The following is a 72,089-nucleotide window of genomic DNA, read 5'->3' on the forward strand; positions in this document are numbered from 1 at the left end:
CATTGATATCTTGTGAAGATAACAATGTTATACCTAAAACATAGCTATCTGCTGAAGATAACAATTGCTACATTTAACAACATTGCTATCTCCTGAAGATAATAATTGCTACATTCAACAACATTGCTATCTCCTGAATATAACCATTGCTACATTCAACAGCATTGCTATCTTCTGAAGATAACAATTGCTAAATTTAACAACATTGCAATCTGCTGAAGATAACAATTGCTACATTTAACAACATTGCTATCTTCTGAAGATAATAATTGCTACATTCAACAACATTGCTGTCTTCTGAATATACCCATTGCTACATTCAACAACATTGCTATCTTCTGAAGATAACAATTGCCACATTTAACAACATTGCTATCTTCTGAAGATAACAATTGCTACATTCATCAACATTGCTATCTTCTGAAGATACCAATTGCTACATTTAACAACATTGCAATCTTCTGAAGATAACAATTGCCATATTCAACAACATTGCTATCTTCTGAAGATAATAATTGCTACATTCAATAACATTGCTATCTCCTGAATATAACCATTGCTACATTCAACAACATTGCCATCTGCTGAAGATAACAATTGCTACATTCAACAATATTACTATCTTCAGATTATACCAATTGCTACATTCAACATTGCTATCTTCTGACGATAACAATTGCCATATTTAACAACATAGCTATCTTCTGAACATAACAATCGCTACATTTAACAACATTACTATCTTCTGAAGATAACAATTACTACATACATCGTCATAGCTATCTTCTGAAGCTAACAATTGCTACACTCAACAACATTGCTGTCTTCTGAAGATAACAATATTACCTTAGCCCACAACATAGTTATTTCTGCAAATAACAATTACCCAGTTAAACAATATTGGTATCTTCTGAAGAAAGAAAATGTTTTGAAAACGGTTAGGGCTATAACATTTAAAGCACGACATTCACACGTTTTCTAGCAATATTTTGTCCGCACTTTGGAAATGTTAGGAAAACGTATACGTAGTAAATTAAACGAATATTCACTCTATACGATATTTTTGCCATTGGATTTACTCATTATGATTTTGAATAATTTTGGTTGCACGCATGATACACCTGTCGCCAAACATTATCATTATTTTTAAGACTTACACAAAATCTATGGATGCTAATCTGGGGGAGAATGACGTTGGAAAATGGCAAATGATGTAAGAAAATAGCAAAGAAAAAAATCCAGAAATGGAGAGCACGGAATGGAATTGAAAAAGAAGCAATGACACAAAGTTATAATTGCATGAAAAAAAAGCAGAAAGAAAAAATATATAGTAAAGTGGATAATGAAGTATGAGAGAATAAAAGGAGTTAATATAATAGATGAATGAATAAAACATTTCCAACATCAGTCACACTGAATGCATATTCATATTTATGTTAGTTTGGGCATTTCGTTTAAACAATTGAATTAACTCATTTTATATTGCCACATAAACCATTATTACCATTTTTTTTTTGAATAATTTTGGATTTATGCATAGTTCACCGGTCACCGTGCTTTTAATATCATAAAATCACAATTTTTATGATAATAAAACCTGTATGGATTTACAAACGAACACAAGAACAAGGGAACTAAAAGACAAACAAAACAATTACAAAATGACAGAAAGAATGATATAGAAACAGGAAAAACCAGACAAAAACAAAAACCATAAAAGATAACAAAATTGAAAATGAAGCTTAAAACAACAGAAAGGATGAGCTAGGAAGGTGCATGAGTGAATGAAGTGGATAAAGGAAGGAATGGATATACAGGGTGTCCCAAAGGTCTCTACCATTTTGAACCGTCATAACTTCTTCACACGAAATACATAAATTGAAAGTGACAGAATGAATGCATCATGCAAGATGAAAATGCTGAATGAATGAATGAATGAACAAATTCTTGCGTCATGTAGGCCTATCACTAACCTTCAGAAACGTATACAAAGGATGTTCGTCTTTTCCATTGACTTCATTCTTAGCAGTCACTATGAAATTTGGTACGTATCCATTCCCAGGACGAACATATTTCAAACCGTTGAGTAATTCGTGATTTTTAGCGGGTTCCTGTAGGCCAAACTGGTTACAAGGCACTCCCAGTACCTCAAAACTCCCGTCCAATTCTTTACGTAGTGCATTCAGTTGTATATACTGTGGTGTAAATTCTCAGAAAGTAGCCAGATTTACTACTAACACGACTTTACCCTCCAGTTTAGACAGGGCAATCTTGGAGCCATTTACTAACCCTTCAAATTTAAAGTCGTGAAAGCTTCCGTCACCATTATTGCAGGTAGATTCAAGATCTTGACCAAAAGATGGTAGGAATGAGTAAGTGAGGGCCAGGAGGGGGAAAAGCACCCTCCATCCCGGCCGCTTCATACTGTACATGTTTGTATTCAGCACTGGCAACAGGTGCTGATTTGCAATCCCCTGCATACAGCACTGTAACTTCGTAAATGACTAGAGAATATGGAGAATCCTGGTTGATAATTATTATAATATAGGCCTATTTCATACGTACGCGTGCCATATGTTTCATCCGACTAATTGTAGTCACACAAGGTCGTTCATCAATAATAGATGACATTATACGTGAATTACGTGCCTGATTCAATAATCCGGCCTAATACATTATGTTTTGAGTTTGAAGGAGTAGGCCTATATAATTATGTTTTTTGTTTCAATACCAGTGGCAAGCTGCCGATTGGGCGACGATAATTAGCCATTTAGGTCCCGCCTCTCCATGCAATTATACAGATGTTCTGCTTTTTTTTTTACAAAGGAGATGTATTTAAATCATACAATATTTCGTTATAATTACGTGTGATTTTTTCATTTTTTTTTTTTTTTTTATGTCTGAACTATGCAAGGCATTAACAGCTGCTATCGGTATGATAGCGCTGATGGGTTAACGCCAAGATAGTTGTTAACCTCCCGTTTGAAGCTCAGCCGATTCTGGTTAGAGATAATTGGACCAGGTAGATCGTTCCAAAGGTGAGCTGAGGATGGAAGGAATGACCTCTGGTGGCTGACCAGGTTGGATCTTGGGATTTTGACAGCTTGGTCGTGGGATCTGACAGAACGCCGCAGACGAGGATCAATAATCATACGATCTGGTAACAGATGTTGAAGGAGTTCTGGAGCTTCGCCATAGAACATCCGATGAAATAGAGTGATGGCTCCCACTGCTCTTCTATGTCTCAGGTGCTGTATTTGATGGTTCTTTCCATCTGCTTCTGAGAAGCCAATGATACGTACCGCTCTTCTCTGTATCGCATCAAGTTTGGACAGAGAAGTGGGTGGAGCACCCATCCATGCAGAGCTGGCATATTCCATCTTGGATCGGATCATAGTCTTGTATATCGTTGCTCTCTGAGAAGGGACAAGGTAGGGGGCCGCACGACGTAGGAGACCAAGACGTTGGCTAGCTGTTTTTGCCATCTTGTCCACTACAGGGGTCCATGACAGGTCTTTGTTAACAGTAAGACCAAGAAGGTCAACACTGTCTGCCTCTTCTAGAGTTGTTCCAAAAAAGTGGAGGTTAGGGTGACTATATGAAGCATCTCTGCGGTTAGAAATAGTGGTGGTCTTGCACTTCGCAGCTCCAAACAGTACATTCCATGTGTTTGCCCATGTCTCTATTGCTTTGAGGTCTACATCAAGTGATATTGCAGCACCAATTCTATCTTCCTTGGACTTGATGGATGACATCAGGGTTACATCATCAGCATATAAGATTGATGGATTTGTAAGTCCGGAGGTGATGTCATCGATGAAGATGATAAACAGAAGTGGTCCAAGGATGGAGCCTTGTGGGACACCAGCATTTATAGGCTTTTCAGTTGATGAAATCCCATTCAGTGAGACTCTCAGGGAACGATTGGTGAGGTAGTCCTTCAACCACTTCAGCAGCTTTCCAGTGAAACCCAGAGCAGATAGCTTTGCCAATAGGCCGGGGTGCCATACCCTGTCAAAAGCCTTACTGATGTCAAGGCAGGCAATTCTACTTTCTTCTCTGTCATTGATGGAGTTTGATAGCCGCTGGGAGACATATGTTAGGGCATCGGAAGTGGAATGGCCAGCCCTGAAACCAAATTGCTGCTTAGATATTAGCTGATGTGAGTCTAGGTGACGCCACATAGCTTCATATATCAGTCTCTCCATGACTTTAGACAGTGTTGACAGTAGGGATATAGGGCGATAGTTGCTGGGAGAATGCCTGTCCCCTTTCTTGTGGCATGGGATGACATTAGCAACCTTCCACTGGTTCGGCACATGACCTTGTCTGTTTTCAGATCCAATTGTCAACAATGTACTAACAAAAATAGTGGATTTGTTTTTGTTTCAAACATAATCATGGATTTCAAATTGCTTTTCAAGTTTGATCCTAAATCGATTGTCTGGGCTTTTTTGGTAAAAATTTTGGGATCATATGTCGACCATTTGGCGTGTGTAAAGTGCATACTATCAGATTCCTATTGTTGCCATACAAGAGGTACATTGCTGTCCAGCTACTTTATTGGTACTGTGCTACTCCACCTGTTTAGAGTACACACACCGGTATCACTTGTACAGTACATACACTGGTACTGGATTGGTGCTGCACTGGTACTCTAAAGTAGCCACAAAGTAACAGTGTACCTCTGGGGTCAGCAACAATAAGAATCTTGTTGTGTAAATTATACATTCACATTCTACTCAACTGCAGAAGAATGAAGAGGGTTATTGAGATCCATATAGCCCCTATGGAAGACATAATCTTAATCTTCCACACAGGGAGAATGGCCTGAACGGGCAACTCCATTTGAAATCTGTACCCCTTGCATGGTAGATTAAGATCATGTCTTCCATAGAGGGTGTATGGATTTCAACCGGAATAGCCCATTTTATATGCACTGGTGGCAAACAACAGTAGCACACTATATACTGGTCCTAAAGCATTCTACAAAATAACACCACACATACTGGAACCATCCTTGTAAGGTCAATAAATTTTATTTGATGTCATTTCTATTTACAATGGCTCTGCACAAGGGTAGTCAGTCACATATAACGCATGTTCACATTCAAAATATGTGTATGCAAAACTACAAACATGTCCATATTAGGTAAAAAAGTACAGGTAATACTTTGTCAAGTCTACTAAGTTTCATGCTTTTCAACACTTTTGAAGATCATCAAGGCTTATTATTACTATCATATTTTTTTGTTCATCATAAAGCCAATATGCTTCTGATGAGGAAAATTAAATTGCTTCACATTCAAAATAGATCTTTGGTAAGGATGGTTTCAAAACCTAACTACCGGTGTTCTGGCAGAACCAGCAGTTAAACTTTCTTGTTCTATTGTTCCAATCAACAGAAACCATGTCCAATCACCACTCTTGCAAGGTTACAGTTGGTATGCGGTGGTTGGGTATTGAATATGATTATGAAACAATCCCTTACTAACTAGGGCTGTTGTCAACAAGGCTGTTGTCGACAAAGCAAATTTTCCCGATTGTCGACAAGCATGGACCAATTGTCGACAAAAAACTATTCATTAAAATGTTAGAGATAAGTTTAACATCATTTACCTTGAAATGACTGCATCAGTTACTATTTTCATTCGTAAGTGGTGCAGATTATCTTTCCATTACAATCCCAATATTTTGATGTACATGATGTATATAACTAATTTACTAAACATCATATAATGTGGTCTCTGAACGTAATATTAAAAGGTTACACAAATTTTTCACCAGGTTCGCCATCGTGTGTATTTATATAATTCCTGTCGATCATGCCACTATTTTTCCATATTAAAATAATTAAATTTGAAAATATATAATCAACATCATGCAACTATAGGATTGCTGTGATACTGATTTCTATCTGGCAACATTTTTCTTTACTCGTGACATGTTCCTTGTTAAAAGTATACATTTTGTGCACTTTTCATCAGAATGGCCTTTGGTGATGTTTGTTTCTGCATAAAAGTAACACATAGAGTACTAATAGGTAATTATAAAATAAAGAAAATATCTTAAGGATACCTTTGGTTTCCTAAATTGTTTTCTATCTTCCAAGCTGTGATTTGCTATATTATCAAGCAAATATACCAGTTATCATGGTTATACTATAGTGGAAACTCTTTAATACGAAATTTGTGGGGCCACAAAATTTAGTTTGTCTTATCAGGATTTTGTCTTATCCATCACATATTACATAGGATTCAGTGCCAGGGACCTGAAAATCAAGCTTGTCTTATCAGGTTTTTTTTGTATTGTCAGAGCTTGTATTAACGAGTTTCCACTGCATATTCACTTAAATTACACCTATCAAATTTGGGCATATGGTTCCCAAAAATTATTATTTTAATTTTTTTTAAACAATAAAATACAAGAACACACTCACAAGTACCACTCTTTCAGTAAAATCTCATTGATTGTATGCAAATATGCATAATTTAGGCTTGATCACATTTTGTATTGGCTTCGCTGATACTAACGATTGCAAAAACAAATTTACTTAATTTATTGATAAAATATTCTCGTCTTGTCTATGAGACACTAAAATGGTAATGATGATGAGATTTGGATAAAAGAAGGGTACGTTGCTTTGATTGCTTTGTATCTTATTGTTTTCAGTACACATTGTTAAATTTTGAAAGTAATATGAACATTCTCCGTTTATGCCAGGCTCCTATAATTTTCAATGATTTATTTAAAGCTCTTTAAAATACTAAGGATTTAGGAGGTTCATCAGTACGGTGAAAGATTGCAGTTAGCATGTGTGGGTTTAAGTTCCAAATTGCTGCTTCCACATTTTATATAGTGCAATTAAAGATGGAATTCAACATCACTTGATATGCAATTAATATTGTATTTATACAATATTCACATGCAAATCTGTTCAATAATACAGCTACTTCTCTATTTAATAATAGTTGATGTTTAATATTAAATATTTATTTTTCTTTGTCGACAACTTGTCTACGTCGGATCTTACTACTCGACAACAGCCCCAATACTAACACATATACCGCACCAAGAAAGTATCCGAACACTTGGAAAAAAATTCATTAATTTTAAAACTAAACCATATTTGGGTAAATTTGTCTTTTTAGATCTCATCCTGCACATGTACTGAATCCAATGCGACCTCTAGAAGCAAAGTTATAAGCATTTGAATGGACAAAGGTTCAATTTTAAAAGCGACACTTTGGCCTATAAATTTACATAAATATGGTTTAGTTTTAAAATTAAGATGCGGATACTTTCTGGGCACAGTATAGATTCTACATTGTAATTATATGAATGGTGAAATTGTACATCATCATAACCATTTATATTGCAATTGAAAACACTTGTTCAAAACTTCACTCTGACCGCTATCTTCATATTCATCACTTACATTCAGTATTGTTTGGTCAGCCAATATTTTCCAAAGAAAAGGTGATCTGGTTTTGAAATGGTAGATACCATTGCGAATATATTCCAACAATTCAATTTATTTTCCCTAAATATTGGTTTGGAAATTCACATCTTTAATTTGTGACTATTTTTGCATTTTTCTCAAAAAATAATAACACACTGGTAAAAAAAGTTATGTATATCATAGGGGCAAGGAATCTAGTTAATACACTGGAATTTCAGTGGCTCAAGACAAGCAGCAATGAACCACTTGTCTTGAATCACTGAAATTTTAGTGAAGTAATTGGATTCCTTGCCCCTATAATATATATAACTTTTGTTACCAGTGTGTAGTTATTTTTTGAGAAAAATGCAAAATTAGTCACAAAATTTATCAGGGGTGTAGTACCACCTTAATTGCTCTTAGTTGTGTGATAGTACATGATACCATCCTTCAATGAAATATGAGTTGTCCTACTGTCAGCTCATAAAAAGAAACAATCCATTTGGGTTGTCTTTTGTTAATATCATACGGGTAATATTTGTGTAATCGATCAGATCAATCAGATACACATAGAATTATTACAGAGGTTGTGATTTCTTCCGCTGTGGTGCTTATGCTTAAATCTAATTAGTCAATATCACTTCACAGGAGAGTGATTTTGAATTTATTTATATGGCCAAAGTAAGCACCAAGGTGTAAGAAATCAAAATCTCTCTATTGTTTTTGTCAAAATTAGATTACTAATTCAAATTTACACAGGCTGTTAATCTTAATCTGGGTTTGTCATGTTTTTGCATAGCGTATGGCTGAATACAGATCTTCCACAATGTCACAGATGAGCACTACCTTACTGGAGAAATATACACAATTTCCTTAGCATATTGCATTTGCCTTCAGGTGTTACGGAGTAAAGTCCATCAGATCCTGTGTCCATTTCTTTCTTATGACATTTTCAGGAGACATAAGTTTGTCAAGTTTCCAGTATTTTCAACTTTAATGCTATCCACAGCTTTGCACAATTCAATATTGCAAAATACAAGTATAACATTCAAATACATTAATATATTGCATGGCCAATTCTAATCTGCAGTTTATGTTATAATCACAGCAATCTTTCACATCACGTTATGGTCAAACTGGGAAGAGGTTGGTGATGCACTGAACTTCTTGGATGTCAGAACCTGTAGCAATGGAAAGTATTTAACATTTGATTAATGCTGGGAAACGATCGAACATCAGTTATTCATTACTACAGGTTCTTGGATGTCAGAACCTGTAGCAATGGAAAGTGTTTAACATTTGATTAATGCTGGGAAACGATCGAACATCAGTTATTCATTATGTCAGAACCTGTAGCAATGGAAAGTGTTTAACATTTGATTAATGCTGGGAAACGATTAAACATCAGTTATTCATTACTACAGGTTCTTGGATGTCAGAACCTGTAGCAATGGAAAGTGTTTAACATTTGATTAATGCTGGGAAACGATTAAACATCAGTTATTCATTACTACAGGTTCTTGAATGTCAGAACCTGTAGCAATGGAAAGTGTTTAACATTTGATTAATGCTGGGAAACGATTAAACATCAGTTATTCATTACTACAGGTTCTTGGATGTTGGAACCTGTAGCAATGGAAAGTGTTTAACATTTGATTAATGCTGGGAAACGATCAAACATCAGTTATTCATTACTACAGGTTCTTGGATGTCAGAACCTGTAGCAATGGAAAGTGTTTAACATTTGATTAATGCTGGGAAACGATCAAACATCAGTTATTCATTACTACAGGTTTTTGGATGTCAGAACCTGTAGCAATGGAAAGTGTTTAACATTTGATTAATGCTGGGAAACGATTAAACATCAGTTATTCATTACTACAGGTTCTTGGATGTCAGAACCTGTAGCAATGGAAAGTGTTTAACATTTGATTAATGCTGGGAAACGATCGAACATCAGTTATTCATTATGTCAGAACCTGTAGCAATGGAAAGTGTTTAACATTTGATTAATGCTGGGAAACGATCAAACATCAGTTATTCATTACTACAGGTTTTTGGATGTCAGAACCTGTAGCAATAGAAAGTATTTAACATTTGATTAATGCTGGGAAACGATCAAACATCAGTTATTCATTACTACAGGTTTTTGGATGTCAGAACCTGTAGCAATGGAAAGTGTTTAACATTTGATTAATGCTGGGAAACGATCAAACATCAGTTATTCATTACTACAGGTTCTTGGATGTTGGAACCTGTAGCAATAGAAAGTATTTAACATTTGATTAATGCTGGGAAACGATCAAACATCAGTTATTCATTACTACAGGTTTTGGATGTCAGAACCTGTAGCAATGGAAAGTGTTTAACATTTGATTAATGCTGGGAAACGATCAAACATCAGTTATTCATTACTACAGGTTTTTGGATGTCAGAACCTGTAGCAATGGAAAGTGTTGAACATTTGATTAATGCTGAGAAACGATCAAACATCAGTTATTCATTACTACAGGTTTTTGGATGTCAGAACCTGTAGCAATGGAAAGTGTTTAACATTTGATTAATGCTGGGAAACGATCAAACATCAGTTATTCATTACTACAGGTTTTTGGATGTCAGAACCTGTAGCAATGGAAAGTGTTGAACATTTGATTAATGCTGGGAAACGATCAAACATCAGTTATTCATTACTACAGGTTTTTGGATGTCAGAACCTGTAGCAATAGAAAGTATTTAACATTTGATTAATGCTGGGAAACGATCAAACATCAGTTATTCATTACTACAGGTTTTTGGATGTCAGAACCTGTAGCAATGGAAAGTGTTTAACATTTGATTAATGCTGAGAAACGATCAAACATCAGTTATTCATTACTACAGGTTTTTGGATGTCAGAACCTGTAGCAATGGAAAGTGTTTAACATTTGATTAATGCTGGGAAACGATCAAACATCAGTTATTCATTACTACAGGTTCTTGGATGTCAGAACCTGTAGCAATGGAAAGTGTTTAACATTTGATTAATGCTGGGAAACGATTAAACATCAGTTATTCATTACTACAGGTTCTTGGATGTCAGAACCTGTAGCAATGGAAAGTGTTTAATTGTTGTCTTGTTTACTTGTAACACTTTGGGTTAGTTAACTGTTCTTTCTTTATAATTTGATTAATGAACAAAACAGGCGATTGCCTCTACCCAAATGTGGATGACTGGCTATTGGTCCATCCTATTATTCTACCTTAACCCCCTGAGCAATACCTGCCGATCTAACAACATTGCCTCTGATTGGTCAATTACATGATATCTTTACTTTAATCACCAATCAGAATGGAGCTTTGCAAACAATTCACCCCAATTTTTTGTGTGGTGAAATTATTCTAACAATGTTGCTGATTGGTCCAATTGATAATGAAAACTTCTTTTTGGCCAATCGGCAGGTAGTTCTCATGGGGTTAAACAATTACATGATGTATAGGCTTATAAAAATGCAGCCTAGTGGGGGATTCATCAATGAGTTCAAATAACAAAGATTTGCCTAATTGCATTATGGGCTCCCTTGACATCTTACTATAATTCACCGGATCTCTGTCTGTCTGTCTGCTTACTATAATTCACCGGATCTCTGTCTGTCTGTCTGTATCTGTCCGCACCTTTTCTCGGAGACTAGGGGTCGCACGTTCCTCAAACTTGGTGGGTGGGTGCAGCTTGATATGAGAAAGAACCAGTTTATATTTTTTTAAGGTCAAAGGTCAACGACGGGTCAAGTCTAATTGAGGTCTAATTTTAAATTGCTCCTATGCAGTTCAAGCTTGGTGGGTGTGTTGACCTTGGACTCACAAATAAAAGTTTCCAAGGTGACCTTTTCGTTAGACCTACGGTTAAGAGGTCATAGGTCAAAAAAAGGTAGAAATTTCAAATTGCCTCTATGGAGCTCAAACTTGGTGGGTGTGTTGACCTTGGACTAACAAACATAAGTTTCCACGGTGACCTTTTCGTCAGACCTACGGTTAAGAGGTCATAGGTCAAGAAAGGAAAAAATTCAAATTGCCCCTATGGAGCTCAAACTTGGTGGGTGGGTGGATCTTGGACTAACAAACAATAGTTTCCACGGTAACCTTTTTGTCAGACCTACGGTTAAGAGGTCATAGGTCAAAAAAGGTAGAAGTTTCAAATTGCCTCTATGGAGCTCAAACTTGGTGGGTGTGTTGACCTTGGACTAACAAACGGTGACCTTTTCGTCAGACCTACGGTTAAGAGGTCATAGGTCAAAAAAGGTAAACATTTCAAATTGCCCCGATGGAGCTCAAACTTAGTGGGTGGGCGGACCTTGGACTAACAAACAAAAGTTTCCACGGTGACCTTTTCAATCAGACCCTACGGTTAAGAGGTCATAGGTCAAAAAGGTAGAAATTTCAAATTGCCTCTATGGAGCTCAAACTTGGTGGGTGAGTGGACCTTGGACTAACAAACAAAAGTTTTCACGGTGATTTTTTTGTCAGACTTACGGTTAAGAGGTCATAGGTCAAAAAACGTAAAAATTTCAAATTGCTCATATAATGGAGCTCAAACTTTGTGAGTGGGTGTAACTTTGGCCAAAGAAGCTCAGGTTTGCGTTTGTTAGGTCATCCATGGTCAAAGGTCAGGTCACATTTCAAATTGAGGGCGAATGTAAGGTCAAATTGTAAAATGCTGCAATTGAGCTCAGCTGTGAGGAAAGTGATCCCAGCCAAAGGACACACCCTGATTTTGAGATCTGCAAAAGCCAATAACCATGATAGCCGAAAACCGCGAGATACGGGTAACCGCCTAGTAACTAAAATTTAAGGCACAAACTAAAAGTGCCCTCTGTAAAAATTCCACCAGCAAATAAGAGCATGGATCATTTTAATGATTTTAAAATCTTATTGTAATTTTCAGAAAGGACAGCTCTCTATTTATACATGAAATTTACTCCAAGTTGGGGCAAATTTCATGTATAAATAGAGAGCTCTCCCTTCTGAAAAGGCAAAGGAGCACATGTGCGCCACTAGGCAAATCTTTACAGTATGTGTACACCATATTTTTCTTATGAAATTTGGGTCACAGGAAAAAAGTTAAGGAAGCTCTAACCTACACCATCGATTGTTGTCTCTTCTGAAATATTGCAAGTAAACAAATAAATAAAGGCCAGCATGCCGACAAAAGATTTTGAAGACTGGCTTCGGCAAATTTGCCTGAGTCTAGTGAAGACCAAATCATGTTTCCACAAAGAAAGACTAGGTTAAGAAACAAACACCTTGTCAAATGTTGCTTGATATACATACTTACCTAATACTGCCCACAAGCAGAGCCTAAAAACATATGATAAAACCTAATCTTCATTATCAGGTGGTATACCTAGTTCTTCATCTGACCATTTTGCAGGATCAGGATAGGGAAAATGACCCTGGAAAATAATCAATAAATATGAATTAAAGTGTTAAAGTAAGTACAGAGTGATCCAAAAATGGTTACATAAGAAAATCACAATATGTAATATTTATAACAATGTTAGAATTTGCCACTTGTCCACTAGTAATTAAGAACGTTCTTTTAATATCACACACATTAAAATATGGCTGTTAAACTTGGATTTATCTATTTATATTGAGAGTTTGCGATTGTGAATAATTATGTAATTGAAACATAGCTCTGTTTACTTGCCCCAATTTTTAGTTGATGCTGTGCCTTGTCAGTAAAATCTCAAAGTTACTATATTTCACTAGATAACACTTGAATGAATAATCCAAAAGTACTTTACAAAGAAGCATATCTGGGCAAGTTGAATGCAACTGATCGACAGACATCGTGTAAAAGGAACTGATAAAATGACAATACATGGCTTAGAATTACATGTAGAATATTTGTGAGAACCAACTTCAAAATTTTGCAAGAATCAACTTTGAATACTCACATCTTTGCAAGAATGCTACAGAAAAGAACATAATTGGGGAGTGGTTAGAGACAAGTAAATGTACAATGACAGTGAGTAATCTACTTACAGTTAACTCTTCAGGTTCATGATAACATCGCCACATTAACCAAAACCACATCATTGACATAGTGAAAGTGGCAAAATTTTCAATGTACTTGGGAGATTTAGGCAGATCACGATACACGATGTGGCCACTGGGAAGGAGACAAAAATGGGAGAGAGAAACAGTAGTCAGTTACATTTTTAGGATTGGCCTCTTATAGCTTGGGCTATTCTAGTTGAAATCCACACACCCCTATGGCAGATGACCTTAATCCTGTGTAAACCCTAGATGCTTTAGCTGAAGAAGCTGGAATTTTTAAGATTGTAACTTCTGCTAGTGGCTTTAAAACTCCAGAAGGAATTGAACAATTTGCTCCGGAAGGTAATCAACATGATTTGAAAACCTTTCTTAACTTTCAGGCCCTTGATTGAGTGGTTTGCTATGTTTAAGCTGCAGAAACCTGAAAATAAGTCATTATTTTACAAATTTCTACTAAATCAGCAAGAAAATTTGTTCTGCACATTTTCAAACCCTTTTTTTGTATTTATTCTAAGGACAAGGAAAATGTGTGATGCACAAAAAGTGCTGACATTTGCACATTTTGGGTATAATCACACATTTTACTATACATGTATCCAAACGCAATGTTTCAGATTTTCCCAAAATAACCATTTATCAAGTACTCGTTTTCCAAAAAAGTTTTCACTATCAAAGAATCCATAATGATCTGCAACACAATCCATGTTGAAAAAATATAGGAAATAGGCCGCCTCAAAAAAATTACAAGAAATTTATAGAAGAAAAAATATTTTAAATACCGTATTGCAAATCCAAACTTTTTGGGAAGAAAATTCATGAATGCATTTTAGAAAAAAAAAGTGCAAATTGTGCATTTCAAAAACTGGCGCGCGCATTTTGCTCTTAAAAATTGCGAATTTTCCCCATGAATATTTCAAGCTATTTTTTACGTAAGGCTAATGAAAGTCACTGCCTTTTTAAGACAAATTACAGGGTTCGGTTTTTGCCAAAAACTGGCAAAAACCTGTTTTTGCCAGTTTTTGCCTGGATTAAACCGGCAAAAATGGCAAAAACTGGCAAAAACTCACATATAGTTACTCAAATATTAAAAAGTAACACAGAAAGCTCATAAACAGTAGCACACAACCTTTAATGAATCATTCAACATATTTTTTGTCTCATCAAGTCCTTAAAATGAAAAAGTTTTGAATTTGATATACGCCACATTTCGGTTACATGCACTTGAGCAATGGAAACACATGCCTTTAATTTCTTAATATGTTACTTATAATTACAAAATCTGGCCTTGTTTAGTTACACTCAGTAAATTATTTTTGGAACTTAATAATTAGTTTTGAGATGAAAAAACTGAACTATAAATCACTTCTTTAGTTTTTGCCGGCAAAAACTGCCTGGCAAAAACTGTTTTTGCCAAGCGGTTTTAACCGCGGTTAAAACCGCGGTTTTTTCCACCTGTGGCAAAAACCTGCGAACCCTGAGACAAAATAAGACATTTTATACGAATCTCTAATTTAGATAAGTAATAACAGTATCTAAATTAGCTACATGTATTTGAATGGGGCTTCAACTTTGTCAGTAGCAGTACTGCTGTTTTCTTCGTTTTTTGCTAAATATGTAGGTATGCTAGGTGAATTCAAATTTGCCATCAAACTGCATCATTTTACATATATCAAATTAAAGCCCTTGAGTAAAGAAAGCCAAAACTGAAAACATTTTTGTCATAGCACTTTCCGTAACAAAGTTACATCTTGTCAAAGATTGACTTTCATCAAAAAAGATTCTGCTAGCAAAATTCCCCAAAAGCGGCATTTAGGGGTGTTTCTAGATCTAAGTCTCATGGCGATAGCAGCTTTTTGAATGGAACTGCTATCAAAATCCTCTAAAATTCCATGTGCGACTTGATTATCACCATAAAAATCATATATTTGGGTCAAGTGAAATATAGAAAACATATATGTAGGTTTCCTTCACCGACCTGTTCTCGAAAAAAATTCAAATTTCTATGTAAATATGCATTGTGTTTGGGCCCCGGTCTCGGCGAATTTCGCTGACTAGCAAATGTGTTAACTAAGGTTTGCCTGGGATACCTAAAATATGTCATTTCAAAAATACCAAATGACAATTTGAATGACTTATCCTTCAATTTATATAAACAATTTAAATTTTTTTACACTTGCGCTGGGATCACTGAATGGGTCTTTAAGTTTAACCCCCGATCTGGGGTGAATGACCCCCTAAATTTAAAAAATATTAATTTTTCACCCTCTAGACTATAGTATATTGGGAATATGTGCAAGCTTGGGGGTGAACTCCGAGTCTCTGACCCTCTACTTTTGGACCTTACTCCTCCTACCCGGTACCTAGTCCGAGGTGCTCTGACGATAACACTCCAATCGCCAGGCAATCTACGTTTATAGGCCAGTGGGACAACGGAACCGCTACGTGAACGAGCTACCCGGTACCCTGACTACATGTACATCAGTACATGCGCATCATGTAGGTATGCTAGGTGAATTCAAATTTGCCATCAAACTGCATCATTTTATATATCAAATTAAAGCCTTTGAGTAAACAAAGTCGAAACTGAAAACCTTTTTTTCATAGCACTTTCCGTAGCAAAGTTACATCTTGTCAAAGATTGACTTTCATCAAAAAGATTCAGCTGGCAAAATTCCCCAGAACGGCATTTCGGGGGTGTTTCTAGATCTTAGTCTCATTATGATAGCAGCTTTTTTTAACGGAACTGCTATCAAAATCCCTCTAAAATTCCATGTGCGATTATCTTATCACCATAAAAAATCATATATTTGGGTCAAGTGAAGTATAGAAAACATATTTATGTAGGTTTCCTTCTTCAGCCAGTTGTTTTAAATTTCTACGTATCAGAGATGTAGACTTGAGTCGTGTGACTTGGACTCGAGTCTGACTCAAGTCACTATTTTGGGGACTTGTGACTTGACTTGCAACTTTTGCAAAATGACTTGACTTACTTGTGACTTAGACAAAATGACTTGGACTTGGACTTGAAAAAATTGACTTGCTACCAACGCAAGTCTGAGGTTACTTTCCTGTCAATTGAAATTTATGGATAGCATTTATGAATATTAATAGGCCTACAATTACATTAATGAATTATCCGCTGGCGGGCCTCGTGTCCGGCATAACCTGAACTGGAAATAAATAAATACATAAATAAATAGTGCCCTCATTCAGCGACACTGGCTCGGCGTAGGAAGTAAAAGTATGTCGGGTTGAAAACTCGGAGTACTGTCCCAGCAAACACAAAACTGGAGGACTTGTAGTGACTTGTGACAAGTTGTGACTTACTTGTGACTTGACTTGTGATTTGATGACTTGTGACTTGACTTGCAACTTTTTCAAAATGACTTGACTTACTTGGGACTTGGACAAAAGGACTTGTGACTTGGACTTGACTTGCAAAAAATGACTTGTTGACATCTCTGCTACGTATATGCATTGACATTTTCGGCGAATTTGGCTGACTAGCAAATGTGTTAACTAAGGTTTACCTGGGAGTGGGATACCTACCAGACATAGACCGTAAGGTACTAATTTCGAGGAGCATAACAAACACCAAATTGGTGTCATAATAAAACATATGACCTTTGACATGCATGCATTCTTTTGTCGAGAGTTGACATGGTCTTTCAATTTGTGCCGAGTGTCCTTGGCAGACTTGACTATGCTTCAGTGGTCATGAAAGGATTCAATAGATAACCTCTGCCCCACTAATCCCCAGCTATTGTCCGAAATTGCACCTCGGAAAATATATTATAACAACTCGTCTCAGTCCTCAAATGATAGTCATATAACGACCAAAAGATAAATGACTGACTATCATTGCATTGAGGACTGAGTTCCGCAGTCTAGTAGATACCTGTCAATGGCAATGCTACTAGTACTAGCTACATCATGGCTTCATGCTATTCATGCGCATGCTGCAAAATATTTTTCACCCCGAGATTTAATTTTCACCCCATGTATTTGGATTTTCTGCAAGCTCGGGAGTGAAAAGCACGGGAAATCAACCCCGACTTTCGGGCCTTAATGCTACCCTTGTTCATGAGGTCCACACATTCATTGTCACTTTGATTACCATGACATGATTACATCGCTGCCGAATTCGACAGGTTTCCGTGGATTTGTGAAAATAAGAAAGACACGACACATGAAAAAGGGTACTTACTGTCTCCTTGGAACCGTTTGAGTTGATCTTCTTAGTAAATTTATTGACGGTCTTAACCTTAGAAGGGATTTCATATTGATAGAAGGCCTATTTGGCTTTCAAAACAAGCAAAAATATAGACACACGACCAGCGGTGACCCGACTGAAATCAGAACGGAACCGGAAGTAAAATTATAATTTTTTTGACCTTCTCTCGCTTTTTCTTTATTTAAAAACTAAAACACCAAAAAATGAGAAAAAATACAAAAAATCATATTTAAAAGAGTTCACATCATTCAGTTTTAGATGAATTATTATGTTTTTCCAAAAAAAAATACCTCAGGACCTAGAAGCCATTCAATTAAAAAATACTCCCAATTGGGCTCTAATTGATTGATTTGTGTAAAATAGCGCCCAATATATGAACTTTGGGTGTAAACTTATGTCAACATTATCTGGCAACCCAGCGTTGGCAACGAGAAAATATTTGGACGCTGATGAGCATGTAGAAATTTGAAGGAGGATTTCTCTTTTTATTTATTGAATATTTCCATCATAATATAACTATTAATTTTAAATAAACGTGAAATAACAAAATAGGTCATCATTTCATCGTTATAAAAACGGCCTGAAACTGGGTTGAGCTCCAAAGGAGAGCCGTTCCAAAACATGAAAATCAGTGGCAGTGCCAGTGCAGGTGCAAAAACTGCATGCTGCCAGTCCATATGACATTGACATGCTGAGACCATATTCGGAGCAGGAGTGCAATGCATTTAATGTATACTCACATGCATCAGTGCAGGGACGTCTAGCTAAAATATTAGACCTACAAGCTTGAGCCTGCTGAGGTAAGGTTAAAGAAAGTAAAGTTAATTTATAAATTTCTTCCGCGGTGGGGTATCATGGGTATGCGCTCATGCTCATGCCATGGGCATGGCCGGCTCTCTCGGCGCGGATGCCAGTGATCTGCAATCGTATAACTAGAACTTACTCGAGAACTCTATCTTTGAATTTGCACACGATAGCTGCTATCGTTTTTCAGTCGGACAGCGGCGCGGTGCAATTTTTTTGCACAGAGGAGGTTTATTTATTCTGTTAATGTTGAAATTTGGATGAAAGTTATACATGTATATCGATGAGTCAACTGTATCTTTTGAGGAAGATTTTGGACAGTCTAAATTTTGCTGATGTGTATAATTTTAGGAACTTTTTGATGCAATCGCCTGTCGTGATTGGTTGTGTTTACTTCTGAACCATGGAACTTCCATTGCTTCACACAGTGTCATGTCATCACTCATACTTCAGCGAATCTGACTAGATTTTGAATGTACTGGTCTCTAGCCTACTACTAGCCTAGAATGTGAAGCTATCGGTGAGCAAATTCTTGGCTAGACTTCTCAAGCAAAAGTTGGTAACCATGAGAGTTCCCCATATCAAAACGTTAGGGTACCCTAGCGTCATTGATCATTTTCTTATTTCATTCCATTAACAACCGTCCACTGACATCAACAAAAATCAGATGTTTTCTCAAAACATTTGTATTACTAAAATCACAACTTTGACATTATTAGTCGTATATCATGCTTCTTCGTACCAAAACAAGCATGAGAATGTCCTGCAATTTAAAATCGCATCGAAAACAATGTAGATGATATTGTTTACTCGCAAATAATTTTTATTCACCATCGCCTATGTATTAGAAATGCTTCGATCTCTGCCTGAGATCCATGTTTTTCAGCTTTTCTACTGCTTTTCTATGTATTTTGCAGTGTGCAAAGGGCAGCGATCAAAGCATTATAACGTCGTGGCACCATTTGTATGTATACCTGCTTCCTGATATCCAATTGAAGCTTGTGATGTTTCCAAGCTTCTCATCTAAGAAAGAATCTGATTTGCCAAGTATATCTCAGTCTCACTCACATACAGCGAAAAAACTATAAAAGGAGTATGTGAACTTCTGAAGCAAAACCCCAAAATCACCTCTGCGTGAACCAGGTATATTGGTCTTTCCGCATTCTGTATACAGTCCGTGCAGTGAGAGGGTTGGTATGCTAAGGTTTCACCAAAGCCAAGGTTAAGGATGGTAATCTGAGAATGCATAGAGCGATACACAGAGATCGGGTTTGACCTTGTGATCCCTATAAACAGTGTTGGAAAGAAGTAATAAGTCGCAGTGTGCAAAGGGCAGCGATCAAATTCGACGGTATCGCATCGCAAAATGCGATGCAATTTCCATCAACTGCTATGCACTTTTCCAAAATGCATAGCTAAAAGTGCTATACTGCTATGCAAACATGTGTTTTGCATAGCACAAACTCGATGCAAAAAATTGACTGAATTCAACCCTGGCAAAGGGTCTCTCACAGCTAAAACGTTTTGATATGAAATAGTGCAGCAAAGGGGTAATTTTTTTAGTAGCGAGGACCGCGAAATTTGCAAAATCTCCCGGGGGGATCACTCATATATGAAAGTTGTAAGCATCCGCGTGAAAGAAAACGCGGATTTAGGGTGTTTTTGAAAAGCAAAAGCGAGGATCCGCGCGGATCCGCTGATTAGGGTCTCAAAACACTCATTTTACTAAAAGAAGGGGTGTTTTTTTAAAGGACGATCCTCGCTTAGGGTAGTTTTTTTAATTACCCAATTAACAGACATTAGTGGTGACATATTTATCAAGTTATTCGGCACAAAAGAGTGGTTTCTAAGCAATTTTACTAACCAGATTGTTAAACAACACCAATTTTAAGCTTACTGATATCATCACTGTCACTGTATGGTATTCTACTGACACACGCAATGAATAGGGGCAAATTTCAAATCAATTCCTCACTTATGGTGTTTTTATATTGACAGATCCTTGTTTATGGGTAAATTTCAAACAAATTCCTTGTTTAGGGTGTTTTTATTTGAGTAAAATCCTTGTTTAGGGTTCATAGGGCCTGCACTTTGGCTCGACATTTGAAAGGGGCGTGAATTCATTTTTGGATACGCCTCTATTATAATTAGGTAATACTCGACTCACACACATTCCCTATATTAATATGTATATATACATGTACCACATGTAGTCAATCTGTCTGCTTTATCTGTATTGTGCCCCTTCTTTAAAAGCAAATACGGTAGTTAAACACGATTTCATCAAACATTATAACAATAGCTCTTTTACAGTGTGCAATCATCCCGGGCAATAATTGGGCAATAATAGAGGATGTGCGTGAAACTATTGATTGGCTCCATACAAAGGAATTGAACCGTGTCCTTCACGTAATCATGGCACAATGCAGTGCATTCAATCAAACGTTGTCGCCAACCTATTTGATCGTATTTGTGCATTTGTTATGTGTGTGAGACGAGCTGTCGCGGTAGATTGCAATAGCTTGTAATCATGCTTTTATTGAATGAATTTGAGTACTCCGCCATATTTACGGTATGATACGTCATAATCTAGGTGATTATTTGCATTGGATATCTTGAATACGCTGGTGAGGTTGTGTAATGCCCCAACAATCCCAAGCAATTGTCTGAAACTGCTCTTCGGATGATGTATCATAAGAACTCAGTCGTCAAATGATGATAGTCATATAATGACCAAAAGATTATTACTGACTATATCATTAAAGACTGAGTTCCGCAGTCTTGTACAAAATCTGAATTTTGATGATTTTTACGATCGTCCGGATGAAAAAAAAATCACTGAATGGGCCGTTAGTTCCCTCCTCTCCTTACACTGGCAATATGGATCAAAGAAAAATAAAGAAAAAAATAAAGAAAACAAGAAGAAAAAAGACAAAGAAAAGAAACAAAAAAAGAAAAACAAATATGAAAAGTTCGAACAATATTTGGTTTATAAAATTAATGTGACCGTGATGAGGCTCGAACTCACCACCTTCCGATTTAAAGTTCAAGCGCTAGTGTACCAAATTCTGATGCCTTACCAAGTGAGCTGTGCTCCTGAGATACTGAAATAAAAATAAAATAATACACTGTATACCTGCTTGTGTCGGTAATTGATTTGCTCAAATTCCATAATGGTACAGTGCAACAGAGCAAAAATGCCCAAAATTTAAAAGCTATATAATTTATGACCACTATACACTACACATAAAAATACTAATACAAGGGAATTTCAACGTAAGAATCCAAACAATTAAGTACCAACATGCACAGCTTTGTCCTTATATCACATTTGGGTTTTTAACACTCCATAATGCTACAGCTACAGGGAGCACAGTACTTTGACAATGGAGTGAAAGAATATTATTATTGATTAGGCGCGGATTTTAAAAGTACAGCTCCTATGCGTGTATAGCCAAAAAATTGGAATAGAATGTTTGGAATCATGTAACTAAAGTACTAAATGCATTCTGCAAAATGCGCTCTGACCAATTTATAAAGCATTTCATTAGCTTTAATTTGACATATTGTTTGACATATTTGGAATTATGGTAAATCATTAAATAAAATATTTATTAATTAATCAATTATGTCAATTAATTAAAAATTTAATGCAAATATGCATATTTTCTCTGACAGAATTGTAGGATTTGACAAGAGCCATCTTTCTTGTAAGTTTGATTCTTATAACATACCGGTATCGTATTATGCGTCCCGTTATAGTTGTAGAAAAAAAATACGCGTGCAGGACACACATACGCACACACCCCACACACACCCCACCCAGAGGATCGTACCGCTTTACAATCTTATAACATTCATTGGCGCTAGTAGTAGTAAATTTCAATTTTCTTTGCTTTACCTCACTTGTTCTGCTCAAAATTAAAAGGGACATATCTAGCTGACAGTAAAAGCTTACATTTTATGGAAAATATGTTTAACTATTTGCTTAAACAGCACAAAACAGATAAAGCAGACAAATTTACTATACATAGGCCTATACATGTATGGTATCATGCCAGGGACTGTTTAAGAATATAACATTAGATTTATGATATTTACTTCGAGGACTGTTATTTATCAAAAATATGAAAAATATCAAATTTTAATAATTTGTCATAAAATTTGTATTATATCGTGAATTTCAAACAATGAAATTTATTTGTTATCAGAAAGACATTCTTCAGATTCAGAATGCAATTCGATATGTCTGATGTGCTCTCATGTCCCACAAAAATACTATCGAAACGCTCAAAACGCTCATTCCAGATCCATTAATTTGGTTAATTTTCTTTTCTTGTTTTCTTTCTTTATTTTTCTTTGATTTATATTGCCAGGGTAAGGCGAGGGAACTAAAGGCCCATTCAGTGATTTTTTGATTTTTTTTCATCCCGACGATCGTAAAAATCATCAAAATTCAGATTTTGGATTCTAGACTGCGTAACTCAGTCTTCAATGATAGTCAGTAATTTTTATATTTTGGACATTATTATGACTATCATTTGAGGACTGAGTTCTTATGATCCGAGGAGCAGTTTCAGACAATTGCTTGGGATTATTGAGGCAGAGGTTATCTTTTGAATTCTTTCATGACCACTGAAGTCTGTCAAGGACACTCGGCGTGAATTGAAAGACCATGTCACTCGCCACAAAAGAATGTCAAAGGTCATAAAACACCACTTTTGTGTATTCTGCTATCTAAAGGCCTATTGGCTGATTTTGTCATAGATGTGCTAACATAGCTTGCTAGTGCAGTGGTTCAGCCGAAAACCGTGTGTCTAAGACAAAAAATAATGCATTTACGTGAGTCTGTAATTTATATACCGGTACTGACAGTATAAATTAGCTACATGTATTTGAATGGGGCTTCAACTTCGTCAATACTGTCGTTTTCCTGTTTTGTTTTTTTTTCACAAAAAAATTTCGCTGGCTGGGATCACTGAATGGGACTTTATAGCGCGGATTATATTATTCAAAACTTGTTTTTACCTACTGCTATAGTATTAATCCGATTATTACATAACTTTGCCAGCATATTCAAGACATAGGTTATGTAGGGATAAACTGTACATGGGTATAGAAGCCCTGCATGCTTTTATCGATTGGCTCCAAACAAAGGATTTGAACCGGTGTCCTTCACCGTAATCACGGCGCAGGAGCCTACAGTCCATTCAATCAAATGTTGTCAGTGTGCGAGACGAATTATGTATAAATCTGGAGGTCACATCATCACTTATCATGCTTATTGTAAAAAGTTTGTCCAATGCATATACTGTGTGTATTGTTCCCGGTATTGTCAATACAGTCAAGCAAACAGGTATTATATTTTGAAAAGGCCGCTATAGTATATTCACAGGGGTGTCTTGAATGGCCAATCATATGGGACATAATCAAATTGCAGTGACTGCTTCCTTTGTTACCACATGTCAGTCATCTTGTGATTATTGGACCATGTAAACCTGCAAAAACGAGCCAAAGTGCAGGCCCTATGAGTTTGACAAATTTTCAACATCCTAGCTTAGGGTCATTTTTGAAAGTCAATTCACACGGATGCTTACAACTTTTATACATGAGTGGCCCCCCCGGGCAAAATCTATAATAAATTACCGAGTTGCAAAACTTTTCGTGATAAAAACTCGAATGGTGGTAATGCAACTGCAAATTTCACTTTTGCAAACCTAATCATTCACCGAGTTACGCTGCATATTCACCTCATTTTTTTCAATCTTATTCTTAGTGATTAAAGTCTAAAAATGAGCAAAAATACCTTAAAATAATATCCAGGGACCTCAAAATAGTGAGCATCAGTTACTATCGCGTCAAACAAAAAAATCTTGCGTCTTCGCGTATTAACACGCCGCGTCAAAAAAAACAAAAAAAATCGTATCATTTAATGATTAAAGAGTTTAACTTCAACACTACACTATTTTTCGCTCACCTGGAACATTTTCACTAGTTCTACTAGCGTCTTCAGCAGATGGTGATACTGTGATGGTATCTTGTCTACGATCGGGATAACCTTCACTGATGATGTCATATGATTGACAGAATGACGTCATAGGATGTTACGATGTAGCGGCGCCCCCCTGGGCATCAGTAGAATATCCACTCGTATATCGTATCATTTAGTTTGCGTCATCTCGCGACATCGCGTATCAACACGCTGCCTCTAAGCATGATACTATCCACGGCCCTATATATACTAATCGTGTTTGGCCACCCGTCCCTACTTTGTACAGAGGTTTTATACAGCGAGCATAGGCGACAAGTGGTGAAACACGATTAGTATATAGTGTCTTGGATATCAATAAATTTAATTAGCAACCGCCCGGAGTGTGAGAAAAGGGGATTTCTTTTGGGGAATATTTATACCAGCAAAAGAGGGGCTCGGTAGTCTTGGGGGGGAAGAAGGTTAAGCAAGAAGGAACGAGTGATTTTTAGCCACCCATGTTTTAGTTTAAAAGCATATAGACCAATCATGCTTGAAATAAAACATTTCAAATATTAACAATGTTTAAAACGTGTCTATTTTCGAATTTCGATAACAGAATAAACCAAAATATGACAAAATATTGCTTATCTATTTTAAGTTTGAAACTAAATATAATACAATGTTTTCAGTTTATTCCGTTCATATAGAACTCGAAAATTTGGATTAGTATAAAGCTTGATACTATTCAAGAAATAGTAACAATCTTTAATTGATGTCCGTCTTACAAAACGGAATAAACTAAAATATGACAGAATATTGCTCATCTATTTTAAGTTTCAAACTAAATATAATACAATGTTTTCAGTTTATTCCGTTCATAAAAGTCGAGCATCATAGGTCTATTATATACCTAACTAAACACGGGTGACTAAAAATCTGCGAAAATGTGTAGAATTTTCACCACCCGTAGATCACTCGTTCCTTCTTGCTTAACCTTCTTCCCCCCAAAACTACCGAGCCCCTCTTTTGCTGGTATAAATATCCTCCAAAAGAAATCCCCTTTTCTCACCCTCCGGGCGGTTGCTAATTAAATTTGTTGATATCCAAGACACTATATAGATGAGGTGACCTCAATGTTTATCAACAAATGCAAGGGACTGGTATCATCTTTATGCTTGAATGAACCCCATGCAACCACTACACTGTTTAATAGTCTTATTGTGATGTGGCGGGAGTTTTAAAAACACGAGCCCTGAACAAAATATGATGCGCGCGCATACTGCCAGGCAAAATACAATGGAAATTGTGATGATGCATGCGCATACTGTCAGGCATTGACGTCAGAAGTCACATCATCTATACTAATCGTGTTTCACCCGTGTTTTAGTTAGGCATTATAGACCTATAATGCTTGAAATAAAACATTTTAAATACTTACAATGTTTAAAACGTGTCTATTTTCGATAACGGAATAAACCTAAATATGACAGAATGTCACATACCTATTTTGAAAATATTAAAACATTTAAATAAAATTTTAAAATAAATTTCTGACTTTAATCTAGTATCAAAATAGATATATTTTGACTTTAATCTGTTAAAAAATAAAACAATTTGGTTAGTATGAAGCTTGATACTTTCCAAGACACTATATACTAATCGTGTTTCACCACCCGTCGCCTATACTCGCTGTGTAAAACCTCTGTACAAAGGTATAGGGACGGGTGGCCAAACACGATTTAGTATAAAGTGTCTTAGATAGCATCCTGTTTATATACTAATCGTGTTTGGCCACCCGTCCCTATACCTTTGTACAGAGGTTTTATACAGCGAGTATAAGCGACGGGTGGTAAAACACAATTAGTATTATAGAGACTAATGAATCATCTTGGTCGCTACTTGTCCTTTTTAAGAGGAATTTTATTTCTGACATTCATTCAAGGTCATTCAAGGGATTTTATGTTATTACTTTTTTTCAGTAAGCTAGGGGGTCAAATTTATTGATGACATCATCGGGTGGTGAAACACGATATTGCCCATTTTTTGGGGGGTGAGTTAGGAAAACAGTGTGCGACCATCTATGGCCTCAAAAACAAAATGTGTTGGTGTTCTGTGGCTACATGTAGTCGGGAAACCCTAACCAATCTTCAGAGTCTTGCTATCGAGTCTGCTGGATCTTTTCATATGATCAAATTAACAATTATTTTTCTACAACCTTACTGGCATTGAAAGCCTGAAGTCTCTGGCTTATTTGGTTACAAAGTTATGTACATTTTGTAGGTCCAGAGTCCAGACATTTTCTGTTTATTCTTTTACACATAGTTTTATGTGATCAACAGAGACAGGATATAACCATTGTCATCAGTCTTTGAGCACATTTCTACAGTAATAAGATGCCAGTATTGATTTTAATAAACTTGATATTTTTTCATCTTATTTCTTTCTGCAATTACAGATCAACCAAAATGTCTTCAATGCCAGTGTTAAGACCGCAAGGGACTCCCACCATATTTGGGGACCTTGAAGAGAAGAATGTCACATTCCTAGTGGATACATCTGGCAGTATGTATCCCTTTATGGATGTTGTCAAAGAACACCTGCTGGAAGTACTTCTGTCCCGTGCATATCGTGTCAAAGATACTTCCTTCAACATCATGGAATTCTCTTCCAATGTTGTCCCGTGGGCAGACCAGATGGTGAAGTGTACACCTCAGACTGTGACACTGGCAGGGGAATGGATCAAAGGGTTAAAATGCAAGACAGGAACAAACACTTTAGATGCCTTGTTGGCTGCCTTTGGAAATCCCTCCTGTAACTCTGTGTACCTTATAACAGATGGTCTTCCAGATCAACCTCCTGAAGTCATTCTTCAACATGTGTCTCTTGCTGGACAAAGCCGACCAGTACATTGTGTGTATCTTACAGGTACCAACACTGACACTCCGGCGTTCGACTTTCTTCAGAGTCTTGCTATCGAGTCTGCTGGATCTTTTCATATGATCAGTGTCTCTATGAGAGGTGCAGTTGAACATGTTAAAGCTGTGGTTAAAGTTAATCATGGAAGGTCAAAGCAAGATAAAATTGAAGATAATCCCACTGCTGCTACCACAGACACACCTGCTTCCAGTACCACTAACAGCAATATACCACAAAGTACAATGAACCAAGAAAATACATCCAATCCACCCGTGGAAGAAGTCCACATATCACAATTGACTGATAGCATTCAAGGAAGCATTCATTCAGCCCCAGAAGTCATACCCCAATTGACTGATAGCATTCAACATGTTCAAGGAAGCATTCAATCAGCCCCAGAAGTCCTACCCCAATTTGTAGAAGCAAAAGAGATCCCAGTAAAACTCTGTAGTGTCCAGACATCTCTTGATAACAGTCCAGTCCCACAAGAAGCCCTCGTTACAGGTCCAGTGATTCAGCCGTCCGTGCTACAGACTCAAGATTCTGTGCTTCGATATCCAAACACTGCATGGGAGACTTATCGGATACAGCCACGTCTGTTACAGAGACAAGTAATGAAGACAGAGACTAAAGAGTTGGGTGTTTCTAGTGGAGCAGTGTTTGTATCTGGGATGAGAGTATTAGCAAGGAGAGATAGAGATGGATTGTATTGCCCTGGAATGGTGAAAGAACAGGTAGGTTTGTGTATCCTTGGTGTAAGATATTCATGAGTTAGACTAGTGTAAACACTTTAGAGGAAGCAGCTTACGACAGTACTAAATCCTTCAATAGAATATTTCTGTGCTAGGCCAATTGCATAAACCGTAATCATGATGAGTGCTTTAGAATTTAACCAAGAATCCTATTGGCTAAAAATATTTGTTTGATATAGCTGTACCGAAAAATTAAGATACAAGATGCGGTTATTTTAAAATTATTTACAAGAGAGTTGGATTCAATACATTTATGGATATTCTTCTGTATAACTTAAGTAGCAGGGTCATGTAGATATCCAATTTTGTCTCAATTGAATTTCTTCATCACATGTTGTTTTTGACTTTATTATGTTCAATATATTCAACTATTCTATCACCAGGTCACCACCAATCGCTGTTACCTGATCGAATTTGAGAAAGACCCCAATGGTGGGAAATCCCAGCACAGACTTCAAGAAACAGGTGTATATGACATCATACCACACAACACCGCCATGCGCCATCCAATCGTACCAGGTGATAAGGTTCTAGCACCTATGGATGATGCAGCTTATTGCTTTGGGCCAGGGACAGTGCTGGAGGGGATAGAAGGAAGGTCATCTGGATGTAAGTCTGTGTGTTTGTTTGTGTTTTTGTTTGTTTGTAGGCTTTTACTTGGAGGAAGGTAAAATTCTGAAGGTAGGTATGGAAGTGTCACATTTTGTGAATCATTTTGCCATGTGCAACTTTTATGATGAAAAGCTTACTAATATGGGGTATGTGCATTACATGTATGTGGTGTGTGGGATGTTGGTGTGTGTGTGTGTGAATGTGCATAGTAAAGTGCAGTTATAAACATGGATGAAAGTGTGCTCTCCTTCAATATTTTAATTTTCATTATTTTGATGTCTTGTGCATGTAGAATTTGGTACAAATGGGCTTCATTTACAATTTCATCTCGTTTGCACTTCAAATTTAAGTATAATTTATGTATAAGTAGCTGCTTCTAACTGTAAAATAGCTAACTTTATCACCTATATCTCCGATAATTATTTTGGCCAAATACATTTAATTTTAAAAGTTCTTTGTGAATTGTAGAAGTCCCTTACTTTTAATCAACCTTAAGATTGTTAAAATAATAATGGGGTTGTTCTATGGATACCAGTAACTCCATGACAACAATATTATTACAACAAATTTAGAATCACAAATATAAAATCTAATTTCATTGAACCATTTTAATTTTATGTTTAATAATTATTACTATATAATTAAGAAATATTTTACTTTAAAAATAGTAGGTGTACAAACTTGATCAAATAAACAAATATAATTGTTTTCAAATAATGTGTGAAAAGCACTGGCCAATATTACTTTGTGAACATTTTCACCACATTATAAATTTCCAGGCAGAAATTTGTTACACTTCACTGAAACATTGATCAATTAATGCAAGGTTGGTCTTGACTGAGTATCTGTCTATTGCACCAAGTGTATCAATGGTTGTCATGGTAATTTGTTACCAGGTAACCTGATGTCATTACAAAACAGCTAATTAAATATTCAAGTTTACATGGATACCAGCAGCAGATGCTTTTTGGTAAGGAAAGGTAGAATGTGTTTCCCTGAGGAGGGTTGGTTTACATAATGATAAATTGTTGGCAGATGGTTTCTTGAAAAGGTAATTTGTAGGTGTCCAGGAATATTATGTAAAAAAGGTAAGTGCATGTAATAATTTAGAGGAGTTCGGCTCGTAAGGTACATTGTACAAAGTTTTAATTGCTATATTATTTTGTTACAAACTGCGAGCAGAACTTGAATGTCTACTTTGTAATCTGTTATCAAGTCTGTGTGTGGTGGTGTATTTAGGGTGGTGCAATAATTATGTGTACCCCGGGGTGAATTCTCAAAATGGTCTGCCAAAAATCGCTGTTCCCCCTTTGGCCGTGCCAAAAACCTTTGCCCCCCTTCGACGTGCCAAAAACCTTTGCCCCCCTTTGACGTGCCAAAAAATCTTTGCCCCCCCTTACACATGCAAGATTTTGGGGAACCCGAATTTAAAACCTTAAATTGTCTTAACATATAATGCTGGCCAGAAGCAGCAGGAAATTTTGCATATTTGAACGTGTTCAAATGCTTTTCCTCACGCCTTTTAGGGCATAATATAGAAACGGTGCCCAAAATATCTGTGCCAAAATTGCTTGCCCCCCTTTCGACCTGCCAAAATCGCTGACCCCCCTTTCGACCTGCCAAAAATGCTTGCCCCCCCTTTGGCCTGCCAAAAATCTTTGCCCCCCTATAATTCACCCCGGGGTACACATAATTATTGCACCACCCCTTAGTGGTGTGGTACACTTATGGTGTATTATGTAAGCTATATTTATGAAAGTAAATATGATCACTCAAATAAGTGAATCCAGTTATATCACAAAAGATAATGAATTTCTAGGTTTACTTGATTTAAAACAAATGCATCAGAACATATTTGCATTGAAAAGTGTATTTCTGTTGACAATGTTACATTCATTGCAGACAATTTTGGGCAAATTGAAATTGACAATGATGGAAGTCTGTTTGACTTTGTCTCTGTCTGAATGTCTTTTGGATCATGTCTCTCTCTTCTTCTCTTCTTCTCACTCTCACTCTCTTATTCCACTATTCGCTGTCTCTGTCTGAAGATATCTGTCTGTCTCTTTTTGGTCTCTATATCTCTTCTCACCCTCTATTTCCCTGAGTTTGTCTTCTTAGCTCTCCTGTGGTTTGAGTCATTTTAATTGGATGTCAGACATCTCATAGTTTTTCTTATCCATTTCCATTTTATTTTGCAGGCGCCGCTGACAGTGAGAATTTGGTTATCAGTCTTTACAACGGCAAATCCGTCAAAGTCACTGCACAAATGGCGGTGTGGATCCCACAAAACCTCCACGAGCGGATCAAACTTGAGACGCAAATGCCGCTCTCTGCTCGTCAATATCTCATCAATAATCCACAATATCCCACCAACATGCCAACAGGCTACATGCTTGTACCAAACACAGATATATCACGGGGGGAAACTCTCACGGAACTGCGATCTTCTGCCGGACAACCAATGTATGTACCGGTTTACCCAATGGCTACGGCCAGTGGGGATTTTCACATGCCATCTATGCGAGAGAGCGTGGTTAAGTCTGCCGAGGTGCACAAGTTGATCCCCGGAACTAGTATGACTAGAGAGGATTTGAATCGCAAAGTCATGTCACAGCTGATTGAAAATAAGATGATCAAAAGCGAAGAGATAACTACCTACGAAAGTCTGCAGCCTAAAAGTTGTCTGAAGAAAAGTGTGTCGTTTAGAGGAACAAATGGTGAACTGGATTCAGGTATAAGCTCTACACAAACAGATGATGAGGAGAAATATGAGGAGAAACAAGATGCATTCAAGGAGAGGTATTCTGGTACGTCTCAAGGAGACGAACTTGAAGATGATATAGAAACACTTGAAGTAGAAACACATGGAATAAACTTCAACGATACCGATGACAGTGGTATTGGAACTGAACCAGCTTTACTGTTCTCAATGTCTGATCATAGAAAGCCAAGAAGACCTCAAAGTAGCATTCCAGAAAGGCGCCCTCCATGGCGACACTTTTCCAAAGGTTCCTCAGGAGGTACGTCCAAATCTGAGGTGAAACCGTTCCGCGAAACAGCGCTCAAGTGTCCCCCACAAGCACGTTCGCAACCGATTTACATTGATGCAGAACTAGCGTTTGATAGTGCACCGCCAACATACCTTGAATCAAGACCAACCAGTGTGCTTAGTACTTACGACAACGACTATATATGTCCAACAGAGCGCCCTCAATCACAATATGAACATAGGAAAGCTCAGGATCATCCCTCCCTCCGATCATCAGTTCAGTACGACAACTCGTATAGGTATCCCGCGGATAACATATCTTATCCAACAGAGCGCCCTCAATCACAATATGAACTTCAAAAATCTCGGGACAATCCCTCTCTCCGATCATCAGTTCAATACGAAAATTCTTATCGATATCCGGCGGACAACATATCACCCAACTCTAAAAAGATCAGTACCAAGATGCAACACAGCCCAATGATGCAAGCTGAAAAAATCTATTACTACGATCCACAAACTTACCCCGTTGGTGTGATTCACAGAGATGGTGTGTTTGATACGGTAGATCATGCTCCTGTACCGGTACCAGATGGACCAATCAATCGCAAATCAGTTTTCAGAACTGTTAATAAAGATGGTATTAAAAGTGATAGGATTCAAATGGAATGGCTGCTACGGAATAACCACAACAGGCCGCATCCTCCGGTGAAAAACGAAGCACAGCGATCACCAGTCCCGACTCACAAGGCATTCGCAACTCGTGATATGGTGCGTGAAGCCAAGGAAACGGCGTACATGGAGTATAGACGCATGCAGGTTGTGGCTAGGGAAGACTCGTTTAAGGAGAAGGAGGCGACAAATCAGAACATGCACAAAGCAAGATTAGACAGATGCAGGTAAGATGGGTCTTTTTTGTTGTTGTTCAATCAACAATGAATATCAAGATAACAACTGAATGGTATTAATTAGTACCATACCGTAAAACCCCGTCTACAAGCATATAGTGTGCTTCTGATGAAAGCTACATTAATCCAGTCGCCATTATGGAGTTTGAGCAAATAAATTACGGATCCAAGCATATACAAACAAGTATTATTTTAAGACCGATCTATTGTATTGGTATATTAACGCTTGTTTCGAATTAATTACGCTTTTATAAAAAACACTATATATGCTTGTAGACGGGGTTCTACGGTAGTTTATTTGACCTTACCTATAGTCCGTCAACTGAGAAGTACAAAGTAAAAACTTCAGTGTGATGCGTGTGTAAATGCTTCTTTGGCACGCAAACTGCTGTGCGATTTGTACTTGCCGATCGCACCAAGTTCTTTATGTGTTGCATTTTTAACACGCAGTGCATGTAATGCAAAGCATCCACCCCCGATGCCACAGATTTGGTTTGTACTTCTAGGTTGAAGCAGTATAGTCGGTGGCATCAATGTATTGAGGCAGCTGTTTCATGAGTGCATCTATGCATTGTTTTTAAACAATTGTGTGTGTACACCAGCGCATTCATGCTTAAAAGCGCAAAAAAACAAAAACTTATACCCATGCATTTGCACAGAGGAGCTCGTCTTGGTAGCCAGATGGCAGTATATTATAGTGCAAATTAATGGTTAAAGCTTTCTATTGTAGTTTATTTGACCTTACCTATAGTCCGTCAACTGAGAAGTACAAAGTAAAAACTTCAGTGTGATGCGTGTGTAAATGCTTCTTTGGCACGCAAACTGCTGTGCGATTTGTACTTGCCGATCGCACCACGTTCTTTATGTGTTGCATTTTTAACACGCAGTGCATGTAATGCAAAGCATCCACCCCCGATGCCACAGATTTGGTTTGTACTTCTAGGTTGAAGCAAATAAAAAATAAATAAATAAATGTAGATATTTATATAGCGCTTTATGCCGTAAACAGCCTCAAAGCGCTTCACATTTATTCCGCCGTCATTAGAATATGTCGGAACCACGTTTGCAGCCTACAAGTGGCGCAGGGTCCATCAGTACAACGACTGTGACTACCCCTAACAGCTTCCCATTGCACCTGGGTGGGGTGAGGCAAGCGAGGCAAAGCGCCTTGCCCAAGGCGCAACACGGTGGTGGGTCGAATCGAACCCACGCACGTCGAGCAAGCTCTCGGATTATGAGTCCAAGGCCGTAACCACTGAGCCACCGTGCCCTTATAAGCAGTATAGTCGGTGGCATCAATGTATTGAGGCAGCTGTTTCATGAGTGCATCTATGCATTGTTTTTAAACAATTGTGTGTGTACACCAGCGCATTCATGCTTAAAAGCGCAAAAAACAAAAACTTATACCCATGCATTTGCACAGAGGAGCTCGTCTTGGTAGCCAGATGGCAGTATATTATAGTGCAAATTAATGGTTAAAGCTTTCTATTGTAGTTTGTTCAAACACAAGTTAGCCAGCTATACCCAGCTTTTATTGCTATCATGAACACATGTGACATTAAACCATCCATTTGTTTTCTTAATACATTAAACTATCCATTTGTTTTTTTCTTTCAAAACTGAACCTTATTGTCAACATTTCATTCACTGTTCAGACATGATTTAGTTGTATAGACTCTTGTTGACTACCTTGTGAATTGATATAAATTGGGCTATTCCATTTAAAATCCACACTACCCCTGTGGAAGAGTTTGGAAATATCTTCCATAGAGGGAGTATGAATTTCAAATGGAATTAACACATTAGCAGCTCTATTTGAAACTAACCCTCCCTCAGGTTGAATCTTTCTCAGAGGGTGTATGAAATTCAAACAGAGCTGCTTAATGTGTTCATTCATTTGAAATGCATACTCCCCTTGTGGAAAATGTTTTCCAAACTCTTCCACAGGGGTAGTGTGGAGTTTAAATAGAATAGCCTAATGTATGTCACCACCAATTTTCATAATCTGAGCATGTTTTCTGAACCACATTTTGTGTACCTTTACCAGTATTCAAACAAAATATTTGTTAAAAGGTTGAATTGACTAAATTGTCATCTTGCAGGGAAAAGACAAATCTTTAAAACAATACAAATATCTGGAAATATTGTGCCAACATTATGCAATTTCAGGCTGACATTATCATCACCATTCAACAAGTATTTTGTAGACTCATTTTCCATTACACATGTGTATATTGTTTAGATGCTATAAACCTTTCTCTCTGGCCATTTATGTATACAGGACTGTTGCTAAGCAACACAAACAAACTAATACCGTGGTAGATGTAACCACGGTACGAGTGTGTCGGTAAGAAACAAACGCGTAATAACCCTTAAGTGCATGTAGACGTACATTTAGTGTATTTGTATTTTTCTTAAAGTGCGCTTTTTGTTTTAGGAATTTGGATTGATGGCAGTTATGCTTGCATGTTTGCAAATTATATTTATTATTTATTAATGTTATCTCTGTTGCATAATTACACTAATTTTTTACACAGGCTTTTTTATCAAATCAATAATGACTGTTTAGCTTGATTGATTTTAAACAGAATAAAAATGGTTTGAGCAATTTTGAATTCTTATTACATGTAAAGAAAATATGATTTTTGCATGTATTTTTATTGAATTTTAACATTATGATTCAATTAAAATACTTTTCTAACATTGTTTTTAGATAAAATGTTAATTGACATGATGAAATTGATTAGTCCTGTATGCAAAAATGCCACATCTGTCCATTTAATTTCCCTGAAAGTAAACGAGCTTGAACTACATACTAGCCCATTTAAAAATGCTTAAAATCTGATCCTGTGGGTAAAATGTTTCATACATGTAGCAGAGCCAATCACCATGCAGGTAGCTACTCTTGTACCGGGGGGCACTCACACTTTGGGGTGACTCGTATGTAGGGCTGCTAAGACCCCCCTTTTCAGCATCGCTGTCACCCAAAGACCCCATATTTGTTTACGAACACATGCTCTGTCACCCAAAGATCCCCTATTTTTCCATTTGATCTGTCACCCAAAGACCCTTATTTTTCAATTTGAACAGAACTTTCATTTATCATTGATTTTGTTACTTATTTTGACAAAACAATAGAAATTTGAAGCCATTTAGAACTAGAAATTCAATATTCGAGGTTTCTGTGGCACTGTTTTTGGCTCTCACCCAAAGTTTGCATTTAAGAAAAAGGTCATGTTCTCACCCAATGACCCCATGTTGTTTACATTTTGCTCTCATCAAATGCCAAAAATCATGCTTTCACCCATTGACCCCATTTTTGTTTACATTTTGCTCTCACTGAATGCCCCTTACTGTGAAAGTGTCAGCTTTTCACCTATATCCATTTCATTTTGAAGTGATCCTCCCCCCTCCCCCCCTGGGCTTTTGTATGGATACAAAATATACCTGTCGCTGTTATTAGTTGCATGCAGTGTTCTCATATCACTAGATTCATATATCCCAAAGTTGGCCCATGTTGAGAAATTTGTTCTGAGGAATCTGATCAAATACATAGAGAGTAATAACAAACCAGTGGCTTTTATATACTCACTTGCAAAATGCTTAAATAGGGAACACTAAGCATGTATGCTGGACATAGTAGACTAGTTTGGCAGGTACATTTCTTGCATGCTTATACCTGTCCTGTAGTACGGTGTACATGCATTATAACAATCTCAGAACTTCACTAAGTTAAATGTTTCTTAATTCTCTGTGCAAGCTTTGTTTGTCAAGGGATGGTTGTCTATGCCCTTCCCACAATGCAATATGCATGGTGATAACAGCACGCCCTTTAGTTCCCATACACATGATCAGCAGTGAGCACAGTGCACGTTACTGTGCAACATATGCTACATGTGTTGTTCCAGAATGCGCATAATGACAGTAATTTCGGTCAAACTGATTTCTGGTAAAGAAACACAGGACTCATGTATTGAAGCACATGGTGTTCACTCATATGCATATCCTATTCCTCCAGATATTCAAATGCACTTTTGAAATACATGCTTCTTTTACATGTTGTATCATCTTGGTTTTGTTGTTGAATGTTTTGCTTTTGCTTATTTAATTCATTTTATAGTTGAGCTATTTCATGTTGCTGGATATCAACTTCCATTTTCAAAATATTTTCTTTCTTAGCCATTTTCACAGGCATGCTGGGTATCATATGGTGGCTTTATATTATAATTTATATCCTAATAATAATATTAATAATTTGTAATTAACAATTTGTGGGTTTACAATACATCCAATCTTGCTTGAAATGAGCTTGCTTGTGGATTTGTTATGTGACATAAAGATCATCAGGGATAATGTTTGTTGTATTTGCAAAATTGTACTTTGTGATTTCTATAGTGACTTGCATGATCTTGAAAAAGTACTGCTTTATGCCCCTGCATATGCCCCCTCAGATTTGACGAGAATCACTGAATCTATTTTTTAAACGAGAATCAATTTCTTTCATTGAAACATGCAGTAAGTGAAGTTACTCGGATGGTTTTTAATTCTTGCAAATTGGCACAAAATCTAGGCCCTACTTTATGACTGTTTGTCCATATCATTTAACCATGCAACTGAGCACGTATGAACAGCACATAATGCAATCATGTTCACCAAATATCTTTCAAACAGAGAACTTTATCATTAAGAGAAATGATAGGAACAAAAAAAAGTTCATTGGGGTTGATCTGACACCAAGATGTTTTGTCTTGATCTTAAAGCATATATTTTATACAGTGAGGGTTGAGAACCATAAAGAATTCCTTTGTGAGTTAAGACTTTCTAGGTCTCATCCCATATAGATCTATCAATAACACACATTTTCAAGCCCTAAACATTTCAGAGTTTACTTTGCTAGGTGTGTTTCTTTAAATTTCTTCTTTCTTTACTGTTTCTTCTTTCCAGAAAATTCACTGCAGATGTACATCGACGTGACATCCAAAGACAGCAGGACAGTCAAGAGAAGTTGAATCGAACCAGGGAAGCCAAGCGTGCTGTAAGCTTCAAAATCAGCGACAGCGACCAAAGCAGAGCAGAGAGGGAGTCAGATAAAGAGCAGGCAAGACAACAGCGATTACAGGGGATTACTCAAAGGAGAATGGATATCGAGGCGCAGAGGGAGAAAGAGATACAAGATACAATTGCTAGAAGGAGGGTAAGTTTGGTAAAAAAAATCAATTTGGCTATTTCAGTTGAAATTCATACACCCCTATGGAAGACATGACCTTAATCTCCCAACACAGGGGGTGTAGATTTCAAATGGAGTCACCCATTCAAGTAACTCCATTCGAAATTCAAACTCCCTGTGAAAGATAAAGGTTATGTCTTCCATAGGGGGTATATGGATTTCAACTGGAAAAGCCCATTTATATTCTTTTAGTGTAACCAGACTTAAGGGATCTAAAATGAGCGTTTATTGCGTTTCGATAGTATTTTTTGTGGCACATGAGAGCACCTCAGACCTATCGAATTGTATTCTGAATACGAAGCATGTCTTTCTGATATCAAACTGAATAATTTTCACTTTTGAAAATCACAATATAATACAAATTTTATGACAAATTATAAAAATTTGATATTTTTCAATTTTTGATATATAACAGTCATCGAAGTAAATTATATAAATCTAATGATATATTCTTAAAGTGTATGTAGCAGGAAGGAAAAGCCGACGATCAATTGAAAATTTTGATCTTTCATATTGAAGATATGGATTTTTTTCCCAAAAAGACCTAATTTTTGTTGGTGTTTTGGGAAAAAAAATCCATATCTTCAATAATGAAAGGTCAAAATTTTCAATTGATCGTCAATCGCTTTTCAACCCACCTACATACACTTTAAGTATAAATCATCAGATTTATAAAGTTTACTTCAAGTACTGTTAAATATCAAAAATATCAATTTTTAATGATTTGCCATAAAATGTGTTTTAAATTGCGAATTTCAAAATTCAAAATTATTTGATATCAGAATGACATTCTTCGTATTCAGAATGCAATTGATATGTCTGATGTGCTCCAATGTCCCAAAATAAATACTGTCCAAACGTTCATACCCCAGCCCTTAAGTGCTTAAGTTTTAGGGAAAATATTTAGGATTGGGAATGAAGTACCAAAATTGTTGGGTGTCTTTTGAAAAAGCATGGAAAATTTTATTTATCTTTTGATTTGGATAGTGCACATGATATTTCTTCACAATCACAAATTGAATTATGTATGAAGGAAATCATGGATGACTGTAAATAAATTGAAATTAAATGATGACAAAACTGAACTTCTTATTATCACCTCCAAATGTAATCAATCAACACTTCGCTCCAACTCTCTTCAAATTGATTCTGCCAACATTCAAGCTTCTACTTATACTCGCAATCTAGGAATTATATTTGACAACATTCTCTCAATGAACGACCACATCAAAAATGTGTCCAGCAAACAATGGGTTGTTATTATACATGTACTGTCTTCCTTGCTAATGGATTTCTTCTCTTTTCTATAATCAAACAGGACATCAAGACTCAGAACATGACAGCCCGCTCAATCAGCCATTTGGAGCAGATCGGAGAGTATCGTCAGCAGGAAGCAGCCAGGGATGTGCAGAAACGACACAAGGAAATCAAGAGACGAGAACACTTTCATAAAATAGAAACGGACAATCAGAAGAGGAAGGATATGAGGCTTGCTATGCATGAGAACAAAATCATGGATCTACGCTCACAGGTTTTACCTTGAAGTTAAAGTGTTTGATTAGCCCATACTCGGCTCATATGACCATTTAGGGATATGCCACAAACATATGGTTCACATTTTTGGTCTTTTGGATATCGATGACCCCCTTTTAGGCCAATTAAGGTATATGGATTGTTCGTTTCTCAAAATGTTCCCTTTTTTTTTGGAAGAGAACCCAATTTTGCCTCACTGCAGCCAACATTTAGAAATTTGCCAATTGTTTTGGGAAAAGTTGTAAATTTGCTATTAATTTTGTTGTAGTGATGAGTTCAAATTTCTTGGCAAATTGGTATGGGTGCACTTTAAAGTCTCAGCAATACCACCCTATCCAAACAAACTTGAGTATCCCTCTTGCATGCTCGGTTGATTGGATTGGACATATTTGCTTTCATGTTTAAGAAATATTAAGCAAAAATTTTGTTTTATCACATTATGTTAACCTGAGAGATCTCAGGACATTTCCTTAAACTAAAGCCTTAATGTTTAAAATATGCAGAAGTGCAAGCAATTAAACTGAAACATAATTGGTGTGATCATACACTTTAAAGAGCAGTTTGTGATCCACAGCCTCATCCCCCACTTTTCTAAAAATTAAAAAAAAAGGTTGAAATTCTTATACCACTGGAAACCTCTGGCTACATATTGTTTATGTACAAAAAATTCTGGCAGATTAATTCATTTAGCAAAAATATGCCAAATTTGAATTTTATTCTGGTGTACCAGAACATAATTCAACACATTGGCCTATGGGGCAGTGTAATACACATGATCATGCATAACTTGCAAATGCAAAATTGGAATCAAAGCTTTTTCAGTGCATGGATATCTTTTGAAAAATGCCATAAAAAGAGAATGCAAGGATCACAAAATAAGTGATTATATCTTGCAGGTTTATAATGTGATGACTCTCACATACAAACGCAATTTCACAATATGAACTGTCCCTTTCTATTGAGTAATAATTATAGAGAGTAATGTTAGTAATATTAACAGTTCAAAGCTGTTTTTGATGTGGTTGCTTCAAAAGTTTCTCAATTGGGCTATAAAATGATGGGTTTGGTCACCCTGAGTAGAAGGAAGTACAGGTGTTGTATGTTATATGTGACACGATCAAGGGAAATGAGTCGGATGTCGCTAATATTAATGTTGAGATATTGGCAAAGAAAGTGTTAAAATGCTTTTGTTTTATATTTTTTCAGCGTTTGATAAATTGATGTAACTTCACAAAGAAAAGTGGTATCACCATGGGGTCTTCAGTTTCTGAAAGCTCTAAATGTCCTCTTTAGAAACATGTGTAAAACTCATTTTCGACCAGGGCCGACATGTGACTCATTTCCTTTGATCATGTCACATATTATGTATGTCCTAAGCTAAAAAATAATGTTATGTCTCAAAGCCCATGGCAGTTTCAAAAACGAACGCAGAATAAACTGGTTAATTATGTTAGCCAAATCCAATAAATATTACTCACGGAACTGAGCTTTCGCCATCTTGGCTGATGGCTTGATCACAGATGAACTGGTCCACTGCTTTTCCCGCTGAAACTTGGTTGCTATAGACGCATCCTCGTTACCCGGAAGTGATGTTGATTTAAGCAGTGGGTCATATACATGATCTAGAAAGTACGCACCCTCGTCATGTTAAGTGAGTTCTTCCCTTTTTCTGATTTGGATGGCCTCCTGACTCTTCTTGAGAAGGCGTTGGAGTCTCTATCCAGTAATTTGGCCCCCTCCCAGTCGATGACGTGATTTTCTTGTGCTACGTGGTCGGTTATTGCGGACTTGTGCTGTTCAGTGGTAGAGAGCTTTCTGCTGGCTCTGGTGAAATTTTTGGTGGCGATCTTTTCAGTGTCTTTCTGATGCTCCTTCTTCCTTACCCCAAATGGTCTACCAGTCTCACCTATGTATGATTTATTACACCCTTTGCACGGGATGTCATAAACAACTTCACTGGTCTGATCGATGTCTTTTTGTCTTTCGGTGGACAAGGACACTTTTTAGAGTGTTGGTTGGCTTCATGGCTGTTGTAAAACCATGCTTGCGGAAAACTCTTTGCAATTTTTCAGAGGTACCCTCCACATATGGTATAACCACCATGCCTTTGATTGGAGTCTCCGTTGTCTTCTTCTGAGGTTTTGCTGTTGTTTTGTCTTTCATTTGCTGTTTCACCTTGTCCATCGCCCACTTGGGGTATTCACAAACCGCCAATGCCTTTCTGATTCTTTGTTCCTCGTCTTTCTTGTCGTCTTCCTCCGTAACAATCTTGTCTTTTCTGTCCATTAATGTCCGGATCACCCCTAATTTCTGGTGCAGGGGGTGTTGAGATTTGAAGCTTAAATATTGGTCGGTGTGGGTTTTTTTTTCTATACACAAGAAGTTTGACTGTACCATCTTGTTTACGGATGAGTAATGTGTCCAAGAATGGTATTTGGCCCTCTTTCTCTTCTTCATCACGTAAACTTAAGGTGATCAGTAAGCTTTTGTGTGCTGTCTTTGTTGATAATTTCCAAAATGTCATCAACATATCTCCTCCATAGCTTGGGCTTGCAATCTAGCGGCGCAGTTGTTATTGCTTCCTGCTCCAGCCACTCCATGAAGAGATTTGCTACGATCGGACTGACGGGACTACCCATCGCGGCTCCAAACACCTGGCGGTATATTGACCCGCCGAAGCTAAAATATGTGGTAGTTAATACAAATTGGAGGAGTTGGATGATGTCATCTGGAGTGAGATTTGTTCTTGTATTGAGCGTCTTGTCTTTTTCTTCTCTGTCTTTTTTTATGTCATTTGTCTTTTTCATTGGCTTGTTCGTTAATAATGACACCACGTCATGGGAATTAAAGATGTCATTTTCCTCTATCAGCACACCTGTCATCTCTTCAGCCAGTTGCTTTGAATTGACAACATGATGATCTGTGTTGCCAACTAAGGGGCCCAGAATTTCCGCAAGAGCTTTGGAAGTTTGGTAGCCTAACGACCCAGTATAATCCACAATAGGTCTGATGGGATTTCCTTCTTTATGGATTTTGGTGGTACAATAAAGTCTTGGAACGCTCTCTGCCGTGGGATACAGCAACCTATATTGCCCCTCGTCGATCTTTTTTTCTTCCTTCAACCGCTTTAAATTTTCTAACAATTTGCGCTTGTATATTTGGGTCGGGTCTTTCTTAAGCTTTTCATAAGTACGCTCATCGCTTAACATGGTATGCACTTTGTTTTCATACTCGGTTGTAGTCTGGACAACGGTGCATCTACCTTTATCTGCACCCATTATAAGCAGATCTTTTGACTTTTTCAACTCATTCAATGCAAATGTTTCTTCCTTTGTGATATTAGATTTTGGAACTTTAGCTGATTTAAGCATACCTGTTACTTCTGCACGAAGACTTTTGGCCTCTTGCCATGGGAGCTTAGCACACGCAGTTTCACATGCTACGATATACTCCGTGTGGGGGATCTTGTCCACACTCACCGCGAAATTCAACCCACGAGCGAGCAGTTTTTGTTGAGGGTCTGACAATTCCTTGTCGGAGATGTTTTTCACCCATTTCTCTCTCCATTTCTTGAGTTGAGTGCCGCTGAGGTCCAATTCGGTATTTTCCTTACTACGAGATTTGATTTCTTGCTTTAAAACCAGGCATTTTAACTTCTGTTTCTGTCTTTCTTTGGTCGTAACTTCCTCTTGTTTACGTTTCCTTTCGAGGAACGAATCAACATGGCGGCGTGACTCATCGTCGATGTTGAGTGTTTCTAGATTCTGAACTTTACTTTCTTGTGTTTGTTTTAGCGATTTGATTTTGTTTTTAACCACACGAATTCGCTCACCGATCAGATCTTTCTCCGCTTTACGGATGATATTTCTCGCCTTTTCCGTATTAATCGGGCAACGTATTTTCAAACTGGAAGGTGTAACTCCATTATCTTTGCAACGGTGGGTAAACGTGAGGTGTTGACGGTGACGGACTAGTTTCCTTTCTGTACTTTCTAGATCACGAATAGACTTTACTGCGTGTTGACCATAACGATTTCTAACTTCAGCAAAGAGATTCATTTGGTAGGATTGTTGAGATCATAAACTGGTTAATTATGTTAGCCAAATCCAATAAATATTACTCACGGAACTGGGTGCGTACTTTCTAGATCATGTATATGACCCACTGCTTAAATCAACATCACTTCCGGGTAACGAGGATGCGTCTATAGCAACCAAGTTTCAAGGGAAAAGCAGTGGACCAGTTCATCTGTGATCAAGCCATCAGCCAAGATGGCTGAAGCTCAGTTCCGTGAGTAATATTTATTGGATTTGGCTAACATAATTAACCAGTTTATGATCTCAACAATCCTACCAAATGAATCTCTTTGCTGACGAACGCAGAATGTTTTTTTTTAAAGATTTTTATTTTTATTTTTTAAACTTTTGAGTTAAAATGTAATTTTCGAGTGTTCAAAAGTACACAGCATAACATTGTGGTTGATTTACACAATTGACGTACAAATATCAATACCTAAACAATGCAACTTTCAAATCAAGTAAATTTTCTTCAAAATATGTCTCAGAATTTCATGATTTTACGGCAAAAAAACAAAAAAAAAAGGGGGAAAATAAAAAATGAATTTGCTGTTTCAGCTGACATGGATGTGCTAAATGCATGCTGCAGCTTTGAGACATATAATTCTTTTTTAGCCTTATGTGGTAAACTTTACTTAATCACAAGGCCATGGCTACTCCAACAAAAAGTACTTTGTGTTATATGTCTTGAATCATATTATTAATTTTGACAGAAAGCCTCATTTTAGTCACCTTAATGGATGTCTCAAATTTGTTTTCAATGTTACTCTATAGATCTGCATATCAAGCAGCCCTAGGCAAAATATTTTTGACAGGAAATGTCAATGTACTTTTTCAAATCAAGTATGGTAAGATCAGTGTCATACATGTGTGTAATGTTGCAGTTGAAATTGAGTACTCTTCTTTATTAGTTTCCAACAGGAATACTTGAGATGTGGATTGAAAAAAATATTTGGCCCATGATCAAATTACTTAGGCACACTGGTCAATTTATAGTTATATATAGGTGCCTCATAGCAGGCTGAAGGGCTGAAGCAAATGGTTGACGAAATCTTGACAATTTTTAAAATTATGTTCAACAAGTGAACAAATTAAATTCAATGAGTAGTATTTACAAAAGGGGTGTCGACTGCATATGACAAGTTTCAATTTTCTTTTAAAAGTTAAAAAATTTCAGAATTTCAATGGTAGTATTTGAAATCAAATATATAAAAGTATAACCAAAGGATGAGTGTTTAGAGTCAGAGTGGTGCATGAGTTAGCAATGTTGGAAAAATAAAGCCCACATTCACAGGGAAGGTTATGTAAGACCCCAAGGCTCATTGTAATGGGTTTTAAACTATTATTTTCCTGTATGAACATGGAGGGAGACATAGCAAAAACTTTTGTTTTGGCGTATTATATGTCATGGAAATACAAATGTAACTTCCTTGATTCATTTCCGATAAGATCAATGTATTACTCTGCAGAAATAAAATGTATTATTTTAGCAAAATTAAAGAAAAAAGAAAAATGGCCTCCAACTTGCCTTAAAAGAGCAATTTAATGACTAAAAGCATTGTGGCAGTCAAATGCATGAAGGTATGTGATTTTTGCTTTCAACCAATGATTTACACTTTTGACTCTGTTGTTATTATTGTAAAATAAATTTAATGAAATGCAATGAGAGTTCTACCTGAGTAAACTAACCAGAGGACAATAACCAGAAGATGATATTAAATTGCTTTAGTGAATACATTGGATGTCTTGTTGTGAGGAAGGAAAGCAAGTAGATTATAGTAAAACTGAATTGCAGGTAGCACTATTACTTTGAAAATCATGGTGTATCATTTGTGTGGTCATATCATATCATGATTAGAGAATTCTCAGATTCACACAGCTTAAAAAATATATTTTTGCATATATTTATTAATATATTAATTAGCAGTCACTGGTATACAAATATAAATATCTAAATTACTAGCGTATTACACAAAATGCAATTGCTAGGAAAGACTGAATCTCGGGTAGCATTTGCACTAAGGGGGAACTTGTATTCATAGTTATATATCACCCGCGTACAAGGACTTTCAAAAGTACGAAAAAGCAAATATTTTTCCTTTGTGTAAAGCAAGTATTTTGCGGTTGTTTTCCTACCCTAAGCAAGTATTTTCCTAACTTTATACCCAAACAAATGGGTGTTTTTTTAATACCCTAAAATGTAAATGTATTAACCTTCCACCTTTGCGAAGTACTTACTTAATCTTCAGAATGTTTCAAGTGTTTAAATAAGTGTTATTTTCATGGTGAAATAGACCCGGAAAGCTGATGCAAAGTTGTTCGACATGTGAGTGAGATCAACTGTGTGAATAAGGTATCCTCTTTTCAAATGTTTGCTGTTTTTGCTACCCTTTTTAGAGATACATGGATATCGCGCCTGGCCATAAAAAAAGACCCCTTTTTGTCTGTTTTTTTGTACTCTGGTGATATACAACTCTTGATACAAATGCCCACCCCCGGCACTAAACACTTTCAGCATTTGATCACCAGCTATTTAGCTGTTTGTTTTTGGTGAGCTTGGTTGCTGCAACTGGTGGTAATATACAACCTGAAGCAGGAACAAGTGTAAAGTGTAATAAATAAAAAATATTAAGATTATCCTTACATTTGTGAAGATTATCCTTGTGTAAAGTAATTCCATTCATTAATGTTCTACTGCAATATACTATATACTTTGGAATTGTGTTTTTTAATAGTTTAAATAGCAATTGAGGTCACTGCCAGTGATCTATCATCTTTTTTCTCCCTTCTTGCAAGTTCGTAGACAAATGCAGTGGCCAGTGATTGATTTTCGTATATTTTTTTTGTGTAGCAAAAACTGCTACTCACTTTCAGATTTGAGTAGCAATTCCAAAATTGTGAGTAGCATTTTGCTACGCTAATCCAGGTAAATTGAACACTGGTCACTGATGAGAACATGTCAAATCATTTAAAATCTAGTAGTGACATCAACTTGCAATGTTTCATTGGTCCAAATTCATGCAATATTTTGACACTTGTGCCTTACAAGTATTTTTTTTTCATTCATGTTGGAACAATTTACCGCCAAACAAATCATGTCTCCCTGAAAATGATCATGAATTCAACTCATCAGGTTTTGTATATCAGAATGTGTTAATTAGTTGGAGGCATATTTTATGAATGGAATCTTTTTGTTTGAAATTTTGATAAGATACCAAGTTATTATTCTGCCTTCTTTTGACGCGATACAATACATTTTGTATGAGTATATAGGTTCTACAATTAATGATTTTTCTATAATGAAGATTATTCCATCTGTGTCGAAATAATCCAGAGTTTTTTTGCCCTCCATTAGTGACCTCCATGAATGACCTCTTTTGAAGACTGAGTCTAATTTTGTGGTATATAGTCCCAAATCAATATGTGTGTGTTTTAATACATTGGTCATCCAGATCATGCTGCATAACTTTGACCATTTTGTACATTTAATTTTGTTACTTTATATTTTCTGCTATATAACTTGAGTTGCAATTATGTTTAAAAATTGAACTATAATAATGGTCCTTCAATACTTTGGTATACTTTGGTATTAGATAAAATCAGTTGGACAAAAAGTCAAATATTCAATGTTGATTTTCTGATTTCTCAGGTACTACCTATAATACTATTTATTTACAAAGCACATTTTGTAAAATAAATCTTAAGATTCTCCAAACATTTTTACTCTGATTGGTTTTATACACAATCATGTTTGATCTTTATAAAGTGATGTGTTTTGCTACAATCTAGAGGAAAGCAATGACATTTTTACCCTTGTTCCTGATACTAACTTAGCAAAGTGACATATTTGTTTTAAAACACAAAATGGTGCCTTTTGTAACAATATGTAAAAGAACCCCAAATATGGGTCTTTTAGTGACAGCTTGTAATGAATATCGCATATTTGTACAAGAAGTCTTTCTTGATGGAACTTGGTGCAAACCATGCAACCCATGTAAAGTCATACACCCTTGCATTTGGATTTAGGAAAAGTAGAATTTTTTCTGTGCATTTTATTTTAAATTCCAGCTGGAATTGAAAATAATGTTGAAATCCAATTGAATTTGATACAATTTGACCCTAATTTGAGAAATTTGTTTGGAATTCCACTTTTTTCCTACTGTTTTTTTGTTGTTGTTGATGAAAATAGCTAGATCTGGAATGGCCAAAACTATTGTGTTAGGAAGGAATTCCAAAATATGTTTGAAGGAAGAGGGTTGTGATTTTTGTGGAACAGCCCACTGTGAGGATGTTTCATGTGCCACTTTGTATAATAATATACTATTCTTGATTGTAGATTTTGTATAATACTGTTTTATCATTTCTAAAAATTATGTAAATTTTTGTGTATATTTTGAAATCAATCTTGTAAAATTTTGCATTAAATGAAATGTAGAGACATAATACATAGTTGTCGTCCTTTTATTTTGGCTTAAAAGGTGTTCACTTCATGTGCAGTTATCGGTGCTTTACTTGCATTCACAGTGATTTAGAGCAAAAAAAAAAATAAAAATAAAAAACGTTTTTGACATTATTCGCAGAAGGTTAGAAAAGTTTAAATGTCGAGTTATATAAATGGTAAAATACGTAAAAAAGTATTCATAACATTCAAAAATGTTTTTGATAACTTACTGCAAATATTCTAACATAACATTATTTAAGTGGTGACAAAAATAGTTTTGCAGTAACATTGACAACATTTTAAAAATGTTGTAGTGCGTTTTCATAGACAATGTTTAAAAACGTTTTCATGACCTTTATATAACTTGACTTTTAATGCTATTTAAACTTTTTTACCAAAACCAAATCCCAAAATATAACCAGTGGCGTAACAAGGGTTGGTAGCGCCCGGGGCAAGAAACAAAATTGGCGCCCCTACCCCCCCCCCCCCATCCGAGAATATCTTAGACGCGGGGTGTATTTTAATAATAAGACTACACGAAATTGCAATCATGCTCATGCATGCCCAATGGCGTAGATTTCTTTTTGACATGGGGAGGGATGGCGTTGGAAAAATTTCTTGAAGTAGAGTGATTCCTGTACCTTTTGGCGACAGAATAAGTTTATTGTAGAAACGCGCGAAAATTTTTGCCATTTTGAAGCTAAACTGATGAAATATGGTGCAAAAGCGGAATAAATACGCGCGAAGCGCACAAAAAATGCAATTTGGGCCTAAAATGGTCAAATAAAAGGTTAATTTCGTCAGAAACCCATATACAGGCCTCAACATTGGAGAGGGGGGGTGATTGTATGGACCATCCCCGGGATCTACGCCTATGTGCATGCCAAATCAATATTTTTATCAAGTGAGGCCGATTTGGCGCCCCCTACTGGTAGCGCCCGCGGGGCACGTTGCCCCGGCCCCCTTGCCTCCCCCTCCCTAGTTTGGATTTAATATCCTTCGTTTAAATCTGCACGGAATTAACCCAATTAGCCTAGCAGAAAAAGCTTCTACGGAATGATTAGGCCTATATTATACAGCTTTATTCCGTGGCTGCTTTTCTAATTCCTCAATGTAGCGGGCAATGTAGTGTTTACACTAATCTATTAAACTCATTTAAAATTAACATTAAGATGCATACAACTTGTTTAGTTCGGAGACAATCCTCACAGACAGTATGACAAACGGGCAGGTACAATGGGTACGTGTGTGGCTTTGACAAGACGACAAATTAGGGACGCACCATTTGATACTCAGGGGGGGCGGTAGGAAGTTAGGGTCGGGGGAATAAATTTTTTTCGCCACCGAAGGCGGCGAAGTTGGGTTTTTTGCTCATGTAGTGGGTGAAGTTTTTTTTTTTTTTAAACTTTTCCCCCACCCTGAGAATCTAATGGTGCGTCCCTTAGCTCTAAAATAATTATAACCTGTTTCAATGAAAACACATCTTGAGCTTGTTGAGTATCCATGTCGTACTAAATAACCAGACTAATTGATTAGTTAGAGTGATGCCGAACTTCCCGGGCGAACTTCAGCGTGAAAACTCGGCAAGAGAGAGAGAGAGAGAGATTTTTTTTTGGCTGAATTTAACATCGAATTAATCCAGTTCCTGTCACCCATTGTCAACACTGTTCAAGTAAGCACTTAGTTACTTTGTTTTTTAAGGTTGATGCACAGGTTGGGTCTTGAAACGTCCTAACCATCCCGCTAACCATATATTAACAAACAACAACAAGGTTGTTATCTTAGCCTAGAAGTCGTCATTGAAGGCACAAGGAAAAACTTATGTACGATGACTTCATTGTTTTAAGAAGGCTTTCTGTCGAACTAACCATAGACCATTCGATGGTCGAACTAAGAATTAAACTGTCAAGGTCCTTAAAATGAAGAAGTTTATTCCCTTTAATATCAATAATCACATTCTATGAAATTAATAATTCTTCTATTTAATTATCAATAATTATTTTCTACATTTAACATACGAAATTAATAATCCTTCGATTTAATACTGAATCAAAATACAAATTGTTTACTATCACAACAAATTTTCAATTTTTCTTTCAAATATGCTGTCATTTTCCATATAATTATGACAATTGTTATCATAATTAACATTGCCACAATTATCTTTCCATCGTACAAGTATTATTAATTTACTGCATAGTATACTCTCAACAATAAAGGGATTCCGTATCATTTAGTGCTCTTTGAGCACTATTGGGTATTGCCCGTGCCTTTTTGCCAAATGTAATAAATAAATCAATCAATAAATAAATAAATAAATAAATAAATAAATAAATAAATAAATAAATAAATAAATAAAAACTTACTACACATAGTCTGTGAAACTGATAAACTCAACAATTATAAGGGCATTTCGAGATCCACAGCCTCATCCCCCCACTTTTCTCAAAAAGAGTTGAGATTTTTATACCACTGGAAACCAATGGCTACATAAATGTTTATGCACCAAAATTACTTGCAGATTAATTCGTTTAGCAAAAATATCGTCAAAATTGAATTTCGTTCTGGTATACCAGAACAAAATGACAACAGTGGTCTATGGAACAGTGCAATACACATAATCATGCATAACCCACAACCGCAAAATCGGAATGAACTGAAATTTTGGGAATGAGCTTTTTTTTAGATATGTTCTGAAAAATGTCCTAAAAAGAGGATGCTAGGATCACGAAATCTGCCTTTAATAAGTGCTAATGTTCGGGAGTATAGTTTGGTGAAAATTCAGAGAAACGATTTTTAGTTGTAAATATAGTTAGTTACATTTCACCATTTCCCATATTTATGCCTTTTCAGGACACAATACGTGGTCAACTATCACGAGATCTTAATCGAAGTCGTGACTATTATAGAGCTAAATAGTTTGCCACCCGAAAGTATAAACAAAGACTATATAAATACTATTAAATCACAACATTATGCCTTATATGTTAGAAAATTAATTGTCAAACACGAATCATGTGTTTTTATTTTAAACAAACGAAATTTGCACCAAAAATGGTCAAAAAATGCTGAATTTTCAAAAAAATCATAAAAAAGCCCGATTTTCGCCCAAATTTCAAATATTTGTGGTGAAGTTGGTCAAAATTTAAAAAAAATAAAAAACCGTCCCTAGATATTTTTGTCTAGTTTTTAAAAATTAATAAAAAAAAAATTTGGCCCAAGAAATTTTTTTTACGTTGCACGAAAAAAAAGTGGGCCAAAAAAACGTTTTTTGGGATTTTGGGCCAAAAATGAGCATTTTGGCCCAAATTTGACATCACAGATGAACTTATCAAGTCTTTGCCATTCTAAATATGTATACTTTTATATACTTTAGACCAACAATTTAGCAGTTATGAGGCCCGAAAATTTCCATAATTCCAGTGTTCAGACCATATCTTCTAGTTTGTCTGGTGATTGGGGGAAAATTATCGCCTTCTTATGGATACGGGATAATAAGCACTGTAAGTTCGAATCAAGGGGTAAACGATGGTAAAAATAAGATGAGAAAAGAAACCTTAACCCACCATGCATAGAATTATACTCTTCATTTGGGTGCCCCCTTCAACACAAAATTTTCGCACGCATTGCACATAAATTGTCATTTGAAAGACCAACACTCAACTTGATTATATGCACATTTTTGCTCGCCCGCACCACTGTTATTGTGTATTCTTTCCTCTGGGCGCCACAACCCCTAGCTACGTCACTCTACAGCTACTGTCTTCAAAAGTAAAGACATTGGAGAAGATGAAAACATTTTTTAATTAACATGAAGTTCATTGAAACATGAAATAAATTTGATCTGAGACACTATTTGTAAGTTATTCGGTAGGTGTATGGCTTTCAATACCAAAATTGATTAGCTCTGCATCATGCACACATAGTCCGACGAGTAGGACCTGTTTTTTCTTAGTTAGCAACTAAATTATATACTCCAGACTCTGATCGCTCAAGAAAAATTAACTGCGGAAGTCCACTGTACTAACCGCCCCCCCCCCCTGAAAAAAAATTCGGGCGGCGCGTTACGGTCACTGGACTTTCGCGATTCGTCTTTCTTGCGCTATGTGAGATAGTGATCATAGTCTGAGCTGAGCAAAATCTGAGAAAATAGGTCCTACACTAGTGGCGTAGCGACGGGGGGGGGTAGAAGGGGGCACGTGCCTTGGGCGCCACCCTTAAGGGGCGCCGAATTAACCACTTCAGCGCCGATTCTGCGCCCCCTCCAGCGATGAAAGTCAAAATTTTTACGCGCTTCGCGCGCAATTCAGCACAAAATCATTTGAAAGATCAATTTAAACCCGATATTCAACTTCATTATGACCAAAATTAATGCGTGATTGGCCACATTTGTGCACATAATCGTGCGCTCCGCGTGCACTTGTTTTAAGAATTGGGGACGGGCGCCATTATGTAATAGCCCTGGGCGCCACTACCCCTAGCTACGTCACTCTACAGCTACTGTCTTCAAAAGTAAAGACATTGGAGAAGATGAAAATATTTTTTTAATTAACATGAAGTTCATTGAAACATGAAATAAATTTGATCTGGGACACTATTTGTAAGTTATTCGGTAGGTCTATGGCTTTCAATACCAAAATTGATTAGCTCTGCATCATGCACACATAGTCCGACGAGTAGGACCTGTTTTTTCTTAGTTAGCAACTACTGTATATACTCCAGACTCTGATCGCTCAAGAAAGATTAACTGCGGAAGTCCACTGTACTAACCGCCCACCTGAAAAAAATCCCTTTAAAAAGGGATGTGCTGGGACATGGTTGTTCACAATGAGTAACTTCATATTTCTTTTTGTAAAAATAGTCAAAATAATTTGAAGTGGCAAGATTCGGTTGGTTCAACCCCCAAAATCAGGCACTTTTTCCCAGATACTGATGACTCAGTTGGATGCATTACATCAGTTCCATTCCAATTCTTATACTTCAATTCATATGCTCTTTACGTTGTTACTCCTCTTCAGGTTTACGTTCACCAACTTAAAGCCCAATATGAACAATTCCAAAATTTGACCCCTATATGACCTATGACCTCAAAACATTTTCACTCACTTGAGATTTTTGAACAAATCTGACGTCACCATGGGATTCCTTGACTCATTTCCTTTCCAAAAATGTATAGTTTTATATACTTTGGACATACAATTCAGAAATAATGAAGCTCGAAAAGGTCCATGTTCTCTCCCATTACACTGACTGCCCTTAAATTCAATGAGTAGTATTTACAAAAGGGGTGTCGACTGCATATGACAAGTTTCAATTTTCTTTTAAAAGTTAAAAAATTTCAGAATTTCAATGGTAGTATTTGAAATCAAATATATAAAAGTATAACCAAAGGATGAGTGTTTAGAGTCAGAGTGGTGCATGAGTTAGCAATGTTGGAAAAATAAAGCCCACATTCACAGGGAAGGTTATGTAAGACCCCAAGGCTCATTGTAATGGGTTTTAAACTATTATTTTCCTGTATGAACATGGAGGGGAGACATAGCAAAAACTTTTGTTTTGGCGTATTATATGTCATGGAAATACAAATGTAACTTCCTTGATTCATTTCCGATAAGATCAATGTATTACTCTGCAGAAATAAAATGTATTATTTTAGCAAAATTACAGAAACTGGAAAAATGGCCTCCAACTTGCCTTAAAAGAGCAATTTAATGACTAAAAGCATTGTGGCAGTCAAATGCATGAAGGTATGTGATTTTTGCTTTCAACCAATGATTTACACTTTTGACTCTGTTGTTATTATTGTAAAATAAATTTAATGAAATGCAATGAGAGTTCTACCTGAGTAAACTAACCAGAGGACAATAACCAGAAGATGATATTAAATTGCTTTAGTGAATACATTGGATGTCTTGTTGTGAGGAAGGAAAGCAAGTAGATTATAGTAAAACTGAATTGCAGGTAGCACTATTACTCTGAAAATCATGGTGTATCATTTGTGTGGTCATATCATATCATGATTAGAGAATTCTCAGATTCACACAGCTTAAAAAATATATTTTTGCATATATTTATTAATATATTAATTAGCAGTCACTGGTATACAAATATAAATATCTAAATTACTAGCGTATTACACAAAATGCAATTGCTAGGAAAGACTGAATCTCGGGTAGCATTTGCACTAAGGGGGAACTTGTATTCATAGTTGTATATCACCCGCGTACAAGGACTTTCAAAAGTACGAAAAGCAAATATTTTTCCTTTGTGTAAAGCAAGTATTTTGCGGTTGTTTTCCTACCCTAAGCAAGTATTTTCCTAACTTTATACCCAAACAAATGGGTGTTTTTTTAATACCCTAAAATGTAAATGTATTAACCTTCCACCTTTGCGAAGTACTTACTTAATCTTCAGAATGTTTCAAGTGTTTAAATAAGTGTTATGTTCATGGTGAAATAGACCCGGAAAGCTGATGCAAAGTTGTTCGACATGTGAGTGAGATCAACTGTGTGAATAAGGTATCCTCTTTTCAAATGTTTGCTGTTTTTGCTACCCTTTTTAGAGATACATGGATATCGCGCCTGGCCATAAAAAAAGACCCCTTTGTCTGTTTTTTTGTACTCTGGTGATATACAACTCTTGATACAAATGCCCACCCCGGCACTAAACACTTTCAGCATTTGATCACCAGCTATTTAGCTGTTTGTTTTTAGGTGAGCTTGGTTGCTGCAACTGGTGGTAATATACAACCTGAAGCAGGAACAAGTGTAAAGTGTAATAAATAAAAAATATTAAGATTATCCTTACATTTGTGAAGATTATCCTTGTGTAAAGTAATTCCATTCATTAATGTTCTACTGCAATATACTATATACTTTGGAATTGTGTTTTTTAATAGTTTAAATAGCAATTGAGGTCACTGCCAGTGATCTATCATCTTTTTTCTCCCTTCTTGCAAGTTCGTAGACAAATGCAGTGGCCAGTGATCGATTTTCGTATATTTTTTTGTGTAGCAAAAACTGCTACTCACTTTCAGATTTGAGTAGCAATTCCAAAATTGTGAGTAGCATTTTGCTACGCTAATCCAGGTAAATTGAACACTGGTCACTGATGAGAACATGTCAAATCATTTAAAATCTAGTAGTGACATCAACTTGCAATGTTTCATTGGTCCAAATTCATGCAATATTTTGACACTTGTGCCTTACAAGTATTTTTTTCATTCATGTTGGAACAATTTACCGCCAAACAAATCATGTCTCCCTGAAAATGATCATGAATTCAACTCATCAGGTTTTGTATATCAGAATGTGTTAATTAGTTGGAGGCATATTTTATGAATGGAATCTTTTGTTTGAAATTTTGATAAGATACCAAGTTATTATTCTGCCTTCTTTTGACGCGATACAATACATTTTGTATGAGTATATAGGTTCTACAATTAATGATTTTTCTATAATGAAGATTATTCCATCTGTGTCGAAATAATCCAGAGTTTTTTTGCCCTCCATTAGTGACCTCCATGAATGACCTCTTTTGAAGACTGAGTCTAATTTTGTGGTATATAGTCCCAAATCAATATGTGTGTGTTTTAATACATTGGTCATCCAGATCATGCTGCATAACTTTGACCATTTTGTACATTTAATTTTGTTACTTTATATTTTCTGCTATATAACTTGAGTTGCAATTATGTTTAAAAATTGAACTATAATAATGGTCCTTCAATACTTTGGTATACTTTGGTATTAGATAAAATCAGTTGGACAAAAAGTCAAATATTCAATGTTGATTTTCTGATTTCTCAGGTACTACCTATAATACTATTTATTTACAAAGCACATTTTGTAAAATAAATCTTAAGATTCTCCAAACATTTTTACTCTGATTGGTTTTATACACAATCATGTTTGATCTTTATAAAGTGATGTGTTTTGCTACAATCTAGAGGAAAGCAATGACATTTTTACCCTTGTTCCTGATACTAACTTAGCAAAGTGACATATTTGTTTTAAAACACAAAATGGTGCCTTTTGTAACAATATGTAAAAGAACCCCCAAATATGGGTCTTTTAGTGACAGCTTGTAATGAATATCGCATATTTGTACAAGAAGTCTTTCTTGATGGAACTTGGTGCAAACCATGCAACCCATGTAAAGTCATACACCCTTGCATTTGGATTTAGGAAAAGTAGAATTTTTTCTGTGCATTTTATTTTAAATTCCAGCTGGAATTGAAAATAATGTTGAAATCAATTGAATTTGATACAATTTGACCCTAATTTGAGAAATTTGTTTGGAATTCCACTTTTTCCTACTGTTTTTTTTTTTTTTTGTTGTTGATGAAAATAGCTAGATCTGGAATGGCCAAAACTATTGTGTTAGGAAGGAATTCCAAAATATGTTTGAAGGAAGAGGGTTGTGATTTTTGTGGAACAGCCCACTGTGAGGATGTTTCATGTGCCACTTTGTATAATAATATACTATTCTTGATTGTAGATTTTGTATAATACTGTTTTATCATTTCTAAAAATTATGTAAATTTTTGTGTATATTTTGAAATCAATCTTGTAAAATTTTGCATTAAATGAAATGTAGAGACATAATACATAGTTGTCGTCCTTTTATTTTGGCTTAAAAGGTGTTCACTTCATGTGCAGTTATCGGTGCTTTACTTGCATTCACAGTGATTTAGAGCAAAAAATAAAAATAAAATAAAAAACGTTTTTGACATTATTCGCAGAAGGTTAGAAAAGTTTAAATGTCGAGTTATATAAATGGTAAAATACGTAAAAAGTATTCATAACATTCAAAAATGTTTTGATAACTTACTGCAAATATTCTAACATAACATTATTTAAGTGGTGACAAAAATAGTTTTGCAATAACATTGACAACATTTTAAAAATGTTGTAGTGCGTTTTCATAGACAATGTTTAAAAACGTTTTCATGACCTTTATATAACTTGACTTTTAATGCTATTTAAACGTTTTTACCAAAACCAAATCCCAAAATATAACCAGTGGCGTAACAAGGGTTGGTAGCGCCCGGGGCAAGAAACAAAATTGGCGCCCCTACCCCCCCCCCATCCGAGAATATCTTAGACGCGGGGTGTATTTTAATAATAAGACTACACGAAATTGCAATCATGCTCATGCATGCCCAATGGCGTAGATTTCTTTTTGACATGGGGAGGGATGGCGTTGGAAAAATTTCTTGAAGTAGAGTGATTCCTGTACCTTTTGGCGACAGAATAAGTTTATTGTAGAAACGCGCGAAAATTTTTGCCATTTTGAAGCTAAACTGATGAAATATGGTGCAAAAGCGGAATAAATACGCGCGAAGCGCACAAAAAATGCAATTTGGGCCTAAAATGGTCAAATAAAAGGTTAATTTCGTCAGAAACCCATATACAGGCCTCAACATTGGAGAGGGGGGTGATTGTATGGACCATCCCCCGGGATCTACGCCTATGTGCATGCCAAATCAATATTTTTATCAAGTGAGGCCGATTTGGCGCCCCCTACTGGTAGCGCCCGCGGGGCACGTTGCCCCGGCCCCCTTGCCTCCCCCTCCCTAGTTTGGATTTAATATCCTTCGTTTAAATCTGCACGGAATTAACCCAATTAGCCTAGCAGAAAAAGCTTCTACGGAATGATTAGGCCTATATTATACAGCTTTATTCCGTGGCTGCTTTTCTAATTCCTCAATGTAGCGGGCAATGTAGTGTTTACACTAATCTATTAAACTCATTTAAAATTAACATTAAGATGCATACAACTTGTTTAGTTCGGAGACAATCCTCACAGACAGTATGACAAACGGGCAGGTACAATGGGTACGTGTGTGGCTTTGACAAGACGACAAATTAGGGACGCACCATTTGATACTCAGGGGGGGGGCGGTAGGAAGTTAGGGTCGGGGAATAAATTTTTTTCGCCACCGAAGGCGGCGAAGTTGGTTTTTTTGCTCATGTAGTGGGTGAAGTTTTTTTTTTTTTAAAAAACTTCCTACCCCCACCCTGAGAATCTAATGGTGCGTCCCTTAGCTCTAAAATAATTATAACCTGTTTCAATGAAAACACATCTTGAGCTTGTTGAGTATCCATGTCGTACTAAATAACCAGACTAATTGATTAGTTAGAGTGATGCCGAACTTCCCGGGCGAACTTCAGCGTGAAAACTCGGCAAGAGAGAGAGAGAGAGATTTTTTTTTTTTTGAATTTAACATCGAATTAATCCAGTTCCTGTCACCCATTCCCGGTGGGTTCAGTGTTCACTGACAATGTGTACGCATGATGGTTCCAATTAGGGGTACTTTTCAAGAAATGTCCGCGGAATTTTCGAGGACAAAATTGTTCGCGATTGTCCAAATTAGGGGTGTTTTGGAGCAAAATTGTCCTTGAAATGAAAAATAGGGTGTATTTCTAGGACTTTCGTCCGCGTTTTCCCGCTACAGTTTTCGTCATTGTCCTCATTTCCCTGTGAAATAGGGGGAAAATTCAAAGCGTCCTTGAAATGGTAAAAATAGGGGTATTTATTTCAGAAAAATGTCCTCGATTCCTCGTGATAAGGGCATGAAACAAAAATGCGTCCTCAAAATGATAAAAATAGGGGAGGTATTTGGGGCAAATTTTCCTTGATTTCGCGCAAAATAGGGGGTAAAATTGCTGCAAATGTCCTTGATTCCCCGTGAAATAGGGGTCATTTTCAAATCCTGGAACGGTCATACGTCCTACCTTTAAATACAAACTGAACCCACCGGGCACCCATTGTCAACACTGTTCAAGTAAGCACTTAGTTACTTTGTTTTTTAAGGTTGATGCACAGGTTGGGTCTTGAAACGTCCTAACCATCCCGCTAACCATATGTTAACAAACAACAACAAGGTTGTTATCTTAGCCTAGAAGTCGTCATTGAAGGCACAAGGAAAAACTTATGTACGATGACTTCATTGTTTTAAGAAGGCTTTCTGTCGAACTAACCATAGACCATTCGATGGTCGAACTAAGAATTAAACTGTCAAGGTCCTTAAAATGAAGAAGTTTATTCCCTTTAATATCAATAATCACATTCTATGAAATTAATAATTCTTCTATTTAATTATCAATAATTATTTTCTACATTTAACATACGAAATTAATAATCCTTCGATTTAATACCAGAATCAAAATACAAATTGTTTACTATAACAACAAATTTTCAATTTCCATCAAGCCCTACTTTCAAATATGCTGTCATTTTCCATATAATTATGACAATTGTTATCATAATTAACATTGCCACAATTATCTTTCCATCGTACAAGTATTATTAATTTACTGCATAGTATACTCTCAACAATAAAGGGATTCCGTATCATTTAGTGCTCTTTGAGCACTATTGGGTATTGCCCGTGCCTTTTTGCCAAATGTAATAAATAAATCAATCAATAAATAAATAAATAAATAAATAAATAAATAAATAAATAAATAAATAAATAAATAAATAAATAAATAAATAAATAAAAACTTACTACACATAGTCTGTGAAACTGATAAACTCAACAATTATAAGGGCATTTCGAGATCCACAGCCTCATCCCCCCACTTTTCTCAAAAAGAGTTGAGATTTTTATACCACTGGAAACCAATGGCTACATAAATGTTTATGCACCAAAAATTACTTGCAGATTAATTCGTTTAGCAAAAATATCGTCAAAATTGAATTTCGTTCTGGTATACCAGAACAAAATGACAACAGTGGTCTATGGAACAGTGCAATACACATAATCATGCATAACCCACAACCGCAAAATCGGAATGAACTGAAATTTTGGGAATGAGCTTTTTTCGTAGATATGTTCTGAAAAATGTCCTAAAAAGAGGATGCTAGGATCACGAAATCTGCCTTTAATAAGTGCTAATGTTCGGGAGTATAGTTTGGTGAAAATTCAGAGAAACGATTTTTAGTTGTAAATATAGTTAGTTACATTTCACCATTTCCCATATTTATGCCTTTTCAGGACACAATACGTGGTCAACTATCACGAGATCTTAATCGAAGTCGTGACTATTATAGAGCTAAATAGTTTGCGACCCGAAAGTATAAACAAAGACTATATAAATACTATTAAATCACAACATTATGCCTTATATGTTAGAAAATTAATTGTCAAACACGAATCATGTGGTTTTATTTTAAACAAACGAAATTTGCACCAAAAATGGTCAAAAATGCTGAATTTTCAAAAAATCATAAAAAGCCCGATTTTCGCCCAAATTTCAAATATTTGTGGTGAAGTTGGTCAAAATTTAAAAAATTAAAAAACCGTCCCTAGATATTTTTGTCTAGTTTTTAAAAATTAATAAAAAAAAAAAAATGGCCCAAGAATTATTTTTTTTACGTTGCACGAAAAAAAGTGGGCCAAAAACTGTTTTTAGGATTTTGGGCCAAAAATGAGCATTTTGGCCCAAATTTGACATCACAGATGAACTTATCAAGTCTTTGCCATTCTAAATATGTATACTTTTATATACTTTAGACCAACAATTTAGCAGTTATGAGGCCCGAAAATTTCCATAATTCCAGTGTTCAGACCATATCTTCTAGTTTGTCTGGTGATTGGGGGAAAATTATCGCCTTCTTATGGATACGGGATAATAAGCACTGTAAGTTCGAATCAAGGGGTAAACGATGGTAAAAATAAGATGAGAAAAGAAACCTTAACCCACCATGCATAGAATTATACTCTTCATTTGGGTGCCCCCTTCAACACAAAATTTTCGCACGCATTGCACATAAATTGTCATTTGAAAGACCAACACTCAATAAAACACAAAATGGTGCCTTTTGTAACAATATGTAAAAGAACCCCCAAATATGGGTCTTTTAGTGACAGCTTGTAATGAATATCGCATATTTGTACAAGAAGTCTTTCTTGATGGAACTTGGTGCAAACCATGCAACCCATGTAAAGTCATACACCCTTGCATTTGGATTTAGGAAAAGTAGAATTTTTTCTGTGCATTTTATTTTAAATTCCAGCTGGAATTGAAAATAATGTTGAAATCAATTGAATTTGATACAATTTGACCCTAATTTGAGAAATTTGTTTGGAATTCCACTTTTTTCCTACTGTTTTTTTTTTGTTGTTGATGAAAATAGCTAGATCTGGAATGGCCAAAACTATTGTGTTAGGAAGGAATTCCAAAATATGTTTGAAGGAAGAGGGTTGTGATTTTTGTGGAACAGCCCACTGTGAGGATGTTTCATGTGCCACTTTGTATAATAATATACTATTCTTGATTGTAGATTTTGTATAATACTGTTTTATCATTTCTAAAAATTATGTAAATTTTTGTGTATATTTTGAAATCAATCTTGTAAAATTTTGCATTAAATGAAATGTAGAGACATAATACATAGTTGTCGTCCTTTTATTTTGGCTTAAAAGGTGTTCACTTCATGTGCAGTTATCGGTGCTTTACTTGCATTCACAGTGATTTAGAGCAAAAAATAAAAATAAAATAAAAAACGTTTTTGACATTATTCGCAGAAGGTTAGAAAAGTTTAAATGTCGAGTTATATAAATGGTAAAATACGTAAAAAAGTATTCATAACATTCAAAAATGTTTTTGATAACTTACTGCAAATATTCTAACATAACATTATTTAAGTGGTGACAAAAATAGTTTTGCAATAACATTGACAACATTTTAAAAATGTTGTAGTGCGTTTTCATAGACAATGTTTAAAAACGTTTTCATGACCTTTATATAACTTGACTTTTAATGCTATTTAAACGTTTTTACCAAAACCAAATCCCAAAATATAACCAGTGGCGTAACAAGGGTTGGTAGCGCCCGGGGCAAGAAACAAAATTAGCGCCTACCCCCCCATCCGAGAATATCTTAGACGCGGGGTGTATTTTAATAATAAGACTACACGAAATTGCAATCATGCTCATGCATGCCCAATGGCGTAGATTTCTTTTTGACATGGGGAGGGATGGCGTTGGAAAAATTTCTTGAAGTAGAGTGATTCCTGTACCTTTTGGCGACAGAATAAGTTTATTGTAGAAACGCGCGAAAATTTTTGCCATTTTGAAGCTAAACTGATGAAATATGGTGCAAAAGCGGAATAAATACGCGCGAAGCGCACAAAAAATGCAATTTGGGCCTAAAATGGTCAAATAAAAGGTTAATTTCGTCAGAAACCCATATACAGGCCTCAACATTGGAGAGGGGGGTGATTGTATGGACCATCCCCCGGGATCTACGCCTATGTGCATGCCAAATCAATATTTTTATCAAGTGAGGCCGATTTGGCGCCCCCTACTGGTAGCGCCCGCGGGCACGTTGCCCCGGCCCCTTGCCTCCCCTCCCTAGTTTGGATTTAATATCCTTCGTTTAAATCTGCACGGAATTAACCCAATTAGCCTAGCAGAAAAAGCTTCTACGGAATGATTAGGCCTATATTATACAGCTTTATTCCGTGGCTGCTTTTCTAATTCCTCAATGTAGCGGGCAATGTAGTGTTTACACTAATCTATTAAACTCATTTAAAATTAACATTAAGATGCATACAACTTGTTTAGTTCGGAGACAATCCTCACAGACAGTATGACAAACGGGCAGGTACAATGGGTACGTGTGTGGCTTTGACAAGACGACAAATTAGGGACGCACCATTTGATACTCAGGGGGGGCGGTAGGAAGTTAGGGTCGGGGGAATAAATTTTTTTTCGCCACCGAAGGCGGCGAAGTTGGTTTTTTTTTTGCTCATGTAGTGGGTGAAGTTTTTTTTTTTTTTTAAACTTCCTACCCCCACCCTGAGAATCTAATGGTGCGTCCCTTAGCTCTAAAATAATTATAACCTGTTTCAATGAAAACACATCTTGAGCTTGTTGAGTATCCATGTCGTACTAAATAACCAGACTAATTGATTAGTTAGAGTGATGCCGAACTTCCCGGGCGAACTTCAGCGTGAAAACTCGGCAAGAGAGAGAGAGAGAGAGATTTTTTTTTGGCTGAATTTAACATCGAATTAATCCAGTTCCTGTCACCCATTGTCAACACTGTTCAAGTAAGCACTTAGTTACTTTGTTTTTTAAGGTTGATGCACAGGTTGGGTCTTGAAACGTCCTAACCATCCCGCTAACCATATGTTAACAAACAACAACAAGGTTGTTATCTTAGCCTAGAAGTCGTCATTGAAGGCACAAGGAAAAACTTATGTACGATGACTTCATTGTTTTAAGAAGGCTTTCTGTCGAACTAACCATAGACCATTCGATGGTCGAACTAAGAATTAAACTGTCAAGGTCCTTAAAATGAAGAAGTTTATTCCTTTAATATCAATAATCACATTCTATGAAATTAATAATTCTTCTATTTAATTATCAATAATTATTTTCTACATTTAACATACGAAATTAATAATCCTTCGATTTAATACCAGAATCAAAATACAAATTGTTTACTATAACAACAAATTTTCAATTTCCATCAAGCCCTACTTTCAAATATGCTGTCATTTTCCATATAATTATGACAATTGTTATCATAATTAACATTGCCACAATTATCTTTCCATCGTACAAGTATTATTAATTTACTGCATAGTATACTCTCAACAATAAAGGGATTCCGTATCATTTAGTGCTCTTTGAGCACTATTGGGTATTGCCCGTGCCTTTTTGCCAAATGTAATAAATAAATCAATCAATAAATAAATAAATAAATAAATAAATAAATAAATAAATAAATAAATAAATAAATAAATAAATAAATAAATAAATAAAAACTTACTACACATAGTCTGTGAAACTGATAAACTCAACAATTATAAGGGCCTTTCGAGATCCACAGCCTCATCCCCCCACTTTTCTCAAAAAGAGTTGAGATTTTTATATCACTGGAAACCTCTGGCTACATAAATGTTTATGCACCAAAAATTACTTGCAGATTAATTCGTTTAGCAAAAATATCGTCAAAATTGAATTTCGTTCTGGTATACCAGAACAAAATGACAACAGTGGTCTATGGAACAGTGCAATACACATAATCATGCATAACCCACAACCGCAAAATCGGAATGAACTGAAATTTTGGGAATGAGCTTTTTTCGTAGATATGTTCTGAAAAATGTCCTAAAAAGAGGATGCTAGGATCACGAAATCTGCCTTTAATAAGTGCTAATGTTCGGGAGTATAGTTTGGTGAAAATTCAGAGAAACGATTTTTAGTTGTAAATATAGTTAGTTACATTTCACCATTTCCCATATTTATGCCTTTTCAGGACACAATACGTGGTCAACTATCACGAGATCTTAATCGAAGTCGTGACTATTATAGAGCTAAATAGTTTGCGACCCGAAAGTATAAACAAAGACTATATAAATACTATTAAATCACAACATTATGCCTTATATGTTAGAAAATTAATTGTCAAACACGAATCATGTGGTTTTATTTTAAACAAACGAAATTTGCACCAAAAATTGTCAAAAAATGCTGAATTTTCAAAAAAATCATAAAAAAGCCCGATTTTCGCCCAAATTTCAAATATTTGTGGTGAAGTTGGTCAAAATTTAAAAAATTAAAAACCGTCCCTAGATATTTTTGTCTAGTTTTAAAATTAATAAAAAAAAAAAAAAAATGGCCCAAGAATTATTTTTTTTACGTTGCACGAAAAAAAGTGGGCCAAAAACCGTTTTTAGGATTTTGGGCCAAAAATGAGCATTTTAGCCCAAATTTGACATCACAGATGAACTTATCAAGTCTTTGCCATTCTAAATATGTATACTTTTATATACTTTAGACCAACAATTTAGCAGTTATGAGGCCCGAAAATTTCCATAATTCCAGTGTTCAGACCATATCTTCTAGTTTGTCTGGTGATTGGGGGAAAATTATCGCCTTCTTATGGATACGGGATAATAAGCACTGTAAGTTCGAATCAAGGGTAAACGATGGTAAAAATAAGATGAGAAAAGAAACCTTAACCCACCATGCATAGAATTATACTCTTCATTTGGGTGCCCCCTTCAACACAAAATTTTCGCACGCATTGCACATAAATTGTCATTTGAAAGACCAACACTCAACTTGATTATATGCACATTTTTGCTCGCCCGCACCACTGTTATTGTGTATTCTTTCCTCTGGGCGCCACAACCCCTAGCTACGTCACTCTACAGCTACTGTCTTCAAAAGTAAAGACATTGGAGAAGATGAAAACATTTTTTAATTAACATGAAGTTCATTGAAACATGAAATAAATTTGATCTGAGACACTATTTGTAAGTTATTCGGTAGGTGTATGGCTTTCAATACCAAAATTGATTAGCTCTGCATCTTGCACACATAGTCCGACGAGTAGGACCTGTTTTTTCTTAGTTAGCAACTAAATTATATACTCCAGACTCTGATCGCTCAAGAAAGATTAACTGCGGAAGTCCACTGTACTAACCGCCCCCCCCCCCCTGAAAAAAAATTCGGGCGGCGCGTTACGGTCACTGGACTTTCGCGATTCGTCTTTCTTGCGCTATGTGAGATAGTGATCATAGTCTGAGCTGAGCAAAATCTGAGAAAAGAGGTCCTACACCCGTGGCGTAGCGACGGGGGGGTAGAAGGGGCACGTGCCTTGGGCGCCACCCTTAAGGGGCGCCGAATTAACCACTTCAGCGCCGATTCTGCGCCCCCTCCAGCGATGAAAGTCAAAATTTTTACGCGCTTCGCGCGCAATTCAGCACAAAATCATTTGAAAGATCAATTTAAACCCGATATTCAACTTCATTATGACCAAAATTAATGCGTGATTGGCCACATTTGTGCACATATTCGTGCGCTCCGCGTGCACTTGTTTTAAGAATTGGGGACGGGCGCCATTATGTAATAGCCCTGGGCGCCACTACCCCTAGCTACGTCACTCTACAGCTACTGTCTTCAAAAGTAAAGACATTGGAGAAGATGAAAATATTTTTTTAATTAACATGAAGTTCATTGAAACATGAAATAAATTTGATCTGAGACACTATTTGTAAGTTATTCGTTAGGTCTATGGCTTTCAATACCAAAATTGATTAGCTCTGCATCATGCACACATAGTCCGACGAGTAGGACCTGTTTTTTCTTAGTTAGCAACTACTGTATATACTCCAGACTCTGATAGCTCAAGAAAGATTAACTGCGGAAGTCCACTGTACTAACCGCCCACCTGAAAAAAATCCCTTTAAAAAGGGATGTGCTGGGACATGGTTGTTCACAATGAGTAACTTCATATTTCTTTTTGTAAAAATAGTCAAAATAATTTGAAGTGGCAAGATTCGGTTGGTTCAACCCCCAAAATCAGGCACTTTTTCCCAGATACTGATGACTCAGTTGGATGCATTACATCAGTTCCATTCCAATTCTTATACTTCAATTCATATGCTCTTTACGTTGTTACTCCTCTTCAGGTTTACGTTCACCAACTTAAAGCCCAATATGAACAATTCCAAAATTTGACCCCTATATGACCTATGACCTCAAAACATTTTCACTCACCTGATGCTCCCTTACGCAGAGATTATTATCACTAGGTAATGTTTGACATTGAAATTTACTTTTACAAAGGAGAGCAATTCCCCCCCATCGCTTAATCTAAATCAACAATGACCTCATTTGACACCTAGATGACCTTTGACCTCAAATATCTCCACTCACATATTGTCCTCCTACTCAAATATTATTATCACCAGGTTTGGATGGCATGAGTAGGAAGCAGACACTGTTAGGGTACAAACACCCCTACACATATACCCCACATACATGGATTGCTAAATGGTCTTGTGGCCTAAAAAACAACAGACGTTCGCACCTTATAGTATAGATTAATTCATTCATAGCTCTTTTTGTTTTTTGAGAATTTAAGCATACAAAGTAACAAGCAAAATTTCGAGAAATATTATTTTTCGAAAGGTACCAGTACATATTACAGGCCTACACAAATACTGAACCCAAAAATAGCACCTTTAAAGCCAAGAATTGAATGTTTACTGATAATATTCTTAGTAACAAAATTCAATCATTACTTGGGACCTATGCCCTAAAGCTTCATTCTAGTTGTGACATATTTGTCATCATAAAAATAGACCCAAATATTTGAAGGTGATATGTGCATCAATAGCTTTTGGTCATCATCGTGTTACCAGGAAATGTACATATTTCCAATATCCAGTGATCTTGCTTATTTATTAACACGGTCTTCGATGTGAGGGATTCAACTTTTACCATGTTTACTGCATGTTACATGGTCAAACATGTTACATGTAGTTGAAAATTATCCAACACATATTAAGATAACAGACCACCACAGACAGACCACTAGGAACATGAACAGAGTAAGATGTGTAAATTAAATATGTCATCATAACTCAGCAGGTAGCTCTCACCAGAGATATTGGATCACATATACCATACAACACACTGAGATACTGAACTCCAACAAAGCATGTGTGGTACCCGGTGTGTCTGCCCACATGATCCCATAGCCTGCCAAGATAAGTGTTCTAGTGAAGAGAACCAGCAAAACTTCCTAGTCAAGATTCAGAAAAATTATTTTCCTAAAACATATACCTATTTTACCTTAACATGCAAAATCAACACAATATTTCTGATATCTGCACAGGCCAATTTTAGTATTTCTGTTTGTCATAACCATTTTGATCAATTTTTTGCAACATTTTTACAAGTTTCCGTTTTCTTCATGAATTACTTATACATGTAGAAACAACAGAAAACAGAACCCAAGCAATAAGTGCTGGGTTGCCGTTGGCCGTTGGCAACCCAGCACAAAAACTAGGACCGTTGGTAACCGTAGCGGTCGCTGCGGGACAAGGAATTCAATTTTGCAGTTATGGCTTATGGTGTCTTTGAAGCAGGTTTAAGTTTGACCCCTATTTTGACCTGTAACCCCTCTGTGAGCTTAATCTTTGAGGGCGCTCATCTTAAAATAATGCCAGAAAGGGTATTTCCATCCACACCAAAAAAAAATCAAAATTTGAAAAATTGTGTTCTGAAACCAATTTTGGACACTTTTGATGTCCAAACGATTTTCGGGAAAAAAGCGTCTTGACATCAAAAGTGTTCGGACACCGATTCCGGACACTTTTGATGTCCAAACGATTTTCGGGAAAAAGTGTTCGAAACCGATTTCGGACACTTTTGATGTCCAAACGATTTTCGGGAAAAAAGCGTCTTGACATCAAAAGTGTTCGGAAACCGATTTCGGACACTTTTGATGTCCAAACGATTTTCGGGAAAAAAAGCGTCTTGACATCAAAAGTGTTCGAAACCGATTTCGGACACTTTTGATGTCCAAACGATTTTCGGGAAAAAGCGTCTTGACATCAAAAGTGTTCGGAAACCGATTTCGACACTTTTGATGTTCAAACGATTTTTAGAAAAAAGCGTGTTGACATCGAAAGTGTTCGGAAACCGATTTCGGACACTTTTGATGTCCAAACGATTTTCGGGAAAAAAGCGTCTTGACATCGAAAGTGTTCGAAACCGATTTCGACACTTTTGATGTCCAAACGATTTTCGGGAAAAAGCGTCTTGACATCGAAAGTGTTCGAAACCGATTTCGGACACTTTCGATGTCCAAACGATTTTCGGGAAAAAGCGTCTTGACATCAAAAGTGTTCGGAAACCGATTTCGACACTTTTGATGTCCAAACGATTTTCGGGAAAAAGCGTCTTGACATCGAAAGTGTTCGAAAACCGATTTCGACACTTTTGATGTCCAAACGATTTTCGAGAAAAAGCGTCTTGACATCAAATGTGTTCGAAACCGATTTCGACACTTTTGATGTCCAAACAATTTTCGGGAAAAAAGCGTCTTGACATCGAAAGTGTTCGGAAACCGATTTCGGACACTTTTGATGTCCAAACGATTTTCGGGAAAAAGCGTCTTGACATCAAAAGTGTTCGAAACTGATTTCGACACTTTTGATGTCCAAACGATTTTCGGAAAAAAGCGTCTTGACATCAAAAGTGTTCGAAACCGATTTCGGACACTTGATGTCCAAACGATTTTCGGGGAAAAAAGCGTCTTGACATCAAAAGTGTTCGAAACCGATTTCGGACACTTTTGATGTCCAAACGATTTTCGGGAAAAAAGCGTCTTGACATCGAAAGTGTTAAATCCCCTAATTTCCCTTAATTCTTGTCAATTTCCCGTAATTCACCTGAATTTCCCTGAATTTCCCTTAATTCTCTTCAATTTCCTTAACTTCCTCAATGTTCCCAATTTCCCTCATTTTCCCCTCATTTTCCCAAATTTCCCTTAACTTCCCTCTATTTTCCCAAATTTCCCTTAAGGGGTACTACACCCCTGGCCACAAGGGGGCAAGGACTACAACTACTGCACTGGACATTTTATTTCAGCACAGACAACAGTTGTGGAGTTACAGTCAAAAATGAGGGAAAACCAATATTTGATCAATAAATCAATAACTGCTTGACGTGAGTTGCTGAATTTTCAGTGCAGTAGTTGTAGTCCTTGCCCCTATAATATACATATCTTACTTGTCACCAATGCGCTATATTTTTTTGAGAAAAATGCAAAAATAGGCACAAAATTGGCCAGGGGTGTAGTACCCCCCTTAATTCTTGTCAATTTCGCTTAATTCACCTGAATTTCCCTGAATTTCCCCTCATTTTCCCAAAGTTCCCTTAACTTCCCTCTATTTTCCCAAATTTCCCTTAATTCCCCTCAATTTTCCCCAATTCCCCTCAATTTCCCTTAATTGCCCACAATTTCAATTAATTCACCTGAATTTCCCCAAAATTGCCCTTAATTTCCCCCATTCCCCTCATTTTCCCCACTTTTCCCAAATTCCCCTTAGTTGCCCTATAGGCCCTCTCCCTCACCAAGTACCATAGCCATGCGACAAACGATGTTGATGCAAATAATGCCAGAAGAGTGTCTAAATTTCAAAAATACAGAAAATTGTTGAAAATCGTGTAATGCCCCTTTAATGACCTAATTAGCATATTTCGGGACGAAACTCTTTTCCAGTATGGGGCCGGTATAGACCCTCCCCCTCACCAAGTACCATAGCCACGCGACAAACGATGTTGACGTAACAGCATTTTTTAGCGTTTGTTACTAACGGACGGACGGACTAACGGACTAACGGACGGACGGACGGACTAACGGAGAGACATGGTGACTTATAGAGCTGCTACCCGCAGCTAAAAATTCGGGCGGCGCGTTACGGTCACTGGACTTTCGCGATTCGTCTTTCTTGCGCTATGTGAGATAGTGATCATAGTCTGAGCTGAGCAAAGTCTGGTAACTAAGAAAATAGGTCCTACACTAGTGGAGTAGCGACGGGGAGGGGGGGTTGTAGAAGGGGGCACGTGCCTTGGGCGCCACCCTTAAGGGGCGCCGAATTAACCACTTCAGCGCCGATTCTGCGCCCCCTCCAGCGATGAAAGTCAAAATTTTTACGCGCTTGTAATAGCCCTGGGCGCCACAACCCCTAGCTACGCCACTGTCCTACACGTCGGACTATGCACACCCTTGGTCAGGGGCACCCCTTTCGCCCCGGGCACCCTGGCCCAAAGTTACGCCACTGACCGTACTACGCTTTGAAACACGAAAACATTGGTTCCTTCAAGAAATTGCTCATCAGTATTATATCGGTTATAATGTCTAAATCTTTGGTGACACGAAAGAATTATGGTTAATGCCCGCATACGCTGCCTTGGAGGGTCATGAGGGTTGACACTAAGAAAGAAATACAGAGCGAAAGTAATTGTAATACACTCAGACGTGTGTACGTTATAAGCTGCAGAATTAAAAGCTCTAATTCAAAGAGCAATAATAATGAGGTTGGTATGACTAAAAAAAGAGGGAAATTACACAAACAAGCTACAACGTGGCTGAACATACTGCAGTTACTGTCCGTTTTCCTATACACAATACACAGTGCTCTCACCATTGACGCGTGACCTCTACAAACAGTGTATGTTATAGGTATATGGGCACTGCCTAGTTAACATCACTGTGTGAAAAATAACCAGCCAATATTTAAACTATTCTCCAAACTTCTAGCAAATATATTTCTCTAACATGACCTAAAATTACAGCTAGGTTAGATGTTCAGAAGGGGTCGCACTTTCGTAGAATATGAGTGAGGGCAAAGCATAGCTAGCTCATAGCTAGCCAACTCCCCGTGTTAATTGAATGGAGATTTGACCGAAAATATTGAGCTATATTGGTAACGGACCGCTCCGTTCTGAAGGATGCCACAAAAAAAAACGGTACAAGCTACATATAAACTATTCTATGAAATTCTAGAAAATATAGTTTTGTAACATGTCCTAAATTTTTAGCTAATTTAAGTGTTTGGAGAGGGTCGCACTTTTGTGTTTTAGGAAGGATATGTAAACGACAGATAACACCAAAAATATGAAGAAATTATTTCCAAACCGTGTTAAGTCAACAATCATTATGTTGCTAATTTTCAAGAATGCTGGTTTACAAAAAGCAGGCCATTGTCTCATTTCGTGAACAAAGGTACACATACCATTGTTTCCTTTCGTTTCCTTTATAATCGGTTACCCAACTGAAGCTATAATACCAGCTTTATTGCGATATCGCACATGTAAAACAGACACATGTGCACAACCAGAGAAGATCCGATTTAATCAGTTGAGCTGTTTCAATGAGTGTTATCTTGGTTTAATAGCTTTTAATGGGGTTTAAGTCCTGCAAAGGTTGAGATGAATTCTACTGTAGACATGACTGCATCATGAAGTAAAAGAAAACGCGAAAGAAAGAGGAAATCAGTTGAAAAGAGGAACTCTCGCACTCCTGACTTAAAGATTGTGTCCTCAATTGCAAGCACCCTTTATCTATTTACCAAAGATTGTCATGAAAAATGTATGTCATCAACTTATGGACTTGTAAAAAAACACCGTTATACCGATACTTATACACTTGTAGGGAAAGAGTTACTGCTGACACAGCTGAAATCAAAGATGATTTTCATCTTTACTTAAACATCCTGTTTGTATTCGAAGAGGCAGGCAAACATTTGTTTAGTGTTTTGCAAATGAATTTTTATACTGAAATGTTATAAAAGAACAAAAGAACGAAACGAAATGAAAGATA

General features: G+C 36.5%; 3 protein-coding genes across 5 annotated transcripts; 1 reads left to right on the top strand and 2 right to left on the bottom strand.

The window, feature by feature from the left end:
• Positions 1 to 6,971: 6,971 nt before the first annotated feature.
• Positions 6,972 to 17,865, bottom strand: LOC140166420 (NADH dehydrogenase [ubiquinone] 1 beta subcomplex subunit 2, mitochondrial-like). 2 transcript variants are annotated; one of them, XM_072189876.1, is made up of 4 exons: positions 17,685 to 17,864; positions 13,463 to 13,589; positions 12,750 to 12,867; positions 6,972 to 8,622 (listed from the first exon to the last, which is right to left on the bottom strand). In XM_072189876.1, the coding sequence occupies exons 1-3, from the start codon at positions 17,756 to 17,758 to the stop codon at positions 12,793 to 12,795; spliced, it is 276 nt and encodes a 91-aa protein (XP_072045977.1). In that variant the 5' UTR covers positions 17,759 to 17,864; the 3' UTR covers positions 6,972 to 8,622; positions 12,750 to 12,792. The 2 variants fall into 2 exon arrangements, with proteins under 2 accessions (XP_072045977.1, XP_072045978.1); XM_072189877.1 differs by lacking the exon at positions 6,972 to 8,622 and adding an exon at positions 10,407 to 10,523 and having other exon boundaries at positions 17,685 to 17,865.
• Positions 17,866 to 18,148: 283 nt separating this feature from the next.
• On the top strand, positions 18,149 to 40,851 carry LOC140166421 (uncharacterized). 2 transcript variants are annotated; one of them, XM_072189878.1, is made up of 7 exons: positions 18,149 to 18,511; positions 26,942 to 28,136; positions 28,538 to 28,763; positions 30,965 to 32,654; positions 34,945 to 35,010; positions 37,608 to 37,857; positions 39,209 to 40,851. In XM_072189878.1, the coding sequence occupies exons 2-7, from the start codon at positions 26,952 to 26,954 to the stop codon at positions 39,431 to 39,433; spliced, it is 3,642 nt and encodes a 1,213-aa protein (XP_072045979.1). In that variant the 5' UTR covers positions 18,149 to 18,511; positions 26,942 to 26,951; the 3' UTR covers positions 39,434 to 40,851. The 2 variants fall into 2 exon arrangements, with proteins under 2 accessions (XP_072045979.1, XP_072045980.1); XM_072189879.1 differs by lacking the exon at positions 34,945 to 35,010.
• A 1,028-nt stretch (positions 40,852 to 41,879) lies between these two features.
• Positions 41,880 to 43,481, bottom strand: LOC140166912 (uncharacterized). Its single transcript, XM_072190398.1, has one exon. The coding sequence runs from the start codon at positions 43,479 to 43,481 to the stop codon at positions 41,880 to 41,882; it is 1,602 nt and encodes a 533-aa protein (XP_072046499.1).
• Positions 43,482 to 72,089: the final 28,608 nt, after the last annotated feature.

Source organism: Amphiura filiformis, chromosome 12 (assembly GCF_039555335.1).
Source record: "Amphiura filiformis chromosome 12, Afil_fr2py, whole genome shotgun sequence".
Lineage (NCBI taxonomy): Eukaryota > Metazoa > Echinodermata > Ophiuroidea > Amphilepidida > Amphiuridae > Amphiura > Amphiura filiformis.

What these genes read in the sequence shown, in the direction of transcription:
- LOC140166420 (XM_072189876.1), bottom strand. Translation starts at nt 17,758, where the DNA reads ATGAAATCCCTTCTAAGGTTAAGACCGTCAATAAATTTACTAAGAAGA. An exon ending in CAAACGGTTCCAAGGAGACA is followed by an intron (nt 13,590 to 17,684) that starts GTAAGTACCCTT and finishes TCTCCTTCCCAG; the next exon opens with TGGCCACATCGTGTATCGTG. An exon ending in ATGAACCTGAAGAGTTAACT is followed by an intron (nt 12,868 to 13,462) that starts GTAAGTAGATTA and finishes ATTATTTTCCAG; the next exon opens with GGTCATTTTCCCTATCCTGA.
- LOC140166421 (XM_072189878.1), top strand. Translation starts at nt 26,952, where the DNA reads ATGTCTTCAATGCCAGTGTTAAGACCGCAAGGGACTCCCACCATATTT. An exon ending in AGAAGGAAGGTCATCTGGAT is followed by an intron (nt 28,764 to 30,964) that starts GTAAGTCTGTGT and finishes TTTATTTTGCAG; the next exon opens with GCGCCGCTGACAGTGAGAAT. An exon ending in ACCACGGTACGAGTGTGTCG is followed by an intron (nt 35,011 to 37,607) that starts GTAAGAAACAAA and finishes TCTTCTTTCCAG; the next exon opens with AAAATTCACTGCAGATGTAC.
- LOC140166912 (XM_072190398.1), bottom strand. Translation starts at nt 43,481, where the DNA reads ATGAATCTCTTTGCTGAAGTTAGAAATCGTTATGGTCAACACGCAGTA.